At 40.0% G+C, this 72,089-nt stretch overlaps 1 protein-coding gene across 1 annotated transcript; it reads left to right on the top strand.

Moving 5' to 3' along the window:
- The first annotated feature begins 31,375 nt into the window (after nucleotides 1-31,375).
- LOC135461255 (toxin Tbo-IT2-like) lies at nucleotides 31,376-54,027 on the top strand. The gene is made up of 4 exons (XM_064738260.1): nucleotides 31,376-31,514; nucleotides 31,785-31,864; nucleotides 49,024-49,087; nucleotides 52,142-54,027. The coding sequence occupies exons 2-4, from the start codon at nucleotides 31,792-31,794 to the stop codon at nucleotides 52,293-52,295; spliced, it is 291 nt and encodes a 96-aa protein (XP_064594330.1). The 5' UTR covers nucleotides 31,376-31,514; nucleotides 31,785-31,791; the 3' UTR covers nucleotides 52,296-54,027.
- Nucleotides 54,028-72,089: the final 18,062 nt, after the last annotated feature.

Genomic DNA, 72,089 nt, shown 5'->3' with positions numbered 1-72,089 from the left:
TTCTATTTTCTGTGACACCTATATGAAATTTGTTGTTTTGTCTTTATCTGCGTCTTGCATAATTGATTTGGGCTCGGTTGAAACCACTTAGAAACATGTTCTCTGTTGTTTTTTGGGAGGTGGGCAAGTTTTCCGAAGTGAAAGAATGAAAAGCCGAATCAAATCAACACGGGTATATTATGTAATGAAGTGGCTGTCTAAAGCCAGTAACGGTAATTAAGGTTTTTTTCTAAAATGATTCAGTAACTTGATGAAATTTTAAAAGTCAATGGGAGGGTGGGGGATCCGTGACCGAGATGGTTTGAGTGTTAGCGCTCCGCAATTACTCAGGAGACTATGACCAGTGCAGTCGCTGTGAGTTAAGTTCAACTCATGCTGGCTTCTTCTCTTGCCGTACTTGCGGACTGCCAGCAACTTGCGGATGTTTGTGAGTTTCCCCCGGGCTTTGCCCCGGTTTCCTCCCTCCATAATGCTGATCGCCGTGGTAAATATTAGATATTTTTGAGTGTGGCGTAAAACAATAAAATTCCATGTTGAATTGTAAGGCCTACTGCAAGTAACATAAAACTTACATGCAGGTCTACTTTCTTTTTTTTCTCTATTTTCTGTGAAATATCTATTAGGTGACTTTACTGAAGATATGTGCCATTCCGCCATTGTATCTACTTCAGTTTTATACATGCGCAATTATAGAGTCCACAAAGGTAGACAAAGTAGTAATAACGTGATGTGGATTCCGCAGGGTATTGTTTTCCCCGGAGGAGATTACCACACAGAGCGTACACTTATAGCTCAACAGCGTACCCTGTGCCCACGCCTCCTATGGTTAAAATGATCACACGTATAAAGACATGTTACAACCCGCGTTTTTCTATTCCCAGCTAATCTTTCCCTGCAGAAATGGCCAATATATTTGTTCTTTTTTCCTTTAAATTGCCTTTACCTCACGAAAAGAAATGCACAGCGAACATTTACAACGCGAACTATAGAGGACGCGATAAAATGTTAATTGCTATGACGGAGACTTCAAAATCGCCTCACGAGACAAGATGGCGACGAAACAAGTGCCCTCCTCGCCTAGTTTGCACTTTATAGCAACTTTTTTGTTCATTAGCACAGTTTTTTGTAGTCTGTGATTCAAGACATTCTACGGGCTTTACATCTTGTAAGATCTTAAATCTATGATAATCTTAAGACGAAGTGGAAAAAAGCACTGAACATACAGAATGAATTGTAGCCCTTATTTATACGTGCAGTTATGACTTCAGGTTTCAGGAAGATATGGAACTAAATCTCATCTACTTGTTCACCAAAAATCTTTCATCGACATGTGTTCTAGATGCCAGATATTTCATTCCAGCAGAGGCAACGTCTCTCAAAGGTTTTTTTTTATTCCACCCATAGTAATGTCCTAATTCCTTCGCAGGCAATGTTTTACTCGCACCGATCTTCCATCCTAGATGATGTTCCCGTCAGGCAATTTTCAAGTCAAAAGGAGGTTGGGGAGGGATCTTCAGTCTGTAGACCTTTTTTACACTCGTCCCCGTTGTCCAACCAACAACCAGGGAAGTGTTTCATCAGAGATAATGTTCCGTGATCGAAAATTTATTTCATAAATGGCTCTGCCCGGTTTCCTCCCACCATGACGCTGACCGTCGTCGAGTAAGTGAAATATTCTTGAGTACGACGTAAAACATCAATCAGAACAAACTATTTCATATGAAACAATGTGTTCACTAACCCCTCCACCCCCCACCCCACCTCCTTCCTCACCCCAGCAATGGCTTCGCAATCTATCGCAATCTATCCCATTCCTAATTTCTAATTCAGACGAGAACGTTGGCACTCCTTTGTTATGGTCATCGCAAATGTTATGGGTCAGCTTTATCTATAATGTTAAACATAGTTTATTACAATCGTATTACCCTTCTATCGGAGCTTACATAACCATCTTAGCCATGTCCCCCATACACGCGTAATCCGTTTAGCGTATAGAGGTTTTATTCTCATGTAAGGAAACGAGCGATTACAGTTTCCAATTCCGTTATCGGAACAAGAGCGGTAGGGTCTCACTGAAGTCTATAAGCAGGTTACCGGGCTATAAGTGGTGCCATTCTCATGATATTCTATTCCCCACATGGGAGAGATGGGCGTATAGCTGTTTATTGGAGATATATAATCGATACGAAGCATGGGAAACATCCAAAATTACGGAAAAGTCTTTACAGGATGGATTCCCGAGAGTTTGGCGCCTAAATTCATTCACGTTTATACATCCTAAACTGTATTTTACAGCATACTTACCCTGACTAATTTCTATACTGGTAGACAGACTCTTGGTGCCTTTGCGCAATTAGATTGGTTGACCTTGTTTCAGTCCTGTACTGTGATGGTGTTATTGCACAGACTATTTCTGCCGCCGAATGTATTTGCATGCGCCAGATTTTAGTAATTAATGATAACAATGTAGATTTATCCCATATTTAATGCACATCATTGATATACTGAAGGTCTATCTTGTCTGAGGATACATGTTTAACGGGATATAGCCTGCATCAGACAACATATCATTACAAATGTACATAGCACAAGCGCTGCTGGTGGGCCAATAGACAAGAGCAAACCGTTCTCACAGCACTCTACGCACCATTGTTCGATCTCAGCAGAGCTTCGGACGAGACAACCCACTGGGACAGCCCTGTCTTCCCTTCCGCATCCACACCCGTAAGTAAGCTTCATATTATTACCAAACAAATACGAACGGACTATGATGTAATGCAAGATAAACTGAAGACTTTTGTGGCTTAGTGAACTTGCCAATCGCATTCATCTGCTACAATGTGTGTAATGTTTTTGGACAATATACAATAAGCCATATACACATTATCGACTACCGAGAGACTGTCGATTGTATATAAGCAAGGCAGTATGACACAAGCACAAGAAACCATAAATGCCATGCATTCTATGCGTTTGCTGGCATGTCAGATCACAATTTAAAAGCAAATGTACCGAATGTCTGCCACTCAACCGTTATTCAAAGGCTCTATTACATGTTAGGTGTATCTAGTGAAATGTTCACATATCAATTCATACGACTGAAAAAGGGAAATGTTGTGCGTTTTTATGTATTTGAAACGAACCCATGGTTTATTTCTTTATTTGTTCGATTGGTGCTTCACGCCGCACTGAAGGATAGAGGAAGCGAGCATAAGTTGGATTTGAACTCACAGCAATGGTGCGAGGCGCCTGGGTCATTGCGCCGCGCTGGAGTGCTACCTGCGCTGGCCAAGGGGGCCCCCAGAAACCATTGTCTGACTTCATAATTTATTATAGTCCGTGGTAACTATGGCAGTTGGTACCTTTTGGCGATGGAAACTGTGACGTGTGGTATGATGACTATGAGTTTTGGGAACTATGAATTTGTAACTGTACATGTTGGCAACTATATTGGTGGGAGCAACAATAAATGTTGGCAACTATGAGTTTTGATAACTATAGATGTTGGTAACTATGGACGCTGGTAAATGTGAGTGTTGGGAACTTTGAGTGGTGGCAACTATAAGTGATTATGACTGTTGACAACTGTAAATGTTGCCAAGTTAGCGTGTTGGTAACTATATGACTGTTCTTAACCGAGAGTGGTGGTAATTGTCAGTGGTGGTAACTATCGGTTGTCGTTACTTTCATTGGTGATAACGGTCAGTGGTGTCGACTGTCAGTGACATTAACTATCAGCTGAGGAAGCTGTCAGTGGCGGTAACTGACGTTAGTGCGTGGAATTCATGAAGTAACAAGATATCCGTAAAGTTAGTTGTTATTGAACGATTTGAAGCGGATGAGTAATGGCTTTACAATTTGGCTATTAACAATGGTTAAAACTCATGACCTTATTTGTGAACAGCTTCATATAGTTAGGCAATTATTCCATAACTCTTCAAAGAAATCCTAATAGGCGCACTAACAACGTCAAAGTCTCTTGGCGAGAGATCGCTGATTGAGCGTATAGTCTATTAGTTTTTTGACTAAAAATGCAAGCTTTTAATCAGAAAATGCCAACGTTTTCTCCTCCGTGAAGAGAATGCATATAGTGGATTGTACCACGGGTGCGGACGGGCGACAACAGATCACTCCCTCATCATCCTCACCCACTGCCATCTACCACGTTGAGGAATATTGTTCTATATCACGTGTTGGAATCTACAATCTACAATTACACCGAAACCTGTGAAAATACTGGTTTAGATGCTGAGTTGCTAGAGTCGTGGGGTTAAGCGCCGCAAGTTTTGAGTTCTCATTCCTGTCATTTTCACTGATCTTGAGATAATTGTCTTAGTGTCACAAATTCAGTACGTATTGATGTATTCTCGGACGAATCTTGTGCCAACTTCAACGTGTTATATCTATAGCGTACATAGAACCCGGGCATATCGACGAGTGTTTTCAGTTGCTGACGTTTCATTAGACAAAGCTTATTTGGACAGAGCGATCACGTGCATAATAGACCTTTCCGAACTGTCGATCAAGAACGCACACTTGGCCAATCATAAGCAGTATTGTTACAATGTGGTTAACCGGATGTCCCACACATTGGTTACAAAATGTTTGATCTTTCTGTGACCTCATGAGGTCACAATGTCTTTTACCAGGAGTAACGTTATCACGAGAAGGGAACATGGAACATCGGATGCTCTGGTCCATTCGTTACGACAAACTAAAGAGCATTTTATATTGTTCATCAACTGTTTTCAGTCAGTGCAATGAAGGGAGTAAGCTACACAATCATGCGGTAAAAGATACACAAACGCTCCCCCTTTACAAAGGCCCCACGCCTACTTCACCAAGCGGAATGCAGTTTGTGTCATGCGAAATCTCGCTTCTTAAAGTGAATTTTCATCAAAGTCAAAGGACTGACACGTGATCGTCAGTCTATCCGATAACATGCAAATCTCGCTCTAAAGCGTGTTCTTGCCTCCCACGAATTTCACACCCACAGGGCCGGTGTGAGTGAGGTATGGAATCTTTGTAATGAACTTGCATCATCCAACAACAAACGATATTAGATGTATCAAAGACGCAAATTCAGAACCGTGCCCGGATGCTTTCTAGAACCATTCGCCATGAAACTATCACTAAACCACATGAGTTAGGTCCCTACTTGGACATATCGGTGTGGTGATATTTACGCCTCCAACCACTGGTGTATCTAAGTAAGCAGCGGTCTGCATTGTGTATGTGTGACTAGTCGTTAAAATGAACATTTCCTGAACGTCAAAGAACCCCTTTGTCCTTAGCACCTCGTGATTAAAACGCACTAGCTCTAACGGACAGTTGTGGACCTCCGACTCCAAGGCAACAACCCACGCACTTTGTCTTTGGGACTGTTCAGTAGAATAAACTGCGTCATGAGCCCAGCATATTCGATTACCAAACGGCTTTCCTTAACCACAATGGTAATTTTGTTTCAATTTCAGCGAGACTAATTTAACGTTGATAGCATTACCCAGTATTATTCTATCCGTTTCCCTAGGTAGATACTGTTAACTAATTTCCCTGCCCGCAGCCTTGGATTGTCTTCTGTCAACGATAACACGACTTAATCCTTTTTCCTGTCATCTGATACTATCACTCCGCGGGAAAACCTCCAAAGCAGGCTCGTCGCCCGATCGACCAAACTTCGCGATCGTGCTCGGAAGGCAGGCGGAGCAACGCGTTGTGATCACAGCTATGGGGAGCTGGGGCTTCTTAGATAATTTAGAGAGAAGTCTTCAACCATTCAGTGTCACTTACTGAAGAAAATGACATTGACAAAGTAGAGGACCGGCTCCTTGTGGGTAACTCAACCATCCTGCCTTTAGGCTTAGCTTTTATGGGCCTGTGAGGCCTTCTTGTTCACATTCGGGACTTAAAATCTATTGTACAATGATGTAACGTGATTTTTCGTGATGCTGCGAGCTGAGCGTCACTTTTCTCTAGATTTCCCCCGGTTACAGATAATGTAGTCACGGATCGCTAAGCGTCTGGCGTCCTGTGTTGTTTCCTGACACCGAAAACTGTTGCCCTTGCTTACTTAATCCGGCCATTCGACAGCGTCTTTCCCTGGGGATCTCAATTCCGTGTTCAAATGCCAACTTTGCAGCGGTCAACAGCTCTCTCGTGGCAATCCTCCAGCATTCCTACTCTTGGCACTGTAGACATCCCAAGGCCGGTGGTTGAGTCGCTGTAGACCAAACTTCCGCACGTCTACAAGGAGAAACTGTCACTACTGGCAATGTTCGTGATAAAATTAATGCGAAAGGTGATGCACTGTTGCCTTGTTCTTTGAAGCCATCTTAATGTGTCATGATGAGATCGATGGGTGTGTGGCAGTGTTGTCAAGTCTTTAAAAGTTGCGTGTCAACAGCCATTATATTTACATTGCGGAACATTGACTTGTCAACCTTGACCTTCATTTTTTGGCGCCGATAACAAAGATGAGCCAAATATCAGATTCATAACCGATTGGCATTAAGTATTTCTCAAATTACAAAAAATAAACCTCAACTGAGTAACGTGTTGGCCTACACTAATTTTGCTGCCAACTTTGTAGAGTACTGATGTTAACAAAAGAATACAGAAATGGATATTGCGATTATGGACATGGTAAGAACTTAAGACGAAATTCTAAAAAAGGTCTGTGAATTTGATCTGCTAAATTTAAGCGCTGGTGATCTTTACATGTCCTTGATCGAGTCACACCTAAGACTTTAAAAGAGGAAGTTGTAACTTCCTCGTTTGGCGTTCAGCATGAAGGGGATAGTGCAACGGCTGGTTGACCCGTATCAGTATAATGGCTCGGGCGGGGCCGCTTACTTGCCTTCGGTAAGTCGTCTCAGTGAAGCAGCACTAAATAAAAGAGCGGTGGAAATCCGTCCTGCAACAAGGAGGCACATTACACGTGCATGCACCCTAAGGATTCCTTCGTCGTCATATGACTGAAAAATTGTTAAGTACGACGTTAAACCACAAGCACTCACTCACTCTTTACATGTCAAATATCATGTATACCTGTAAAAGTTAAACGCTGTAATCGCTGGTTCCGTCGGGTTTTCCCGAAACGCCAAATTATCCAAAAACAAACCCTTATAGCAGCGGTGAGAGATAATAGAAACAGCAGCTTTAAACGACTGAATTATTGAGCTGAAATTATTATAAAATAAATAAATCAAGCCATTGATGTTTGTTACTGCATTCATGGCAACCTATCAGCAAGCATTTTTCTGAAATAAACGTGAAAGAAAGGATTTTGCCACAATTACAGGATTTAACTATCGGGACCCAGAACATGTTTCGTCCCTGGGCTTGATGAAGAGGTTCTCTCTGTTACTAATCGAAGGCTATAAAACTACATTTAGACCTCATTGATTTCTCTGGCAAAGAGGATTGTGAACCTGTCGCTTCAATCCTTCGTTGTATACTAGGAAGGCGTGGGAGGGGGTGCATATAATATGCAATAGACGTCACTATGTATTTGACAGGCTATATCCAGGCATCATTAAACATTCTAACAAGCCATCATTGTTATCTCCGAGGAATTTATACATTTGCTGGACCTCGCGTTGTACCAGGGCACAAGAGACTGTCTGAAACATACCTACGGAAACATTTATGTTTATACTATACAGTTTGTTTTTAGAGGGCCGTGGCATGGCGACAGGACCGACAAAGCAAGCACGTCAACGTTTGACTTCAGATACTGTGGATATACAATTGGTTTAATACACTGTCAGACTGTGTGCACAGACGTATGCCTTTCAACAGCGCTGTTTATACAGTATTTTGATTTATTTATTTATTTGACTGGTGTTTTACGCCGTACTCAAGAATATTTCACTTTAACAACGGCGGCCAGCCATATGGTGGGAGGAAACCAGGTGAGAGTTTGGGGGAAACCCACGAACATCCCGCAGGTTGCTGGCAGACCTTCCCAGGAAGGAGACAGTATTTTGAGAAATTCTACACCAGTGACGCTTAACAAATTGCAATTAACACCACTGCATTTTTTTTACCGAATTCTGTTTAAACCAGTAGTGCTAGTGGGCGTGCAATTTGCTACTGTTTAAACATTTATATGAAGAGTTAGAATAACAAACTAACTAAGGTAAACTGACTAGACGCCGTATTTCACCGGTTACGTGTGACCATTTGTCAGCCATGACACTGCTGTCGCTGCTCTGGTTTTATTCTTTACGTTGTACGCCTTTTAATTATATATAATACTTTATAAAGTATATGTACTATATCCATCCTATAATACAACGACCTCTCTAACATTATATCATTACATTTGTTCCCATGCCATCCTTTAACCGATGATTATAGTATTCCGCCAGTCTCATTATTTGTCTTTCTCTATGAAATTAAGTGGTGTGGCGATTTTAAAGACTATTGGACAAGTTTTGTTCTGTGCAGAACAAAAGCTTGGCATCGTGGAACAAACTCTAGCATCTAATTCAGTTCCAGTAATTGACGCCACTGTTTTCTAAGCCATATATATACACAAAGAAGCTTAGAAGGGCTCATTGATTTTTTCTTATTTTATCATTTCTTCACGTCAAAAACTCCTATTTGTAAACCCACGACATCTATAGGATACATTCGGTGTTAAATATCGGTATTGCATATACGATATCAAATGGCTTGTGTTTCGACGATTGCCTACATTATGCGTAAAGGCCATGTCTTCACCCAACATCTCCATGGCAACCCGTTGATTTTTGCCCACTGCTATAGTTTGAAAATATCACACGACGTAACCTTTTGATATTTTTTGTTCCAGTAGATAATAGTGCACTAAAAATACTAGATAGTTTATTTAATTTACGATACAATAACCTATGCGCTAAGTCATGCGCGCAGAAACTGGAGCTTAAAACTATGCGGGTTTGACTTCAGAACGGGACAGACGAGCCCTTACAGAATTACGCAGTGAGAACGACAATCTCTCATGTCACGGCTGTTATAAGCCGTTTACGATGTGCTCTTCAGCATCCCACAGCCCTTCAGGCATTGTACCATTATCATTCGTGGATACTAAGCTTTCCGTTTGCGAACAGTTTTTCGTCTCAGGCAAAAATATAATTACAGCTCGAGATGGCTGCAACACTGCTGAGGTGGCCTTAAACCATAATCATTCATTCATTTAGTCATTTGTTCATCCTACCAGAATATCGAAAGGCGTTCCCTTTTTAACGCTCTCTTTTTTCTGTTAGAATGTATCATTCAATGCATAAAGAATGAATGGATGATTATGTTTTAACGCCATTGGTGACATTATCGGAAGAAAAACAGATAACAGAATGGGCTGTATCCCAGGTGGCAAAGACCAGAACCGATATGCATTCAACTGTGAGATCAAATTGTATGGCGAATTTTTTTTTTTTTTTTTTTTTTTGATTGGTGTTTTACGCCGTACTCAAGAATATTTCACTTATACGACGGCGGCCAGCATTATGGTGGGTGGAAACCGGGCACAGCCCGGGGGAAACCCACGACCATCCGCAGGTTGCTGACAGACCTTCACACTTACGGCCGGAGAGGAAGCCAGTATGGCGAATGATCTACTTTGTAAACTACTTTTCGTCGTATCGCATTTCAACGTTGTCCTAGACGAGTGTTTTGACGTGGACATCGTCTTACATATCATTGAATGACACGCAAAACAAAATTTTAAACACGAGAATTCTGTCCCATGTGCATATACAATACTTTTATCACTGTTTCCATGTATTGTTTGTACATCTGTCGCTATCTCATAGAACATATCCAGACGTTTACCACGGAGGACACGGGGCTTTTGTGTTGGAATACGTTACTGGCTATCACTGCCCACACCAGTTCGTGGGTTCTTTATGTCTGTTCAGACAGCGGAAGCACGGCTATTAAAGCCAGACAATCTAAACTCGTGTTTCACATATAGATGGGTTCCTCTTTATGGTTTATGTGTACTGGGAGCTGTATCAGTGTTTTAGGACGTAGATTTACTGATTGTGGCTGCTGACATATATCTCGCCTTACATGAGTGTACACGAGTTAGACGCCATAAAATATCCGTGATAATTTCGTCACAAAAGTTTTGTTATCTCACAGTAAGCTCAGTGACTGTTAGCAGCCACGAGGCAAATAAGGCATATGACCACTACCAACGCCCAAAGAGCAATTCTCCAAACCCGGTAACTTGCGTTGTTCAAGATTCATCATCTTGCCTGCATGCAGTTAGTCAGTTAATTACTGCAATTTATAACATCAAAATGACGCCTTCTAAATGCTATTTGGAAGTTTGCACAGAAGCGATTTACAATGCAGCACGCATAGGGCACAAGTTTGCATCGCTTCGCGGGGTGGCTTCAGTCGAAATTGCCCTATATGCCATTTTTACCGTTTTGCTTGTAGGTAATTCCTGATGTTCTAGCGACGATAGCTTCTAGTCATTCTTATACTATTGTACTCTGAAACTGAATGCTGGAGAAATAAAGGGTGACAGTTGAGAGTCAACAGAGAACGAGTACGTCATACTTCACAATTTTTCAGTCATATGATGACGACGAGGAGTCATTAAGTGTGTGTGGCTCGAAGTGAAAAGAAAAATAACTGAAAACACCGTAGCAGAACGGAACCAGAATTCAAATGGATTTAGTGAACAGCCTGGTGTATTGAATGTGAGAAGAAAGTCTAAAAGTAATACACTCGGTAATTTGAGAAAACGTAACGCACCATTAGACTCACGTATATTTAGAACTTTGGACCTCACAACTTCCCTACGATGGACACATGCGGATTGTTTACGCAGAAATATACTCATTGATTAGAATATACTGTAACCTTCCGCATAAGTAGATTATATTTATACTGATGGCAATAATAACAAATCGTTTCGTAGAACTCAATAGTCTATTCAGAGAGCCGTTTCTGTCAAGCAGATTCCTGGACCGATTTAATGTGGAGGCCTTTGGTAATTAGGTGACATAGATCGTAGGGAACCACGTTTGGCTGGCCGGATAGATTTCCAGTAACTAGCCAATTAACGACGTGATGAGCAAAGTACCGTTGACCTGATACCTTGTTTCATTACTGCGTTCTGTGCCCTCTGGGTACAGGCCTCACGGCATGCAGAGTTATCCGGATTATCTTGCGAGGAGGTGAGATTCCCGGTAGAGGGCGCTAATCCCAGCCTCTGGCTCCCCAAAGACACGTTTTTCATCGTGCCCACTGGCCTTTGAAGTATCCCATCTCCTGTCTTCTGTGGACATATGTAATCTATATTCAGACAATCTGATGGGATTTTGATTTGACTGATTACCAGTGGGAAAGTTCATCCGTCTGGACTTGTCGCTTTACTGACGTGTTTTGAACCGATATCCTTGGTGAATTCGCTATATTCCAAGAAAGACATTACCTGACTGTAAACATACTCTTTCATAAAACGTCTTAATGTTGAGTCCGTCAGTCGATGTTCACCATATTTCAATATATACTTCCCGGCAGACAAGGCGAGGGTTGGCATAGTTATGCCTAGTTATGTATACGTGTATGACTGGTTGGTTGAAATGGAAGGCTGGAATGCGTAATATTGCCGTAATTTGATCGCTAGTTATATTGATGAAATAATCCATACGTTGACTGATATGACTATTTATCCTAAAACGCGAGCATGCATATATTATCCTGTGAGTACATTTTCTTATGTTGTTTTTCTTCTTCTTTCTTTACTTCTCAGCACACGTCTGGTGTATGTTAATAGAATATACACGGCCTTTCTTATTCGGTGTCTGTCGTGTAAGGTCTCCGTGCGATATATTTCCGATTCTGTAGAATTCATGTCACGCCAAAGTTTCCACGAAGCAAGGCAACAGCTCTGCCTCATTGAAGAATCATACTGCTCTTTCAGACGCGCCAAACGGAGAAACCAGAAAAAACCCCATAAAATTTAGTAATTAATCTATAGCCATTTTTCTGCCTGTCATGACCATGTACAGAATAGACCTGGAGCTCACAGATTAAAACTGGCATGCTAAAATTCTTTGGTTAAATGCAACAACTGTAAAGAGAACTATCGTTTTCTGCCGACTTTTCCTTAGATATCGTATTGGAAGCAGTTTTAGCGTCAGTTTTAGCATTACTTGGGTCAGTCTTGTAGCAGGCCAGACTCAATGCCGATACGGGCCTCCGTGGGGGTTAACGCGCTACCGCTGCGTAAAGACCCAGGAGCCTGTCACCAGTACGGTCGGTGTGAGTTCAAGTCCATGGTCCGATTGAAATGCGATACGACGAAAAGTAGTTTACAAAGTAGATCATTCGCCATACTGGCTTCCTCTCCGGCCGTAAGTGTGAAGGTCTGTCAGCAACCTGCGGATGGTCGTGGGTTTCCCCCGGGCTGTGCCCAGTTTCCTCCCACTATAATGCTGACCGCCGTCGTATAAGTGAAATATTCTTGACTACGGCGTAAAACACCAATCAAATAAATAAATAAATGCCGATGTATTTATAGTTTTACACCGCTACTCTGAAGACATCAGGCATGACACCAAATCACTGTATGCTGACACCGGGTTACCCAGTACTTGGCCTGTCTGTCAAGCCAGAAAAATGTCAAGAATAGGGGACGTAAATCTCACATATAAGTATAATGCATCCCCGGACTCAAGCCCGAATCTTTTGTTTATAAAAGGCGCATCCTCTTCTGTTCCGCGAATAGTACATTGAATCGAGTTCCATCCATAACGTCAACCACAAAATAGTTTGTTCGATAAACAATGCTAACAAATGTTTGCCTAATTTTCCAACACTTGTAAGCATTTAAAATGTATGTGGATAATTAAGTGGATGAAACGAAAGACAAAAGTGTAATATTCAACTACGTTAACCTAACCAGGTAACATCACGTCCATTACGCTAACCACATTGCTTGGGGGTTTACGTCTGCTAACCACATTGCACCAAGCAATAACCGAGTCCGCTATGTTATCTAAATGGTACCATAGAATACCCAAGTCTGTTACGCTAACCACATTGCACCAAGCAATAACCGAGTCCGCTATGTTATCTAAATGGTACCATAGATTACCCAAGTCTGTTACGCTAACCACATTGCACCAAGCAATAACCGAGTCCGCTATGTTATCTAAATGGTACCATATAATACCCAAGTCTGTTTCGCTAACCACACTGCACCAAGCAATAACCGAGTCCGCTATGTTATCTAAATGGTACCATATAATACCCAAGTCTGTTACGCTAACCACACTGCACCAAGCAATAACCGAGTCCGCTATGTTATCTAAATGGTACCATATAATACCCAAGTCTGTTACGCTAACCACACTGCACCAAGCAATAACCGAGGCCGCTATGTTATCTAAATGGTACCATATAATACCCAAGTCTGTTACGCTAACCACATTGCACCAAGCAATAACCGAGTCCGCTATGTTATCTAAATGGTACCATATAATACCCAAGTCTGTTACGCTAACCACACTGCACCAAGCAATAACCGAGTCCGCTATGTTATCTAAATGGTACCATATAATACCCAAGTCTGTTACGCTAACCACACTGCACCAAGCAATAACCGAGTCCGCTATGTTATCTAAATGGTACCATATAATACCCAAGTCTGTTACGCTAACCACACTGCACCAAGCAATAACCGAGTCCGCTATGTTATCTAAATGGTACCATATAATACCCAAGTCTGTTACGCTAACCACATTGCACCAAGCAATAACCGAGTCCGCTATGTTATCTAAATGGTACCATATAATACCCAAGTCTGTTACGCTAACCACACTGCACCAAGCAATAACCGAGTCCGCTATGTTATCTAAATGGTACCATATAATACCCAAGTCTGTTACGCTAACCACACTGCACCAAGCAATAACCGAGTCCGCTATGTTATCTAAATGGTACCATATAATACCCAAGTCTGTTACGCTAACCACATTGCACCAAGAATTAACCGAGTCCGCTATGTTATCTAAATGGTACCATATAATACCCAAGTCTGTTACGCTAACCACACTGCACCAAGCAATAACCGAGTCCGCTATGTTATCTAAATGGTACCATATAATACCCAAGTCTGTTACGCTTATCACATTGCACCAAGCAATAACCGAGTCCGCTATGTTATCTAAATGGTACTATACAATACCCAAGTCTGTTACGCTAACCACACTGCACCAAGCAATAACCGAGTCCGCTATGTTATCTAAATGGTACCATACAATACCCAAGTCTGTTACGCTAACCACATTGCACCACGTAATACCCGAGTCCGCTATGTTATCTAAATGGTACCATATAATACCCAAGTCTGTTACGCTTATCACATTGCACCATGTAATACCCGTTATGTTATCTAGGTGACACAGCGTAACATACAAGTACGTCAACATAAGCAGATGGCACCACGTTATGTCCAAGTAGGTTACGCCAAACAGATGGCACCGCATTCAAACACCGCGACCACCTCCTGTACGACCCAGCTTCGAAAAATGCTTGTCCATTGATGCACTGGCTTAGTTTGCCTTTCACTGTTATGCATGGATGTCGAAACAAAATTGACGCATATACTAACTACACTGCCTTAGCTTGCTTAACGAATCGCTTGAAAGACCATGCAAAGGTCTTTCTTTGTTGACCAAAAGCTGGTAAGAAACAAGTATTTCATTGTCAGAAACAAGATGCTCTCATGCTTCTGTCTTTCTGCATTGGTTCTTTAGGTAAGATGTGCTAGTCGCTTAACATGACAGTTTATTCTGTTATTCAAAGATATTTGTCTCAGTTAATTTGTCATGAACATAGACTGACGTCAGCATTTGTTTCATCTGTCCATGTTATAGCCTTGTTTATTAAACGCGACCTAACAAAGAGAAAAAAAACAGAATATCGCTTCAGTTTTCGAAAAGCAATTTCAGTCTTTACATACATGTATGTGTTAGGCATGTTTTCGCAAATGTGAAAATATCAACTGTCAGTATGTCCTTTCAGAAGCACTAATTAAAATGTGAAAGACGCACGCATGCGTATCGCGCCGCGATGGCCAATGGTTACAGCGCACCTGTTGTCAGGAAAATAACAGCATGTATTTACGGACAATCAACCTGAAATCTGTACTTAGGCTTGATACGGTGGAATAAAACTCCTACATATCGTATTGGAAGCAGTTTATCTCTTGGTCCGCTATTTACCAGCACTATAAGCCAAGTATGTTTGTCCGCAAGAATCCAAATGCATAGTGAAATGGGCGTGTCACCATCTCTTAGACTAGCTGAGACAAAGATCCCCATTTCCTTATGCAAATATGTGAATGTGAACGTTAGTTAACGTAGAGCACGTTTCAGGCGTCCGGTTTTGTTCGACTATCCTTTGTTCTTTGACTAGCGCGGAGAATTGGTTAGGTACAAAAGGGCTAAAGTGACAAAAACGTCCGGGTTTGCTTTAACATGCAATCCTCACCGAAAGTCTCTGGAGAAATTACACCTGATTTTCATTTCCCGGTTAACCGAATAATGCGAATTTGGCAAAAGTTTGCCACATTGCGATCTGCTCTGCAAGATAGTAGATCTGAGGCCCAGCAACGGCTTACAGCGGAGGCTCTGATAATTAAACACTGACACACAGAATGCTTTTACGGGCTTAACAGAGAAAATCTCGAGGCCGACTTGAAAGCCAATATCCGGCTTAACCATTTCATAAATAAAGTTTATCCTGATGCCTCATGATATTGCATCCCTGGCAGCCCATGGTGCCAGCAAAAGGGCGGAAACATAGGTAGACATCCTGCAGTGAAATGAACTTCAAAATCATTTCTATTAATTAACCTTGTTGAACGTCTTGCTGTTGAACAGTTCCTCCTTGCAAACAACAACGGTCACCGCAGGGATGCTGAAGTATAATGACTTTTAACTCACATTCTTCAACCACTGAAAAGTAGCAGCTGCGTAATTGAATGTATTTATTGAGATTTTACCTTCAACATCGCATGCAAAATGTTTTCTGTACTTTTTCCGAAGTGTCTGCAAATGCTATTTGCATAGGCCAGGCCAGATGCAGTCAATATCGGTTTTTATTCCCTCTCAGCGAGGAAAGTCACGTGCGCGTCTATAAATTGATGAACTCCTGTGTAAGTATGTAAGCCACCTTAGTTTTTTTAGGGATACAACTTTCATCTTTCTATTTTCTATTTCCTTGATGTTGAAGACATGTATGAGGGGTAGAATTGGACCACATATAAAGTGAATTGTTATCACTGGGTGATCCTAAACAGCGGCATGGAGACTGATTCCACAATAGAGCGTGCTTGTAAAGGACAAAGTATGTCTGTTTGGCTAAGGAAAGGTAAACAATTTAAATCCCTTTGTATGTAAATCCCTTTGTGAGCAATCCCTTTGTATGTAAATCCCTTTGTGAGCAATCCCTTTGTGAGTAAATCCTGTGCAATGTGATGTCTGTAAAAGGAACCATACATCTTTGACAGATTAAGATGTACCCTGACGAAGAATTTGTTTCCAAGTTCAGTATATAGCTTTTCAACGTAGGAATGTAAAATACCAACGAATGTCCGGGTGGGACACGGTTATATCGTTAATCGTAGTGTTGTAGGTATCTCTCCACACGGTTTTCTCGTTAATGGCAGTGTTGTAGGTGTCTCTTCACATGGTTCTATCATTAATCACAGTGTTCTAGGTGCCTCTTTATATGGTTCTATCATTAATCACAGTATTGTAGGTGTCTCTCTGCATGGTTGTATCGTTAATCACAGTGTTGTAGGTGTCTCTCCAGACGGTTATATCGTTAATCCCAGTGTTGTAGGTGTTTTTCTACATTTCTCTATCATTAATTGCAGTGTTGTAGGTTTCTTTCCACACGTTTATATCGTTAATCGCAATGTTGTAGGTGTCTCTCTACAGTTCTCTATCATTAATAGTATTGTTGTAGGCGTCTCTCCACACGGTTATATCGTTAATCACAGTGTTGTAGGTGTCTCTCCACACGGTTATATCGTTAATCATAGTGTTGTAGGTGTCTCTCCTCACGGTTATATCGTTAATTGCAGTGTTGTAGGTGTCTCTCCACACGGTTATATCGTTAATTGCAGTGTTGTAGGTGTCTCTCCACACGGTTATATCGTTATTCACAGTGTTGTAGGTGTCTCTCTACACGGCTATATCGTTAATCGCAATGTTGTAGGTGTCTCTCTACAGTTCTCTATCATTAATAGCAGTGTTGTAGGTGTCACTCGACGCGGTTATATCGTTAATCACGGTGTTGTAGGTGTTTCTCCACACGGTTATAGCCTTTATGACAGTGTGATAGGTGACTCTCCACATGGTTCTATCGTTTCTCGCAGTGGTCTATATCTGCATTTGTAGAATTTATCGTAACTTTGAGGGTTCTTCTCTTCGTGTTTATTCCAGTTATTATTTGCTACATCTTCCGTATGTTCCTTAGCAGCACCACCATTACTTACGTATTGTTTATTTATTTATTTGATTGTTGTTTTACGCCGTATTCAAGAATATTTCACTTATAAGACGGTAGCCAACATTATGATGGGAGGAAACCAAGCATAGCCCGTGGGAAACCCACGACCATCCACAGGTTGCTGTCAGACTTTCCCACTTACCGCCGGAGAGGAAGGCAGCATGAGCTGTTATGTACGTTTTGAACAAAATGACAGATTTTGTTGATACTGTCACACTGGTTGCACAAAGAGGTTTAATATTTCGTCATGCGGCCGAAATTCACTGCCATTTTATGTTCCTCTGCAAGGTTATGTATAGGGTAAATACGCCGGGATAACCAACTATCTTTTGTTATGCCGATGAAACCATATAGCGTGCAGGTTTTCATTTGAACAGAGAAAGGACAAGCTAAGCAATTTCTGTCGCTACTCCGACACAGCTAATTATCCGCCATCATTATTACACCGATTTGTTTTTCTTAGAGATAGTTTCTGACTCGAAAAATGGGTCCATTAACATTGCACTGAAATACAATTTTACACGGCAATCGTAACCATGCTTTTATCTAACCACTAACCCCAAAGGCCACCAGGGGCACTTTGAAATGGTAAAATGGAATTGAGTATTTATTTTTACATTGAAGTAAACGTTAGGTTTGTCTCAAAGGCCAAACAAATCCGATAAGAAATCTCCCATTTGAGCTCCACAAATCGGGTGTTAATCCCACAACGTCTATTCAAGAGGTCAGTGGTCCTGCACATTGTGTTTCGACTGGGATGTCTTAATGACCAAGAAACGTGGTTCATTATTTAACACTTGGTATTCGCCAATGAAATGGTCGAAAGCTCTATTCTCGAGACCTTTGCCAGAGGCCCTCGCCACAACAAATTGCCCACTTGGAAGACTTCTTCATTGTGCCACTGGGTTCTCTGTTATTCATGGAAAATACAATTAGTAATTACAAGGACTTAGCTCTACATAACTACGGTCACGGAGTTAAGGTTAACGGCTCTCAAAGGGTGACACTGTTTCCGACTTACACGAAAACTGCCACAGTGTTTATCATGACGCAAATAAGAGTTTTAGCACCACGAATTTTTACCACACCTATGTCCCGGCAAAACAACCAGGGGAAAAAAGGCATGGTTATGATCAAAGGCAAAGGCGGGGATTTGTTTGCCAATGTATATATAGCATTGTGTTCCCACGACCACCCCGGTGGGTTAAGACATACAAAATGATCACCACTGCAAAACTTGAAGTCTATGATCCAAATTTTATTAATTTGATAGAATTTTATATTTTTATTAATTCCTTCATTGACAACAATTGCATTTATTTTCATACCAACATTGTAATTTAAATTCCATCAACGACAATGAAAAATCAAATTTTGATGTTTATAGTTGGATATTTTGGTGCCAGCTGGCTTAGATTGTGCGAATTTCTCACATTTTCCTGGTGAAATTCCGTCTCGGGTTGTCTTTCCTCTGTTCCGTTCTGCACTGGCGATCACAAGGTGACATGTCCTTGAATTGACCCGGAATCCAACACACCAATACGTCAGCCAGACATTAATTTTCAAGGCAGTTATTCAACTGCAGTTATTGTAAAGGAAAGTGGAAGAAAGTTGGATAGAGAAAGCTATAGAGCTTGGCCAACTAACAGCGTTTGTTAATATGTACAGAAGGTTGAACTGTAGCTTGGATCCGAAGTATTGAATCGGCATGTTTTTATCTAAAACCACAGTAAAGAAAATTCGTCCTTGAAGAAACAAATGACCATCTGTGTTAATGTATGGCTCCTGTCTGAAAGCAATACTGACAAAAGCGTCAGAAAAACATCATCTGTAAACGCATGAAGAGACAGTCATTTGTCACTTTGTATATCAGTACAGCCAGATGCGGCTGGTGCGATAGGAGGGGAAACCATGCGTCTTGGATGGTGTGAGCACCCGAACCTGGTAGAGGTTAATCTCTAACTCAACATTCGGACGAGATCGAGTATAAAAGCGTTGTCACTGCGTTAATGACACTTTCAGTTACATGGTTGTTAAGCAGACTTTCGCTATCTTCCCATTACTGCTTTCCAAAACCACGACGAAAAAGAGTCTTCACTTCTGTTTAGATTTAATAACCGGACCGTTTTTTTTTTGTTGGAATACAACTGGAATAATGAAATCTCTACGTAGCGTATTTAAAAGAATGTCATTTTTATTAAACCGTTTAAAGTCTAAAAATGTGACTGTGTTTTATGGGGAAATGATTAAAACGTCGTTAGGAGAAACAAATACCGGATGACTTTTTATGAAGAGTGTTTCGACAAGATTTTGGTAGATTACAGCCCAGGTAAAAATACATCAGAGACGGTTAAGCATAAAATCATTGCGAACAGGATGATTTTTTATTTTAATTGAAAACTCATCGACCAGGCGGTTGAGAAATCAATCTTGATTTCTGGTTACACAATGTTCCTCTTAAATACCGTCCAATAACACAATTTACGATGTGCGCCAGCAGAATATCCGGAACATCTGGGCGAAAACACCATATGAGAAAAGCTGAACTCCATTATTGGATTGAGAAAAAAAACTTTGAGGGGGAAAAATCGAAAACAGACTTTCTAGAGTTTGTTTGAGCTTAGCACTATTCCCGGAAAAGAGGGTTGACATTATTTGTAATCAGTAACATGTGTGGCTAATCATCATCTTTTTATCTGCGTGGATCGGATAGGAAAGGGGTCATTAGTTCAACTCTTTTGAATACACCGCAGTCCTTAAATGCAGATGGTGCCAATACAGTAATTCCGTGTTCAACTGTAAGGCTTCCTCAGGGGTTTATGAGTACGTTTTCTCACGGTTGTTAACTGGTTACTTCTGGTATGTCAATCTGACGCGCCAGAAAAAAACTGTGCATGTACTAGGTGGTTTTCGACGGAGATTTTCTGCCCAGTGTCATTCAAGGAGGAATTCTGAGGCGAAATTAAATAAAATGTTAGAGCGAAAGACCGACTTAACACAATGTGTTATTAACACAGATTGTTCAGTTTGTGCGAATAAACATCTTGGGTATTTTTAAAAGAAACAAATATTTAGATCATTAGATTGTATGACTGTTGAATTTCCAGTGAAAACACCAGAATCTCATTGTTTCTTGGTTCACGAATGCCTTGAAATATATTGAAATGCGTTTAGATACAAATTTGTTTGCAGGACTGCTTACACAAGGATCCGATCAACAGCAAATATATTTTGCTGACCTGAAAGAAAAAAATTCCAAAATATTTCTTTTTTAATTGCTTGTCGCCGCAAAAAATCTTTATAAAGATTAGATGTATAAAGCAATGGCTTCACTTTGTATTTATTTATTTATTTATTTGATTGGTGTTTTACGCCGCACTCAAGAATATTTCACTTATACGACGGCGACCAGAATTAATACTGTAAAAACCATAACTATTAAGCTGTAATGAAATACATTTGGACGACCTGATCCTGTATATTCATCCTATATGTATCTGCTGAATACAGTTTTGAGAACATTTTTCTGAGTCTGTTTTGTCTCTATGTGCTGATATTTTATCAACATATACCCAGGAAAAGTTCCAAATAAAAGACTGCGACAAATCATCATCAGGAATACATTTTTTTTTTACAAAAGCCAGAATAAAAGTAAAGGATGACTAAATGTATTCGTATTAATTTCACTCGTTGAAATAAATGGGAATTATAAACTTGTGGCTTGCTGACCCGTGGATTCAGTTTATAATGTCATTTCGTGAGATACTCACTATAGTTGGGATCAAAATTTAGATTTGATCACCTATATGTATTTCATTTTAACATGAAGCGTGAGTTGGCTGAATTAATGGTAGATGGTGCATATAGAACTAGGCCTTCTCAAATACATGGCCTACAACGAAAATGGCCTAGTAGAAAGTTATGTTTTCTAGCACAGAACGTGTAAAGATAAACACATGCCTTGTGCCAAGACACCTACTATAATAAGGTATCTTCGTATGGAGAGGTTATCAGTCAACATAATAGTCTCCTCTGTCCTCGAAAGCATCAAATTGTCGACAAACTAGTTGCAATCTTGTGCAGTAATTGTGCTCGGTCTGCGTCCTAAAGGGGCACTCAGACCGCGTATTTCGCGTGGACGATACGAGGTCCTGTCAGAAGAGGGCTCCAGACAGTGCATAAAGGGCCCTCTGAAAGCACCTACGATGTATCAGCGCTTGCTGGCTATCCTACTTTTTGGACTGACGTCTGGATATCAATCTTATGTCAAGTAGTCGTTCCGAGCCAAGGATCCCAACGTGGGCATTGATCCCAGATCGGGAGACGCCTTTACTCATACCTGCGTTCCACTGGGCAATACTGCCAATCCGAAGTGGTCTCATTTGCATTTCAGTGGTGGACAGACAAATGGGGTGCCAAAGAGCCTTTTGGCACGTCTCTCAGCTTCCTTTGCAGGGCAGTCTCCATCAACACTGACAGATAGACAGCAGTGTGCTGTGCATATATGATATGAAAGCTAGACAAACATTTTCCTGTCGTTCGTCTTTCGGTATTAGCCGGAGAACAATAGTCATGAAAAAAGTCAGTGCCTTTTATGGTTCAATAATGCCGTGTTGACATAGTTCCATAGCTTTGTGTATCCTGCTGTGGCATCTGGAAACGAGGAATCTAATGGAGGAATATAAAGAATAGCTCCCAAGCTGTCAGGTGCCTTTTTGTCTGCTGAAGCCTTTATGAGCCTCGTTGCTTAGGAAGAAAATTAGCTCATGCACAAACAGTAAAGCTTAATCATGGAAAATAATGTGGATCTAGGTTTGAGCCCGACTTGACGAAGGTTGACTGCGATCCGCATTAATATCGTGCGGTGATCCTTTCGATTTGTCTTACATGAAGTTAGTGACGTTTGTGACAAGTGGAGGTTCGCCTCAAACTTGCCAGAGGTCGGTGGTTTACTTCGGACAATCCGAGTTCCTTCGCTAATATTTGATTATATATTGATTGAATTGAGGCCATTGATGGAATATTTGCTGCAAGACCTTCCAATGTATAGCCAGAGAGGAAGCCAGCATGAGCTGGACTGGAACTCACACCGCCCTCGGCCCCAGCTGACACTAATAACTCTGGCGGTCGTCATACATGTACATGTAAAACTCTTCATTATGGCGTGAAAGGAAAAGCCTTGGGATCTTGCGATGGTTTTGCCATTTTGTTTTATATATGCATATAACTTTTCTTTACTTTAATGCAACGATCACAACGCTCACGCCATTTGCAGATATTTGTTTTCGATGGACTGCTACACAGTGGTAAATATATTCCTTACACGTGGTTTTGAATTCGCCTGGGAAGGAAGAGTTTATCAGATCAACATTAATACTGACATTGACCTTGACATTGAATAATCCTACTGCCACCACCAACAGCTCCTGTCAATGATCATAGTACGTAATTCGGAAAACAACATGTACATATAGCTAGTCGCATAAATGAAATAATAGAATGTTTTATAAAGACCGAATTTTTCAGTATTCCTTCCCTTTTAATGTTTGTATTAAACAAGTTAAAGAACACTTTTAGCGCTAAAGGTGGTGTTTTTGGCAAGGAATAGCGAGCCATGTTTCTTAAACATAGTTCTTGGAGCCGAGACAGTGTGTAAACTCGAACTTTTAAATTATGGTATCAGGGGAAAATATGTGGTAAACATATATAGCTGGATAATCCTGACTTTTGATCCCTTATGTCTTTCCAAATGGAAACCAATGATGCTCAAGGCAAATACAAACGTATTTTAGTATATAGATCAATTCCAAATGTTCACGCAAACACAAACTGATGAGATATTGCTGAAGCGGAAGTAAACAGTCTGTGAAAGTAGTGGGGATTGCAGAGGGGATTGGAGGGGCAATTGTCGTTGTCATTAATAAGTTTCGTCCCCGTTCACCCATAAGGTATGTCTCTCATTTACAACGTTCGGTCTGCATGCATGCAACCTTGGAGAATAGAGAAACATGAGCTGAGGTCGGTATTTGTCGGTGGATGACAATGGTTGTCCAATGGCCTCATGATAATACATCACGTGACATCTCTTAAGCTCTTTTGGGATCATGGCTTCCGCGCAGATTTGTCAGTTATGCATGGAGCATCGCTGGGTTTCGCCTAGCCTGGAGAATTTTGTCCCTCATTTGTTTGCTTGCCTCTGATCCATTTACAATCAGTGTGTCACATGTAGCCTTACTTACTAGATAAAAAGCAGAGGTTAGTGGATTATGTTTGTCAAAGAAATGGAATGTGAACGGTTTCCAGTTACTTTTGCTATAATATAAATATATATTTATACATATTTTGCCCTAGGACGTGACTTGGAAAGACATTGTTAACTGCGAATCCCATTAAATTTGAAAACAAATACATGTAATAATGAAAATATGAAATATTTTACATAGTTTGGGTATTTGATATATTACATATTTTACCTAAAATGTTATATAATTTTAAGTGTATATAAGCTTGGGGCTTAACATCGTACAATTTTTTCAGTCATATGACGACGAGGAATTATTAGGTGTGTGTACATATATATTGTGTCTTTTTGTGGCATTGCGAGTCCATGCCAGCACAGTGTTGCCGCCACCGAAGTATCATGCCAGACACCAAACATGACACCCCAGCCAGTCACATTTCATTGACACCGGACCAACGAGTCCTTTTTACTGGATCTAACCTCTCAGTGCTCAGCAACTAGCCAGGCGGGAGCAAATACCATTTTTAAAGTCTTTGGTTTGAACTGACCGGGGTTTGAACCCGGACGCTCTATACATGAGTCCACCGAAGCGGTCCCTATTTTTATGTAAATGAGCATACAAGAACCAGTGGGTGACTGGATAAACATGAGTAAGTAAATAAATAACTTCAAGTTAGTCAGGATAAACATATTACATCGCTACATACTAGCAGTGTAGCCCACAGTCGCTGCAATTTCTGTTTTATTTCGACGTTCTCTCTAAAATCAAAAAGTTCCAGACACGCACAAGACGTATACCACAGGTACATTAATTGTAACAAATTTGTATAGGCCAATTAATGTGTACATTTAATTGCCCCAGGCTGTGTACCTACACTTTAAAGAGTACCAGATTGTGTACATGAGCGTCACACATCTTGCCTTCATCGCGCGCTGCAAAAATAGTACACATTATTTTTTTTTATCTTTGTAGCCATGTATAGGCTACTTGAGCGAGGCAGTCTCCAAAACAATGATACCTGGCATTTTCTTACGTGTCCACCAGTTCATGTGTCATTCTTGAAGACTGGCCAATGGAGCATTTCCTATTTCAGTATTTAGCCCGCTTCTTCACTGTAAACCTAATACAGATATATCATCGATTCAAAAGTCTTTGGAGGTCTGTCAGCAACCTGCGGATGGTCATGGGTTTCCCCCGGGCTCTACCATTATGCTGGCCGCCGTCGTATAAGTGAAATATTCTTGAGTACGGCGTAAAGCACCAATCAAATAAATAAATAAATAAATGACTTTGGCAATTCTTGCATAGTTCCTCTGAATACCGGTATACTTAAACAGCCATAAGTATAGTTCCTTTCAAAGGGCATGATTACATTCACAATTTACAGACTTACAAATGATAGTTTTCGCACATATTCAAAACGTACAAGCCGTTAGATGGAAGGTCTGGCCAAAAACCTGCGGATGGTCGTGGGTTTCCCACAGGCTCTGCCCGGTTTCGTCCCACCATAAACTAGCCGCCGTCGTATTAGTGAAACATTCTTGAGTACGGCGTAAAATACCTATCAAATAAATAAATCAAATCAATACGTACAGTGTGAGAATATAATCAATGTACGGAGACACCGGGTGCTGTGACTTACAGGTAAGCCAGTGAGGACTTAAGTCAGGTACCTAACAAAGTACCTGACCAAGTGCGGCCGCTAGTATTGTGCATGGCATGCATACAATTAAATATTCAAGAATAGGGGATAAACCTCAATCAAGAAAAATTGAGCTGCTGAAAATTTGCATGCGATTTTCCAACCTGCAATAAAACAGACTCGTGGGGTAGATTGCAGTCTTAGAACATCAATCATATCTTCTTTTTATTATTTTTCTAGCAGGACAGCCTGTACTGGCCAAGGTTGGTTAGATTTGTGTTTCGGTTTTTCTTGGACATCCGTGTAACTATGTCAATTTAGCAGGTGACTGGCCTAGGACTGTCGCGTGTGAAGTCCAGATCTAACCACGCACAGTCTTAACATTATCCCACTGTCCAGCAGTTTGGCTCAGATACAAGACAAATACCATCCCCGAAGGAAGACAATAAGTGTTCCGTTTATTGATTAAGGGGGTATAATCCTGTAGACGACTTCCGTTAACCCCAAATCCTTATCCGACCACCGTTACAGTCTCGTAGATCAAGTGTTGTGGGCTTTGTGTGTGCTTCGTTGTGGACAGCCTGACGCCATGACGGTTTCTGCACGATTTATTATTAAGTTGGAAAAGATCGAGTGTCGGCCTACGTAGTGTAAAATGTCAGCTGGATGAAGAATGTTAACAAAGAAGAGTAAACATTCTTTTTTATCACTTAGCTTCATTTTTTTTGCTATGTTTTCAAAACAACCTCTCTGTTCTTCAGTCTTAACTGTCCACACGTTACATCTTCCATTTAGTGTTTGGAGAATCTAACGCGTTGGCAGGACACAGTTGAGTAGGTGCAGGCTCTTGTAAGGCGACACATGTCCCAGATGGCGCTTGGTAATGATCACTATTTTCACGACTTCTTCCATGCAGTTAATAGGGAAATGTTAAACCCACTATATTACTGAATTCTCACCGGCATGGCGTTAAACGATAATCATGCATTCGGTCTAAGTGCATGAGAGTCAGTTGCAGTTAACCGTTACCTGTGCTGATGATACCGTCACAGGTATAGCATATTATTACCTCTTCAAACGTAGGCGTCGAGCTTTGCTTGCATCTGCGCAGAGAGAAGAGCCTAGCATCTAGCTCAGCGTGATACTATTTTTCTCCACATGCTGTACACCTGGGTCTTCAATCAAGTTTCCTTGTCCGATTTGTTGCGGACAAAAGCCTCCAATTAGTACACAGCTGTGCATGAATTTGTGATGAATATTAGACCTGTCCTTATCACATTTCATACCGGGTCGATCGGTTAGGCCAAAAGAACAAACTGTTTGTTATAGTAGACCTGTTCCAGCCAAACCCACATCTCCCCAAGCCTCGTGTTGCATGCTAAACACTCGGTCAACGCTTTGGTCATTCTGTAATCCAACTACACTCTACCCGTCATGTTTTCTAACATAAAATCCTGATGATAAATAGGGGAGAAGGTCAGATCTGTCTGCTGCACACCCGCCCTTTGACTTGATGTTTTAATGTCTCCGTGGGGAACCATAAAAGACCATCCATGAGAACAAGTCCGGCCTACGCCGTTAATCCTGTCTGTGTGTGAGGGAGCCAGAGATGCTTAAAAGAGAAAGAATAACAGAGTGCAGAGACAACCACTTAAAGCCATTCTTCATCGCCCCGTCTCTAAATTGTGAGAGAATCGGTGGAGCGTGGATGGACATGATGGGTGTCTGCATCCCGTGTAGCTTTGAGAAACAAGTGTGATCAAATCGAATCCAAAATCTTGTCCCTGTACCAGATTTTGTTATAAATTCATATTCTCAAAACGTCAAAAATTACCGTTGTTCCAAGAAGTAATCCTACTCTGAAAATGGGACGCCCTTTAATACAGAGATTTCAGGGTGAATCTATACATAGATCATTTAAATGTAATTTATTCTGGGATAGTTTGCACCTTCCTACAGACACGCTTTACTACAGATTTTGGTTTCTAGATTGGTTGTGGAAAATATCCCTGTAGCAAACAAAGTGCCGTTCTCGTCACGAATACAGTATCCAGGGACCGCTTCAGTAGCCTAATTGTTAGGGCGTTGGCGTCGAAGTCGGGAGATCAAACACGAGTGAGATTATAGAAAACCATCTAAAAATGATATTTGTTACCGCATCGTTTGGTGCACAGCAAGTGGAGGTTAGAGCTAGGAGACATGACTGGTTGGCCCTGTGTCAGTATAATGTCACCTTGTGGAGTTTCATGTCTGGTGTCTTTGGCATGATACATCAGCGGCGGCAGCACTTTGGTGGCATGGACCCGCACTGCCACAAACAGATGCAGTATATGTACACACACATAATGACTTCTCGTGGTCATATGGCTGACAATTGTTAAGTAAGGCGTAAATCACGCCATACTCATCATGAAGGGAATATTCTTTAACCAGGCAAAATGATACACTCACCACGCGGCAGCCTGAGGGGAATTACCCACAAAACTATGAGTCACATATTGACCTTACATGACGATGAACGCGTTGTATTCGAGACAAAATGGGGAAAGAAAGTAACCTAATGTAAAGCCGTGATTTGTTTGAAAAAATGTTGAAACAGAAGAGGTATATATGAAATAAATGTTTTGCAGATAGGTGAGATGCATATGTACATCACGTAAATGGCCACAGGCGACATTGCTATCCACGAATGGGTCTTTAACGCATTTTGCCGACTGTTTCTATGCACAAACAGTATATAAGTAATTACGTGAACTCTATACATGAATATAAACAAGTACATTAGCTCTTGATAAATGTCTTTATCCGATCCCACGGCTTGCACTATATTTTGTTTACAGAAGGTATATCAAAATGTTCAATATTTATTAGTAGAGAAGTAGTAGTACCTTTGAAGCGCCTGGGGGATCCTCATTGTGAGACGTATCATTAACGTCAGGAAACAGACGCCACATTCCTACAGAAGAAAAAATTCTCCAAGAGGGAGACGACCATGTTCAATATCGCTAGCTTTCGATAGGGACCTGTACGCCATCGGCTGAAAATAGCGTGCCATGTGATGTTGTCGCGTGACTGTTCGCTTTTAATTCGAGCGTGCGACGATGGTCGATTGTATTGCTTATATTTACCTTTCGGCAAAAAAGTTTCCTTAAAAGGAAAAGTTTCCTCTCCACTTCTGTGGCCTAATGATTAGAGCGTTTTCCTCGAGAACGGGAGAGCTAGGATGAAACCCAGGTCGGGCCACACCAAACATTTTAAAAATGATTCTTGTTGCTGCCTCGCTTGGTGATCAGCAATAAGAGGTTAGAACAAGGAACGGGTTGGTCATGCAATCAGTATAATGTCTCTGATTTCTTCGGTATAATACTTCAGTGGCTGCAGCATTTTGTTGCATGAAAAGGGTTAAGTGCAACGTAAAAACCCAAGCATGCATACACATGAATAGTTTCCTTAATCCTTAGTGTTTATGAGAAATTCAAGAGGCATTACATTAGGAAAATTTTCCCATAGTTTTTGGTTACGATGTGACAAAAAAGCGGCAATAGCCAAATATACAACAGTGGGAAGGATGGAAGTGTTTCTAAGAGATTCATCCGTTCAATGGAGGACAGAAGGCAAAAAAAAAAAAAATACGAAAGACAAAAAAGCCGATAGAAAGTGGACGGCTCTTGCCGCATTATTTTCGTCCACAGCAACCTTCAAATGTTTAATTTCCAAGCAAACATATGAGCAGAAAAGCAAGACTATGTATGCACACCTCAACAGAAACGCAAAGATGGCACATGCTGGTGGCTTCAGTTGCCGAACGATAACTTGTTGCGATTAAATACCTGTTGTAACTTTCTCATTGTGTCATATGGTTGGAAATGACAGTGTATTATATACTTGTCCTACTGTAAACTAAAAAACAGATTTGTCATGAGAAAATTGACCAACGTGATTCTTTTCTTATTCCCCATATGATATCATTTTAACACATACTGGAAAATATGTTCAAGATAGTATAGAAATGTTGACTTTGGTTAAAAATATTTGAAGGTCGGGTGTGGGGTGGGAGTGGGGTCGTATTTTGAGACTCCAAGTAGCTAAAACACATTTTATTGGATCAGATTTCCACTTATTTTGGGTTGAAAATTGAGTCGATCTAAAAAAACTTGCATGTGCATTGTTTAAATGAGGTAACCCACGAAGAAACTATTTCGGTCTTTAATTATCTAATACACATGCAGTGAACATAACTGGGCAGTCATTAATATCATTGACTGTTTAATGCGCTTCATCAAAGATCGACTCAAAGAGAATTAACGAAATACGCTTAGAGGCAGGTGTCTCAAACCATTTAAAGCGGAAATGTCATTTCCGTCCAATGACATATGGAGAGAAGTCGCGTGCTCCCCCAAATTTAACTGGTTTTCGCTATTCTACAGTTTGATTCTTACTACTATTTTTCTCCACTGGAGACGTCATGTTGACGTCACTTTTAACTGCTTGATTGATGTTTTTACTCCAAGATTCGAATCATTTAAACCATATCGAAGTACTTGAAGCATACCAAATCACGTTAACCTTAATGAGAACTTAAACAATGTCGGAATAGTTCAAAATGAACAGGCGAGTTCAGACTTGGACTCTGATTTGTCAACTGTACCGTAAAAAAGCGGTTCCATTAAATGAAATATGAATACTACACGCCTTGTAAAATAGCGCTCGATATTCAAGCCTCCCAATCCATATGAAAATTAAGCCTTTTCAAACAATGACTAACACGCTGGAGAAAAATTGTGTGTAGGTCAACACAGAAAATTCTATATTAGTCAAAGCAAAAGAATTCTGAATTTGAAATAAACGATTCCTATTTTCAGTTTTACCACATTTTTCCCGACTAGCCGCTTTATTGATTAGTGGTGAAGCGAGCAGATAATGTTATCAAATGACAGGAGCGTTGCAATGTACTGACATATGCCCAAAATTAGCTCAACGACATAAACGTTCATTTGGACAAAATACTGGAGACTAAATTGTTTTTAATGCGTCGGGTACATTGTGTCATGATCTGAAGTGGGACATATTGTTTCCCTGCAGCCGCTTGCTTTGAACTGTTCTGAAAGTCATATAGTCGCAGTGGAACAATAACTTGTTAGCCCACATGGGTTGTTTTGCCAGAGAAGCTGACAATGGGTTTCAAAAGTCTTGGACCCACGCCTGTCAAAGACTGGCGGAATTGGAACCATATATGTTCTATGCTTTTTTCGTAACTGTTATTGTAAAAAGACATAAACGATTTAATTTTTGGAAGAACTTTTGAATTTTCCCAATGAAAATGATGAAGTTTAGTTATAGGTCTTTACAATTAACTATATATTCCTTGAGCATTTTTTTCTTTGACATAGAACAGCACAATTTCGCGTAATTTTCCAAAATCAACTCTTGATAATCCTCCTGCCATAACAAGTTTTGCTATGAAGTAACTACTGATCATTTTCAGCAAAACCCCAGGTGCGAGTACCGTACGAACAACGTTTGTGTGACCACCAAATCAAGATTGCCATTTACGTAGGTGTGATAAATGCACATACAAAACAAGGGTCAGGTTTTGCTACACCATGAAACAAGACAGATGACATTTGTCGATAATTACAACGATGATGTCAAGCAGGAGCGCTGATTAACGCTCCATTACCAAAACTTCTGTTGCACAATCGCTGCGATCCAAGCTATCGCAATTATCCAGATTGCACACAATCAGAGAGTCTCGGTTGGAGACCTCTGTTTTTGAAGCTCCGCTGGATTCCGTTTGCAAAAGCCACTGGGAGTGTGGACAGAAGGATCGATCTGGTGGTACGCGAACCGACCATTGAGTCTGCCGCCTGCTATCGCGTTATCGATTTTGTGTGGGAATATTCGCTCAGTCACGTGACCTGTTTGGTATAAATGCTAAAGTCCTCTAGCGAGTCCCCGGTATGACAGCGAGAAGGTGTTGCAGGAATTACCAGTTACCCTATCCACGGGAATTCCTTTGAGTGTTACCGGTAGCCGGCCTAGAGTAGAGCGTACCCACCGTACACACTTTCGCGATTCCGGAAAAAATTCGAACCAAAAAGGTAAAAGTGAGCTGCATATCCCTAAGAAGACAACGCCGGTTGCTGTTCCTCATGGTTTAAACTTTCAACGAACAGGACTTCTCATTTCCGTTCTTGTTTCACCTTAGGTCTCTTTTCACTTTTGGTTTCCTTCGTGGATATATCTTACACGACTACAAGCACTCCGGACACGGAGTGTTGGTGTAGTACAAAAACGTCCTCTCCCCATCTTCTATTCACCTCGACCGTCGACTTGATTTTGTCTTATTTGCTGTTTCTCTTTATTTTCAGTCGCAAAATGAAGGTTGTCATCGTCCTTGGGTTTTTCATCATGGTTGTGGGAGTCTCATACGCTCAGTCATGGATGGAAGGTAGGTTTAAATTATTTGGGTATTTCCTTAACCAAATCGTTCTTTTTTACCTTCTATGTAACATATGAATCTTTGTACTATAATCTGGAAACAGACGTTTTCTCTTACACTACGTCCAGCTTTATACGCTGCGGTTAGAAATTACAGGGAATTCGTTAGAAGTCATTAGAAAGACGTGTTCTTTTATGTGTTGCGATTAAATCATCAATATTCCATCATTTTCACAAATGATGGACTTTATTATACACAGTGATCATTGTTAGGAACTGCTCCATTCAACGTCGAAATACGTTTAGACTTTGCTTTGTTTCCAACTGCTTAAAGAGAGATTTTTTCCACTTTCAACTCTTTTAGAAACATTTTCACTAAATTTTCTACTACCAACATCTTCTTCTAGCTCTGATATGAATAAATGTAGACATTTTCCAACTGACGTGAACTTCACTATATTTCTTGGCATAGAAACTTGTCAGAGTATGTGGCGTTGAGTATATTTTTGGACAGAGCTTTAAAACTAAGAGTATATAATATGGAACAATACTACCAGAAAAAAGCTATTCATTTAGACACTTGTTGCTGACATTGGGTTCCATAATTCGATTCCGGTGTTAATTGGCAACGTTTAATGCATAAATGACGAGGGATGTCTCCCGCCACATGCAGCAGGTTGGAATTTCTGGTCTTTGTCTGATCGTGCATCGCTAATTATGGGCTAAATTTTCCAACCCTTGCCGACGCCTAGTTCAGCACTGTTACCAGACGTGCTCTTGTAAGAAATACATGCGAATAGATTACAATTTGTCTCAACCGATTCATCAGGTCCATTTTTTCGGGCTAGTTTGTAGTGATTGTTCCAAATATTCGCCTCAAGCGCCATGAACATTGCGAATGTAAGTAGCTACATATCAGGCAGATGTGTCAAATTTTACACTGTATGCCCCACTGGGCTTTAACTAATAAGTACCATAAATGATGCAGAAAACACAAAAATGTTGAACGTTGAACAGTGACCATTAAGTGGCATTATGTGTGTGATACAGCTAAACGGTTTATATCACGTTTAGCTTGGTTACATTTTTTTCATAGTAAAACTCTGGCTTTTGGTAGGTTTTCTTTTTCTTTTTACCACATCGATTACTTCATTTAATATGGGCAGTTAATGATAGACTTTTATTACACTCAACAACATCACGATTGTTGAATAAAAGCCTGAAACAGAGACATATTCTCATTTTACCCAAATGAATAACAATTAATCTTATACAGTCATTGTCACTTAACCAGTCTATCCGGATTACAAGTTTCCTTTGGGGAAAACGGCGAGCTTCAAATCATACACCTCTAATCTATCATAACTATAGCTAGGGTAATGCTCTGCAAGTCTGTTGACGGACTTCTATAGTATCTTTGCATGGTTACATTGGTTAAAGCATTTCTCCGTGTTAATCCAAGTGCGATGACGATACCTCAGCTGTTATGCCGCGGCCAGCAAACTCCAAGGGATTCCATTGGAATCTGCAGTTGGCGGCTGATTTCGACTGCACCGGTCCGCTCATTATATCTTGCAGCATTTATCATCTATGCACCGCGCAGCTTATGCATCCTTGATGACCGCCTCTAAATGTTTAATGACCATTGTTTCCACACGGTTTAACAACGACTCACTTACTCCTGCGCCATGCAGCTCAATCCATCCTGCGTGGCGTTGACAGGGTTTGACAGATTTGACAGGTGTTTGAGCCGCACTCCATGCACCATCACAACGCCTTTCCTTCTAGACCGGATATTCAACGCAAATACTAGCTGGCGACTAATCATTTATATTGCATGCCATTGTCCCACTAATTCAACTGACTATTCGTAAATTCATTAGCGCAGCGATAACCCGGCCCAAGTATAAGCAAACCTTTTCAAATGAGACAAAAGGTTATTATCGTTGAGAGAAGTGTATGTTATATTCCTTTGGCACAACTTGATTTCAACCATTAAGGCGGAAGTTTTGAGATTTTCTGTGATGCTAGACGGAGTTGTATCTTACTTCAGATATTTAACGATTTAGACGTTAAATATTTAACGTTTAACGATTTCAGCAGGCGCCTATAAGACAATACATGTCTACTGCCATCCAAAAAGATTTCTATTACAAGTGTGTCACCCAAACTATAGCCGTGGAAAAAGATGATGTTGATAATTTTCTCAACTTGTGGAGTATTAACGATTTTTTTCTGAGAAAATCATTTCGAATCTCAATCTGTACTGTATACCAATAAAGTAGACAGATGTTACACAAGTAACGTCAGAGTATTTTATGTTTTTACTTCCGATTTAATTCTCACCAACCCCTTCAAAAGTGTGAGATGTGAGATAAAGCATTATCGTTAACCGTCATATTAATATAATGGTGATACAACTACCATAATTCACTAGTTGTATATGGTAGAATGCGAAATATCTTTACGTCCACACTGTTTTGATCCTGCTATAAAACAATTTTGATTTCTTGTAATTGTGTGCCATGTGGGGGGAAAAGGCGCTATAATGTCTAGGCGTCGTAACAGACTTTCGTATAACAATGGTCAACCATAATAGAAATTCCAAGTTGACAATCTCATGACAAATCACACAAAGCATTGACGAACTAAGAATATGTATAATTAAGTTAGATCTTAGAACAGCCATGTAAATAGATACAGTCGCCAGTTTTCTATGACGCCGGAGAGACGCAATGGATGTTGTAGGCGTGTAAATTAGTTTAGAGGTCACTGATGTCGAGTACAGTAGGATCTGTGACGCCGTCACTCACACGCGCCGACGCCCTTTCCAACTTTTCATATTTAGCACATCTGTGACCAGGTGTTGGTCAGTTTATTTTGACAGCTCACCATATATTTCCGTCAAGGCGAAAGTCATGAATCCATTTAACTAACCTTAAAATCGAAGCGTATACTTTGTGTTTCTGGTCACTTTCTTGATTATTCGAGCTGAGACGTTTTCTGGCCTTTCATCTCTTAAGTACCCAGTAGTGCCGCAAGTCGGATTAAAGCTGACCGTAAACATTTTGCGACAATGTGGTACATCATTATAAGGACCGTATTCACGGACAATGGGAACGAGGCAAACGTAAGTTAAAGTACGAACTATTGCTCGTTACCAAATTTCCGAGATGGTATCGATAAATAAAAAGGTAATTTTATTGGTGTAATATTATTGCAGACAATTAACTAACCCGCTTTCTCAGAATCGTCTCGGAATGAAATTGGTAGGCCCTATGTATCTGTGACGGCATTATGTACTTCAGAATTGAGGTATTAAGATTACCGATAATTTCAAATTTTAATGTTTTTCTTTGTCGGAATAAATTCCTGGTTGGTGTGAAAAAGTGCCCATTGGCTCTACCACATCAGCTATGTTCAAGCAAAGGTTGATAGCATCAGCACCGTACCATATTATTACTGTACCGGTAATATGTTTCTACAGAACATACAGCGAGTAAAACCAGAGCAGCTACGACAGTGTGATTTTGATAAATGATCATACGTTAACGGTGAAATCTGACCTCTTGTCAGTTAGGATTTAGACATATTCCCGAACTGTTTGTGTAAATGCTTAAATATTAGTGGCTTACATGGCCTCTAGCATCACAGCATACTGAAAGTAGATACAAAATAGATATAACAAATCAGTGATGCAATTTTTTAGACCTGTCCCAGTCCAGAATTTTCCAAATGCTGTATTTTCATATTTCACAAATAGTAACAAGAAACCTTTGCTAAGGAGTCAGACCTCGGGTATTATACTTCGCTAAGCGACTTTTCTGTAACACTAATTTGCAAGTCACAGGGTTGAAACGCGCCGCCTGCATGAAACTATATTATCCAGGACAGTGACAGCGACGCATGGTGCTTGGGTGAGATATTACGGAGGGCACCGATTACCCTCAATCAGAGACATCAATTACAAACAGCAGCTCCGTCACCCCAAGGGTTTGAAGGCGCCAATAGCGGCAAAGCCTGACGAGAAAGCAACGACCGACCATCACATTAAATAGGAGCCGATGCAGTGTTTGACAAATATTTAGTCCGTTCGTTAACGCATTCCTGCTTTTTGCATCACCCCCTACTTTTGTAGTTAATGTAGCGTGCATTTGATTAAACACGTACTCGGAATCACTTGATTGTGTAAACACAGGTCGCGGTCTGCGGTGTTTATATACCAAGATGGAATATCAATTGCTTGGGTTGGCATTTTAAATGCGCATGAATTGTGAATACGGATTTCGCACAGCAAACAAAATAAATACCAGATATCCATAATCCGATTTTTGCATTGATTCTGTCGTTGTAATGAACTACCCACCACCAACCATACATGCATTTTTTCTCTGCGATTCGAGCATTGTGAGGGTTCTTTCCAGATGCACCATCTTTGTAAATTTTATGTTTCTTGTTGCCGTTGTTCACATTACAAAAGTGTTTTGATCGAAATGTAGCATTTCCCCAAACTTTACATGATGCTATGTTGAAGTAATTATGAGCGAGCAGCCGACCCTGTGTAAATTACAATAAATTCTCAAAAATTCGACCACAGACATTGTGCATGTCTGGGTGTATTGGATGAATGTTCTCTAAACTGGACACATTATTTTGGAACATTTGTGCAGTTCACATATGCCCCTATCTGAACATCACATTTCATTCTTCAGATTCTTACGTTTTAAAAGTAGATGTAAATTTATACTTAAATGGTCGAATTTTAGAGGATTTAGGGTAAATTGTATTAAGTTTAGCCGTCGCAGATGTAAGGCACAGCATATGCGAATATCACATGCACCACTGTTCAAAGTGTTCAAAGTTCAGAAGGGATTCATATCTGCTTTAGGATTTCGTCGTAAAATAACCATACCTAAAAGTGAAATATATACAGTTTAACAAAGTAGCCATCAATTAAGAGCGGAGACCAGAGTATGAGTGGGGTTCCCAAAATCGGAGCTTTCATCATTCAAATGAGCATAATTGTAACTCTTGGATAGATGTAAAAAATATTCATGTACAATTTAGTACAGATATTACGTAAGAATTTTTAAGGAGAATTAGAAGAATTCTACTTTTGCACACTGATGATAGTTGGACGTGCAAAGAATAGGTAAAACCACAAAAGAAGAGTGCTGAAATAAATTCCAGCCATTTAAATGCCCATGTGCGATGCCATAGTAGTTCCCTAGATGGTTGTGCTTTATCTTGAAAAGGCTATTCTGGAGATTTTTGGCAAAGAATCTGTTAGCTCAAATCTAATCGATATTTTGCTGTTTTTAGAGTAGCCCAAAGAATAACCTTTCACAAAATATCAGCCTCGTCCGTGCTCGTGTTACCGTTACAAATTTGTAATAAAGATCCTACAATTTATAAAGCGGATAATATTATAACTTTTCAACATTTTCATTTAGAATCATTTTAATAGGTATGATATTCACTGAATTCTCTCGGGGCTCTGCCCAGTTTTCTCCTACCATAATGCTGGCTGCCGTCGAATAAGTGAAATATTTTTGTGTACGGCGTAAAACACCAATCAAATAAATAAATATATATATATATATATATATATATTTACTGAAAGGCAATGATATATGAGCTCTTCTTAACAAAAACAGAAAACTTTATTTGATTAGCGAATATGGACCTCTTACCACGAATTTCCGGTATAGCATCTTTAACCTTAGTTTCGGGCGCTGGCGTATGCGATAGAAGCATGCGGTCTTACACTTGATATGGCGGTAAATGTGAATAAATTTTTATTACCAAATGAATCGCCTTGTTTGACTGGAATTATCTACTTATTCCGCCCTTATCTGTCGTTTGTGTTGTTTTTTCTTTTGACGGGAAACGCATGTTATTTAAATGTCAAAGGGAGCCTCAGTACACAAAATGCCTCAGGAGTTGTCTAACGTACATCCGCTCATGTGTGATGGAGATATTTTCTGTTACATCATGTGATCTGCAAACAAACTAATTATATATTCACCACACTGATAAACCAGTTAAGCTGTTTAACTGGGGGAATAGAACTTTGTTTTTAAAAAAAGCATTCCCTTGAAATCTTCCCAATCTATATGTTTAAAGTAATAACCTCAGGTCATAGAGTAGAAAGGTATCAATGCTTAAGTGTGCAAGGAATACTTACTTACCTAGTGGTTATTTTCTCATTTCTTCTGAGGTGGGTCTGCGGCTGACAAGCCGAGTGAAACTGATACGATGCGCTCAAATCACACCGGAAGCGAACGAGAGCGAACAAAAGTTGCGTATGTCATAGTTAATAATGAGCTGTCCCGAAGTCTCATGTCGTCTTACACATCTTTTCTTCCGCTCTCCACGTGAGTGGCTATATCTACAGGACGTACGAGCGTCTGTTGTTTCGCCTGCCCGTCTCCCAGATTCTTTTTTGTTCTAAAATGACAATCATTCCTCTATCATGGTGTGTGTTGGGCATTTCCAAGTTTCGGTGTCCTCTTCATGTTTTTTTGTCGAACAATTCAAAATGCTAAATAATTATTCTCAATTTACTTTGGGTATCCCAAAAAGGCGTGTATATCCATCGTTTGTGGAGAGTCTCTTTACTGCTCACACCCTTTTCATCGTAAAGGAAAGATACTCTCGCGTTTTCAGTGAAACTCATCTGTAAACCTATCAGAACATCGCTGTTACTGACTTTTAACAACTTTTTAGAAATGAAACTCATTTATCTGCCAAAAATTTGAAACAAAAGCAATTTTCTCCTATCACAAGAAAGATCCCCAAAACCCCATGTCAATTTTCACTATTTTCTAACGTCCTACAGATTTAGCATGAACCCAGCAGCTATAAAGTATACTATTTCGATGTAAATGAAGCCCAAGATTAAATACAAAATGAATTGGCTTTACAAAACAATTACAATGGGAATGCGTTTGACATTTGACAATATGACTTGCCACAGCAAATCAATCTGTTTACTGTGACAGTATGAATTACACGTGCCCACTGTGATATTCGAAATCTTTTATGATACGGACAGGAAAAAAATATGACGAATTTACGTACAGTTGAAAGTGTTATTAGATGCACGCATACATGCCAACTTTTCCTAGCTGGTCATATGTATAACAATTGTAGGCTTTGAAATTGGATATTTCAGCTAACTAAGGCTACTTCCCATTTCCCCTGCCCCCATGATTAACAGGGCTGAATCTGCTGAAAGCACTCAGAAACATTTCATAATTGTTTCATCTTCACTGCTTCATTGGTTCAGTTGTGTAATGGTGCTGTTTTGATTACACTCACGACAGATCGTAGTTGAAGTTTAATCGTAATACCGCTGTACCCGAGGCTCATGCGCACTCTTCTCGTGGATTGATTCGCCACAATTAATGCTGTGGAGTAAGACCAGTCATCACATTAAGACTGTACCAAATGTCATTATACCAATACCCGCATGGCTGTAGATTTAGACTTTACCTCATCATTTTTAGTCTTGTCAGACTTTAACATCGTGCATTTCCATTATTGTGCCACACTAATGGGTTGTAACTCTCATAAGAGTTTCGCATCGTGCATTGATGTTATTGTGTTACACATCGACTTGTTACTCTAATCAAAGGTGAACATTGTGCATTGCTGTTATTGTGTTACACATCGACTTGTTACTCTAATCAAAGGTGAACATTGTGCATTGATGTTATTGTGTTGGACATGTACTTGATACTCTAATGAAAGGTAAACATTGTACATTGATGTTATTGGGTTACACATCGACTTGTTACTCTAAAGAAAGGTGAACATTGTGCATTAATGTTATTGTGTTACACATCGACTTGTTACTCTAAGTTTGACATCGTGCATTTCCGTAATTCCGTTACGCCTCAGGTTGTTTCTCTAATGAAAGTTTAGCGAATAATAAGATTTCCATCCATTGTTATACCCGAGGTTCTTACTCTAATCAAAGGGTAACATTGTGCATTTCCGTTATTGCTTCACACTTCAGATTGTCACTCCAATCAAAGTTTAGAATTTTGCACTTCCGTTAATGTGTTTCACCCGAGGTTGTTAAGATAATCAAAGGACATCATTGTGCACTTGTGCACTTCGGTTTCACTCTTCAGATTGTTACTCTAATCAAAGTTTGGAATTGTGCATTTCCGCTATTGCGTTACACCTGGGGTTGTTACTCTAATCAAATGATGGAATCGTGCACGTGGGCTACAATGTCTTGTCTCCGTATGGGGACTACTGATAATGTCATGGTAACGCGAAGTTCAGTCTGCCACGAACTGCCTACGGTGAGAGGTTGACATCAAGCTATCGGATATCACTCTGAATTAACACCGATCTTCCTGCAGCTACGTACGGGGTTTATCTTTCATCAACATCAAACCCTCCTTGTTTTAATAATTAACTCGTAAAGCAGAGAAAGTAGTGTTTGGGGAATATCGTGAATTCTGTCCATATAATGCACTGTCATATAACCAGGACTACCAGACCGCCAGTACCTTTACTGTGATTGATTCGGGTCAAACATAATCATTTTGTTGTGGCTGTCAACTAAGTTATGAACATCTTTTCCGCCAAAGACTGCTCTGTCCACGCGGTAATACAACGAGGCCGAGGATCCTGTCGTTGTTACACTGCGGTTATTTGCCGTGTGGTTTTAATATTCGATGACACCATGCCCTGGATCTAGGCGTCAAGACATTCGTATACCAGCCGTCAACCAAAATGGAAGTTCCGGGCTAATCATCGCAAGGCCAATCTCAAAAACAACGTTAAAACATAACAGGTTTTAGTGATAATGGAAAGACGTAAGGAATTCTATATGAATTAAATCATATCACCGTACTATCTGGGACGTTTATATAACACCTTAAACAAATTAAAGGAATTGTCATTTCCAAATACAATTCAAGTCAATGACTACATTTGTTTTCAGTAAGCATTGCTAATTTTCCTGTTCGATATGCATGTGGAATTAAAGTTAGACTTCCTGAAATGTGCATAATTTCAAACCAGGTTGTATCGAGCATCTCGTCAGGGGTCATACCGGTTCCCAGCTTAGGATGCAAATTGTCCCCTTCTATAACACATACAATAGTTGTCGACAGAAAGATCCAAAATTCTCTATTCAAAGGTGTCAAGAGTAGCAGACATATCTAAACACGACCAAACTTCTCTAATCCCAGCTCTCAGGAGTAGCAGACATGTCTAAAAGGGGTAGGCAAATACAAACGCGGCCAAACTCATATTCATATCTGCCGGGAATTTTCCTCCTAGTGTATCTAAGCTAACGTAGAACGCCTCTCACGTCAGTTGGCTTGCAGTTGGTTCGTGACCATGCTGTCAGACACAAAGGAAGCACATGATTGTTGTAGCATGAAAGATGTCTTATTGCACACGCTGAAAGTCTTGAGGGGATGACAACGGGGAAATGAAGCTGGGGTCGTCAACTATTCACCATCAAAACTTAGCATTTCAAATTGCCCCCGTGAATACTGAAGGTCTCATTCTTCATTATTCGTCTCACGTGAACATATAAATATGATAAATTTACAGTGCGGAGTTGATTTCATTTATTTTTTCGTCGTTTATTGAGGATTAAAAGCTCACGGACCACATTGCATTTCTGGATAAAATTATCACATGGTCATCATTTTCTCCCTCTCTTTATCCTAGCTTCTGTGCTCCAATGTTGACTGAACGTGTTATGCTTTGGCAACCACTTGTCTGTCAATGGGCAACACGATGCTTGCCCATTAATAATGGGAATGACTTTCTTTCACGTTAGCCTTTGCTAGAAAGGTCAACATTCGGTTTAAGAAAATTAGCAATTGATTTACCTTTATTAATTTAGATGTCGCAAACAAAACCATCAATACCAACTTCTGTCCAACTGTTTTTTTTTACCAGATAAATGAAACACTTAGTAATCAATCTTTCTGTTGATCTCACTTCTCCTTATGCTAAATCCATAACAGATGAACCTATAATACGTCCATGCATTAATCACACTTAACCATAAATCACACTTAACCATAAGTCTCGTTGTTTACTTATCGTATTAATCAGCTATGTAATGAACTGACAATTCAGTAAGACGTTCAACGGCCAGTGACAGATGGAGTTTCAGTACTAAAATCCTCCAGTCTATCCACGGGACAATCAAATAACCTTTTTTCAGAACTGCGTTGAAAGTCATACACCATCCCATGGTGAAGCAAGCGTAGTTGGTCGGTGCATTCGTTAACGCTACTTATGTTTAAGTACATATGTACTTATTAGCCAATCAAACCATCAAATGAGCGAGTCGTACCTGAATGATTAAAGTGCTTGCCTTTGGATCTCTAAAACACACGAGGTTAGGGTTCAAAACCAGTATTTGACACGCAGGGAATTTTGTAAGTTCCCTTTCTCTTATTATACGTGGGAGATGGGTGACAATAAGCGATCATTGAGTTTGTGCATGCCTTTTAACGTTTGCTGAAGTCCACTTGTCTTCCACCAATATGCTGTACATATCTGAACATCACACGTCAGAACGTTCGTCAACAATTTGCCAGAGATTGGTGGTTTACACTGGCATTCCAATTTCCTCCAAGCGTAGAAATACTGACATCGTTTACGTGAAAACTGTTTGAGTATAACGTTAAACAGCTATATCAAACACATAAACACCTGCCACTTGCTATACGTAACCGTAGAATATTCATTGTTAGTCTGGGAACTTAATATCATGGAAATTAACATTATATCTCACAATACGTCCTCATATAAACACCCTAAATCTGAGTTTCTCTCCTCTATATCACGTCTCAAAATGTCTATCAGCAGTCATGTCTTTGTTCCAGCTACCCTTGTACACTGACAGTCAAACTAAAGTCACTTTCGTCAGTCATTCAGGCAGTCAATTACATTATCCTTACAATCACCTTAATATCTTTACCCACAAAGGCAGATGACAGGGTTGTGTGCATTATTGCACATGCGCGGAACGCATCATCCGGGCGACAACCAAAACCACTTGTCAATTTATTACCGTTTCACAATGTTCCAGACTTTGACGACAGCGTGCAGGATTTGGTTCAGCTCTGTTTTGTCTGTATGTGTGTATTTTTCTGAGTTTTCTACAGGAAACCATGCTATGTTCAAGGTGTCACAGATTCACGTAGTATGCGCGGAAATCGCTGTGGGACTACCAAGAGTCACAATGGCCTTACAACGCGACGTCGTTATCCCTGATTAGACCTGTCATGCGCGCTTGGAACTTGACTTATCCAAATGACTTTCCACTGCGCTGGTCTTACGTATATAGAGTACATGCATATTCAACATTCAAACAGAATTATCTTAAGATTCTCATGATTTATCTTTTAACTAATGTAGCAAATTGTTTTAGTCAGATATACCCATATGTGTATTTTTATGCAAAAGAAAAGACAACACTCGTAGTGCGCTTTTGTATAAGGCTACCACACAATTACCCAGATATACTAACAAAGACAGCTCTGTGTAAATGACAAGATAATTTGGACGGCCCGCACAGTGGTTCGCTACATCCTATATGCTCCCGAAAGAGACATCGAATACAAAGATGGCCACCCGAGGAACTCTTGCTGGCGTCAGGAATTATCCGGCGTCTCAAAGAGCTGATGAAACCCAGAGCTCTGGCTTTCAGGGAAAGCCGTGTAAATGCCGAGTTGGGCTACACATGGCCTATCAATTGTACCGGCTGGCTTTGCAGTACATTACTGGCAACCTTATCTAATTGGCGTTGACCAAAGACTGACCGTGCCCAATTCCCCAGTCATTTTTGTGGATGTCCTGATCAACACAGACTAGCCGTACCCTATCTCTCCTACAAGTCATCAGCGCTGACAAGCCTTTTCAATTGTTACCCTAATATTGCGGTTTTGGAAAATCGCCAGCTGAAAATTGGTTGAGCAAATGGATTGTTTAGGTTTTAGGATGAGATTGATGGATAGGTCTCGATAACTTTATTGAACTGAGCGTGTCCCTGAAACATGCCCTGTGTCTGGGTAAGAGAGAGCATCTGGTGTCTTCACGGCCCTAATTGATAGACAACATGACACTTAAATTTGATCCACTTTTCTCACTCTTACTGCTTTTCTAGATCTTGTCTCGAAAATGATATTTTCACGGAAGACGACGTATAACATGGAGTCTCATTTAGTCTTAGGTAGCTTTGGGTATACATTTCATATACCATGATTCTGAGAAAAGCTTGTCAAGGTGCTTTATATGTAAGCTGTGATTTGACGGTATGTTCACCTCCCTTCCCCTCCCCCCCCCCGCCATTACTGGTTCCAAACCAAGTTAAGATAAACCAAGTTAAGTTTTACCGGAGTCATAATTGGCTTAGTTTTGGTAGTGTGCTTTTCTGCGGTGTAAATAAACATCTGCTCAGCAAAAATGGAAATCGGAAACAGAACTAGTAACTTTTGTACTTTTCTGTGCACTAGAATATGTTTACTCAGATCGAAAAACCCTCTTTCTGCTTTGACATAGTGAGGAACCCTTTCGTCCTAAAATATTTCGGGTCAAAGAATTGCAGTCTATTTTTCATCCCTGTCTGTGAAGAGGAATTTTGGATAAGCTGCTAACGTACTACGCATGATAATAATAGTCAGTCTGGTGTGAACCCTTGTCAGCATTGTGCGGGAAAAGCTACCCGTTCAAATTATGTTCAACACGCTCATATTTTTAATACATGTAAAGTGTGAAAACGAGGTTGCACGGCTATCTGATGCATTATTTCGAACAACTGTCTGTTTCTGTGGTGAGCACAGATTCAAAAGTTTCTGCTGTGAGGATTTGATCATACACCGAATTAATACCCACCCTTTTGGGGGGATGTATCAGATGTCCAATGATGTAGAAGCAGGGAGTAATCCTACACTGCAACATATGGATTAATAATCGAAAGTCTAGGTTGCGTTAGACTCATTAATTAAATATTCCCCAGGGGTATAGATTGTTAATAATCAACTATTAGGACTGTACTCGAGCCTCTGAAGTAACCAAATCTGGCAAACTCGTCAACGAGAACACATGTTTAAAATATTAATAAATGTCCAGCTATTCATCAAATTGTAATTCGATGTGTGGTCTTTCGATGGCCGACAGCTGGTAATATCGGGCGGAAAACTCAGATATCTGATGTTCGAGTCCAACTGATGGTTTTACAAAGGGGAAGGTCCTGCATTTGTCATTTCTAAATAAGCTAAATCAAACATCAATCTGTTCTTCCGTTTGCAGATTATTATCTTTACTCGGAAAGGGCAATATTCTTTTTCTCCGACTTAAGAACTCTTCACTTTATTTATTCGATTGGTGTTTTACGCCTTACTGAAGAATATTTCACTTATACAACGGCGGTTGTATAAGTATTATGGTAGGAGGAAACCGGACAAAGTCCGGGGGTAACCCATGACCCTTGATGGTATAGGACAGCCACGAAAGCTGATGCCTGACAAACCTTTCCACATATGAAATGAAGATTTGAATTAAATGTTTATTGCTTATATCTGGTACAACACAGTTATCAGTGTAAAGCATTTTTTAAAATGTCCTTCACCTTATACATTAACCTCATTATCATCATGTTTATGTTGGGTTTGTCATCAGTATTCGTCCTATGGGCTCTGAATCGCCTGACGAACCGTATTTTTGTACAACTCTTCTCCAATTTGAATATTTTAATTAAAGAGGGCAAACACTGCGCGCTGGTTTGCATCAGAAGTTGAGAAAACTCTGCACGAAGTGTAAAACCGAGTATACGTAATAATCAGTCCAGAGTTAAATTAAACTCAATAGTCCCAGCGTTAATCGGAATGCATGACGTGGGGCTTCTGTCTGGAATAAACCTAATATCAAGCTTTAATCTTGATGCACTTTATCGAACACCTGGATATGCTGTCTATTCTATCCCGAGTGTCGATTGAATTCGTCGAAATATCTTAACCGTCTAAACTGTCTTATGCATCCGATATAAAGGCCAAAGTTATATATCTTTGTTGATAAGACGATTTATATATTCTATCTTTAAAGTATAACACAAGTTCAAGGTCACAGAGATTTTTAAATGTCTTCTTAAAGGGTATGCGTTGGGATTTTCTCCGCAGATCATTTAACCAAAACTAATCAAGGATCCAAGTCTATGTTGGGGAGGGGGGGGGGGGGTAATTTGAGGTAATGGTCGGTATAATGCGTTTGTATAGCGGAGGGGACTACAGAATTAATATTTCCCTTTGTCTGCTTGACACGCGCGCATCGACCGTGATAAATGTGTAGCGATGGGCTAGTCAGCCCATGTACTGATAAGCATAAATCTACCATACCCCCCGGATCTCGGGCTATCGGTAGAACATTTGATGTGCATCGTCATTAATTCAGCTTTACGGGTGTAGCCAAAAGGGCGATAACGTACCACCATAACTTTCACGGCTGTTCGTGACAGGGTTGCTATGGATGGACCCTGAAATCACAGTGTGGCGAGCGTGCGACAAAGGTCAGTGGTTTAGTTGGTGCTCGGGCGAAACGCAGCCACCATCCATCACAACGTCAAATAATGGTGCGCCGAGCGGTGTATGATTTATTGTAAGGGAAGAAAGTGTTTACAGATCAACCTTATGCTGTACTGTTTGCCTCCCATGTTGAATAGGAAACACGGTTGTAGATTTGTCATTGTCTCTCCTTTTTTGAGCCAGCCACACCGGCAAAACTGGAAAACAAAATCAACAGGGGATATGAACACCTGTGTCTCTCCTCATTTAGGTATCGAAAATTCATGTAGGTGAGAATATGAACTTGTGGGAGGCGTGCATGTCCATTTTGTTTGTAACCAGAGCCTTAGATGGTTTTAGTCATAGTGGGCGAGTTTCGAGTTCGAACTCTTTTATCACTAAGGTAAAAAAATCCTTGTGCACAATGTGACCTGTCAGAAATGTCAACTAGTTTTTATTGTATTTACTGTAACATGGATGTCTGAAGAAAAGTTTGTCGAATTGTGAACGATGCAGAATACTGAGAGACTGAAGTACTGAGAAATGCCTAAAGGAAAAAAGTGTGACTTGTGCTTATGAAATAGAAGGAGGCAGATGATCGGTAAATTCATGTCAACAATGGACTGTCTAACATTTCTGCATGTCACGTGGTACAGAAGGAATTTTTACCTTTAGTTCGAACTCATAATCTCCTGTTGTGACTAAATCAATCAAGGTTCTGGAACATTTCTTTAGCCACACAAAAATTCGATCTCAGAACGCCTCTAATTTCTGTGTGTGGTTGTTGGGTGATGGCAGAGACCGGGGTGATGGGTTGTTGTTAGGCTGACATGGATCACTGGCATTTAATATTATAACCCAACAGCAGGGTAGAGCATACAACTACCAGTATAGTCTCTGGTGTGAATCACGGGCGTGGAGCTGTAGACATTAGATTTATTATATGTTCTTGTACAACGACTCATATGCCATTTTCTTCAGTTAAAATATTAGAGATCTCTTTTTGTAACACTATACATGTTATGTGAGCTGTTTAAAAATGCTACAAAAAAAGATTACATTATTCCTTATAAGGAATTCTACGTAGCATAAAAATATCTTCCTCAGAAATTCTATACCAGATAAAAGCCAGATAAGGAGATATTCAGCTCAAAATTTTCCTCGGAACGGCTGATCCTGTATCGTGGTCGGCGTATGTGCAATGTAGCTGATCGTGTCATGGTCGGCATATGGGTGGTGTGGCTGATATTGCCATGGTCGGCGTATGGGCGGTGTAGCTGATCATGTCATGGTCGGCGTATGGGCGGTGTAGCTGATCCTGTCATGTCGGCGTATGTGCGATGTATTTGGTCCTTGTCATGGTCGGCGTATGGGCGGTGTGGCTTATTCTCAGCCAAGCAAGTTCAGTTGAATGCATTAATGATCACTGGAATTAATGTACGGAGATCGTTGTTGGTTAGGCGGTATATTTGCTTCTGTCGGTTATAAACTGACCCTGAACACACAACCTCAATGATGAAAGGCATGCCTATATCCATTAAACATTCATCTTACGTCGCCGACCCAACAAGATCAAATAGTGTGTTTAAATAGAAAAAGTGAATACCAATTTGAAACACATGTACAATATGCAGAACTTTGCTTCATGTGCATTATAAGATAGGCGAAGGGCACAGACTTACATTACAAGAGCTAATCTCCTAAAAACATCTAAATGTACAATCTAAACGAAGGTAACGTTCTGTTGTCGTATAGGTATGGCCCATATTACCAGCCCAACTCACCTGGACAGACATTGATAGTCCCCAAGTCGCTAGTTCTCCATGTTGCTATACTGCATAGCCTATACTACCAGCTCTGTCTTTCTTAATAGGCTTATGTACCGTCTTCGAGGCTATAACCATCATTTTTCACATGATCTTTTAGCCTATATTATTTTTCCGAAACTAAAAGGCAAAGTTAACACTAAAATGAAGTATATATCAGATGAAAGACCATTAAATACTGTCCAAAAAATAGTTTCATTTATTTTTTTTTCAGAATTTTCTTAAACAATAAAATGCCCTTAAAGCATAAGATTCCCACGGTGGTCTGTTGTGACCAAGAGGGCATCAATGCGCATATTTTTGACTTGAAATACTAGTTGTTCGTTTCAAGGTCCATTTGTTGAATGCATTCATAGGTCTAAATAAAGATGCATTTTGAATGAAGAAATCTAGCTATCTATGTGTGATAAGTGGCAAAAAGCTGATTTGACGTCACTGGCCCTAATATGGCCAGAAAAGACGACCATACAATCCAAAGTTTTCAAATCCATTTTCCTTTTTTTTATTGGACAAATATTTCGTGTTAGAGTATCCTTTGCCTTGAACAGCGGTTATGGTAGAAATATTTATAAACAGATTCATGGTAACTAAAGATCATGTTGGTCAGTGGCGTTTAGTGATACGATGAATAGTTGAGGAATAATACCATAAGTTCAGATAAAGTGTGACATGCCGAAGACAGCCCCGTGTTCCTGTTAGCGAGAATATCACGTACGACCATAATGATGGTTAGAATTCCTTTGTAAGAACAGTGAATAACACGTTTTTTTTTTCAATTTTTGTCATTTCAGAAGCCGACGATGAATTTGAACCAGAGGAAAACTCCTACGTTGACAGTTATGATATGGATAAAAGGCAAGTGCAAAAACACGAAATCTGATTGCAGAATTGCAACATTTATTGTGATTTAAGTTGTTGCTTATGATGTTTGCTTTATTTTGTCTTTTCTAGTGTAAGTACTGACTTGTGTTGGTAATGTGTTCGCCGGAAGTGTATGCGCATATGGTCACGAGGAAACCAGGAAGTGTTGGTTGCTGTAGAAACTTGGTGCCTCGTTTTCAAAAACATATGAGTGATAGTATACTAAGCATCGTGGAGAAGGTCTTGGTTTGTCTACTTTTGTGTCAAATATATTGTCATTGTGATGCTCTTGCACTCTCTATTCTCTTTTTTTTTGTCAAATCTTTTCGGAGTTGTGTGTTTCATATCTGTTTTAACCAAGACGGCACCAATTGCATTTGTTTATCCGAACCAACACACAGAAGACTTAGACCTGTGGGCCTTGTATAAGCGGTGATGCTTTTGTTCCAAAACGAATGCTACTAAAACGTGGGACAGAATTATCACCGACCGTACGAGACATCACACTCGCAGCACTTCCAGTAGACCCGACTTCACCAATGGCGACAATTCCCCTCTCTGTGGTCTGCATCCTGGGTTTGTCTGTTACACTTTGTGTTGTTCCCATACCTACTTCCTGCACTGCACTGTCACCCGTTAAGAATAGTGTCCTCTGCTGGTTTCTGCTAATTGTTCGAGCTGTGAATTTAAATTTCTCAAAAAAATGTCACGTATAGGTTCATCACGAATCCAGGTGTTCGTTTTCGTCCATTTGATGACTCATCTCAAACATGAGCCAATGATCAGAATCCGATTTAAGTACATGCAGCTCTATTTTCAGATTCATATTAGCCATGGTAAATTGGGAAACACGTCCCACTTTCAATAACCGGTATCTTGAAAAGAATCTTTATAAATCTTCATTCCAAGGCTTACTTATTGACAAAGTTAACAACTGTGCGGCGTGAGTAGTCCTGGGGTTTATCCTCGATGACAGAGAATTGGGTCTGACAAGATCACGTTTTAGTATTGGGTACAACTGAAAAAATGTGATGCATGTCTTAAGAAGACAAGAGTCTAGAAAGTCTTTTCTTCCTCTATAACAGATTCTATGTAGTACACAATCAGGAGATGCCTTACCAATCTACATGATGGTAATGACGCCTTAAAACCGAACAGACAACACAGTAAAACTCCGGACGAAGTATGATAAAAGCTATTAGAGGCACAGAAGGGCCCATAATTTATCATGGCAGCATAAATAAGTCAAGGAAGAAGTTCATGGCCAGATTGGTCTATATCGACTGTTGTTGCCATCAGTCTGAATGGAACCAAGAACCATTAAATACAAGCTAAGCGAACAATTATCACAGTGTCGACCGGATGAAACCATGTACGTCTAGCATTCGATCTGCTCCCAGATTTCGTTGAATTAAACTACGATTAACGCGTCTCTGAAAATAGCAAGTGCACTCGTGGAGAGTTTCTGTGCAAGATGCGTGGAAATGGGTTTTAGCCCGTCGCTACCCGCCTCTGAACAACTTTGGACAGATATTGTCTGACACTGAGGGTAAACACCGAAGACCTGAACGCAAAAGTTGCAGGTTACTTATCACGTGACTACTTATCAATTGAGGAATTATTATTTATCATATCTCACGCAGGCTGAAGCCCAAACAGTTTTAGTTGCTTCCAAACTTTGACATCTTCTCACGGAAAAAGTTTGACCTTTTCTGTCTTAGTTTTGTGTCGTTTTGCATATTTTGTGGTAGTTTCTCCCTGTTTAGTTTCCATCTTTGACTGTAGCGACATGATTTTTAATGAAAGAGAAAGTTTTGTCCGCGAATAAAAAGCCTGTTAATCAAATGCTTTGTCCCAGTCATCTTATGTGGAATTTGGCAGACTTCTCCTTCCAACGTTGATGCATGAACATCAAAAGCTAGTTAAGTTTCACAGTCGGTTCTAAGTAGAAAAACTGCCTTAGATTCCACTTTCCGGGCTTAATGGACGTAGAGCGCATGAAGTGCTGTCTCCAAGGAAAGGAAGCTGTTTAAGAACTATAACACTTAAACACTAGCTAAGAAACATCGTCTTTCTTCTCCGTGCTATTAAGGAGTCCTTAATCCTTCAAAACCGCAAGCTTCATTGTTCCATAACAATACAAGGTCCGTTAGAGCCGAGTACATGATGAAATGATGGTGGCATGATGGTAGAAGTCCCATAACCACTCCGCCTGCACGTAACACCTATTTGTTCAAAGAGACTGCTTTTGTACGAAACCTGGAAACGGAGAAGCATCTCCTTTCTCAGCTGAGGGCAGCAGCTGCGTTAAAAGGCACCCGGCTCGTTTTAATGTTTGCTTTAAAAGCAGAGCGTGAGCTATTAAAGCTGAAGTGACGCTGGTACTTTAACCAGAGAAGGCCAGACATCCTGGGTGTACAGCGTGCTTGGTTTGGGTTTAGAAAGCGGATGCAGTGCTATGTCTGCTTCAAAATGTGCAGACGTAGCACGAGGTGGTATAGTGCTCGTGCTTCGTGCACAGGTGCACAGTTGTACACCACAACATTGCAAAAGACTGCTGTCAGATATATAAATTTAACTAAAATAAAATTTTGCCAGGTTTAATTAGGAAGTTTAGAAGGTGTCTAGCGAAGGGCGGTGGTTAACTCCAGCCACTTCGGTTACCCCCCACCCATAATCCTGACCACCATGGAATTAGTGCAAAATATTTCATTACTTTCACTACAACGCTTACACGTTGCTATATAACACGTACACATATTTGTTTCCAAATATATTGGCGCATACTCACAAGATAAAATAGTAACCATTATAATAAAGTTTAATTGAACAATTATTCATCAAAATATCACTTATACGATCATGGTCAGGTTTACGGATCAGAATTTGAGAGAAATTATCGTCCCTTGCCAGGTACCAGAAAAGTTGCCGACGTAATAATGACAACCAAGTCCCAGCTCCAATACACTACCTACTTAGCAAAAATCCCAAGATTTGCATTTTTCCTCTGACATCGTTAACACTTATCTGTTTTACCTTCGGTTTCAGGGAAATGCTTTTGAAAGTACCCAAGTGTATGTTCAACACTATGCCATGTGTAGCCAACAGCCGGAGACGCTTCGCCAGATGTTGCCGTGGACTCACCTGCAGGTGCAACTTTTTCGGCACTAACTGCCGCTGCGTCCGGAAGATGACGAGCTGAGTGGTGTGCGCATGTCACAGGCAGTGCACATCGTTTCCAGCCGACTCTTGTGGAGTAACCGCTTTGTACTGAATATTGTGTTGTTTAGACTGGCTTGTCTGGTGATATGAGTTGATGAATGAGTGTGTGAAAATAAAATCCGTAGATGTTTTCACACGGCCTTGTTTCATTTGAATTTTATTTTATTTTATTGCCCTATATCTGGAGCTATGGCTTCTGTCAATTATCAGTGTAGGTGGTTCTGTTTAAAATGAAGACAACTCACCTCGCTCCGAACCCCTCCCATCAACAGCAACCACAAGAAGAGGAGGCATGAATGTGGAAGGGTCGCTGTATTTTCCTCGTGGATATCCGCTTTTCTCTTCTCTCGATCATCGCAAAGATGAGGTATACAGCTTAAGGAACCACTTGTCTCTGACTGCAATCTGACTGTCACCCTTTGTATTGTTATATCCAAACGATGGAAAAAAATTTAGGGTGGTTTTCAGAGAACATATAATTTTCCTATTCAGAATTGTGAATATTGGTCTTTGTTTTTGTTTGTAAATATTACAAGGCCACTTCAATAACTCTTTTCAGAGAAGTTTTCCCTCCATAAATGTACTCCACATACATTGAAGCATTACGCAATGAAGTGATCTAAGGAAGAAAGGTTTTCATACGGAGTGCAATGTAAGTGGCCTGTAGACCCGATTTCACACTGATATCGTAAGAGAAGCGAGATCTCACATAGCTGCATGACGAACCACGTGACCTCGCTAACTCTCACCAGCGAACAGAAGCGAGCAGACGTTGGAGTTTATGCCAGCAGTTGAAAATGTTATCTTATTATTTGGAACCAAATTACAATAATCGAATTGTTGGTAACTGTTCAGGCTTGTGGTCCCATTCCGATTTTAGATTATCATACTAAGTGGACATGGAGCTAACCGATAGATTCAGGTTCGACCAAACGTCCCACCAGTGCCAACATCGCGTGTACGAACGCCAGCTGTTATCGACGTGGGGCAAATCATTTAAAGCTCTGACATTATTTGCAGAGCTTGCATTAGATACATGCTCGATTATTCCGTTCAGAACTCCAGCTTATATCTTCGAAGATCTGACATGTAAATGAGATTAACTAACAAATAGATTACAGAAAACTGACTTATTAACAATACAATGCCAAATAGTTTGTTGAAATCTTGTCGAATTTTGTCTATTTTTACCTGAAAATCCAATCCAATTTATTACAGCAATTCTTACATGCTTTTATCTGGATTTTATCTGTGTTCATTCTCATCGAAGAAAATATTTGGGTCATGCTTTTCTCAGACAACCAGCAGATGGCATGGCTTTAAATCTCAATTTCACAATGCCCATGTCAAAGTGATTTACTTTCTAAAAGTACGTCGTCAAATTTCACATATGTGGGCTTCGGGATACATCCGTTATGGGTGTTTTAAGTACTACAATTTCCTCACAGAGGACTTGCAAATGCATCGGGTTTTCTCACCAGACTTTGCGTGTTACACATATTTCTCAAACAGGCTAAATTGTGTTCATCCATTTAGGTAAGTTAATTAGCTGACCAATTTACAGGAAACCCCACACTGAAGATTACGGGCGCGTTCCACGGTTGTGTTTCATTTTTAAGACCTCAGTAAATGACCCGCAGCACCTGCTCTGTGATTGTAAGCATTCAAATTGTCTACGAACCCAGGTGCTTATAGACTGTGTTAGTGCGCCACTGAAATACTTGCGACATTTTTGGTATTTACGTGATAAAAAATTTACGCACGATACATCTATAGATTTTGTTTTCTTCTTGCAACATTAGAATTTATGTCACAGGAAGCACCACTGATTTACCAGTAGATATCCATGCACATACATATGTTAACCTACCTAATAAACTGTTACACACGCACAAAAATGTTTAGAGGGTGATTGGAGGCGCATAATTAGACCATTTCCATTCACCTAAACTGTTACTGTAGTGAGCAGTTTACAGTAACTGTTGACGTAGTCCACATTTTATACCCTAACCGTTGCACTTTTATTAGAGAAAGTATACATTATCATGACAGTTGAACTGTTACTGTAGTTCAGAATTTACGCTGACAGTTCATCTGTTACTGTTGTCAGTATTTTATTCTCTCAATGGAGTGAGTGAGTGAGTGCTTGGGGTTTAACGTCGTACGACAACAATTTTTCAGTCATATGACGACGAAGGAATCATTAGGGTGCATGTACGTGTAATGTGCCTCCTTGATGCAGGACGGATTTCCACCGCTCTTTTATTTAGTGTTGCTTCACTGAGACGACTTACCGAACGCAAGTAAGCCGCCCCGCCCGAGCCATTATACTGATACGGGTCAACCAGTCGTTCCCCTTCATGCTGAACGCCAAACGAGGAAGTTACAACTTCCTCTTTTAAAGTCTTAGGTGTGACTCGATCAAGGATTGATCCTGGATCTACCGGTCCCGAAGCGGACGCTCTACCAACTGTGCTATCCGGGCCGGTTTCTCTCAATGGAACTGTTACTGTAATCAGTATTTTATCATATGTTGAACTGTTGTTTAAACTGTATGTTGAACTGTTATTTTAGAGAATATGACATCTTGATCGTTGGTTTTTTTACTACGGACAGTACATTATCACGGCACCTATCTATTACCCTGATCGTTATACTGCCAATATTTTATACATCCTGCCCGATGAACAGTTACTCTAGTGAGGACTTTACCCTGACACACTGCCCTGATATAGGGCGTATATGTTTACACATGGGTCATTTTTGCAGATTTGAGACACCTTTGATGCCTTGTGTTGATGTATGCATTTCAACGGCCCCTTTAAGAAGACCTTGGTATAACTGCAGCCTTTACCACGATCGCACAATGTGTGGAACTGAACGAAATCATAAAGTGTAAATTGGCATTCAATTCTAGCCGATGCCTGTAAATCATACAAAAATAGCATTTTTTAGAAAAATTTTGATTCGATGCATCATCCCGTGGGATAAACTAATAATGCCCAACCACATTGTGTTGACGTAACTTTAACTATATAGGCATATTCGATCGATACCTTTTTCTATTATGAAGGTGTAAACTAAAAGGAATAGATTTGTTGGTGTTAGTTTCCAGCAACAATGCAAATCGCCGCACAAGGAAAGGCCATAGTCAAAGACCATTATATGTAAGGAAACAAAACTATGTTTTTCTGCATTATTTACACTTCATTGGATATTAAAAGATTGGCATTTGTGACATAAAAGCCCAATTCAAGCTACACGTCCTATAAACTCATATTATACCATCAATGACCAGCAAAGTGACGTCCGACAAAGGGATATTCGCTCTTGCCAAGTACAACTAAGTCATAACTTAGACAATGAAAATTGTAGAGAACAGCATCAGATTTATATATAAAATTATATGTCATAATGCTTTAACATAAAGTATATATAAGGATACGTATAAGTAAAGTGATGACTAATTAGCAGATAGGTTAACATTTTTATTTTCTTTTCGAGCAAAATGATTTTTCGCACAGTCCATGGCAGCTAGCAAGAGCTCGAGATGATGATTGAAAGCCCGTGGGACACTTTCGACATGGCCAAGACTGAAATGTGTAAAATGAATGTTTTTACCGGACCAATGTGTGACAGTCGACTTGGGACCTAATTTCAGTCGTGGATGAACAGAATACAAATCCGGAATGTATAATGAATTTAACTGCATATGTTAGAGCAAATCGCTTCTTTTTCGAACAGCATTGCAAGTGTATAATTTGTATAATTTGATGATCTTTCAATAACTGACGGTTCTACGTTTTTAACTTTGGAGAGAAAGAATTAGAAATAGTTTTAAAAATCACAACAGTTGAATACGTTTTATATCCGTTGGACAATGCACAATAATGGAGACAGGAATATTCAGATGGCAGATCCTTGGGAGTGTGGAGTATTACATGGTAACACGCATGTTTAAGGCAGCATGGCTCACGGAAATACATTCATGTGGCCGATGGCTCAAAAAAACCTTTAGACGCATCCGTTTTGTGGCGTGTTTCAAACATATCAGTCGGTGAGCGGAAACCAGAGAAAATGGGAAGGCAAATGCTTTATAGGCCGTGGTTAACCGAATTTGGCCTCTTCTTATAACCACCCAGGCCGTTAATGCTATACAGCCACATTCCCCTAATCCTCTCAAATCGCCTCCAGGCGAGGATTGGTCGTTTACTCCAAAATTGTTTTCCTACAAACGTTCAGAAGTTAGTTATCAGTTGATAAAGGTTGGGGGTAAGGACAGCATGAAGCCAGAAAGGATGCTGAGGCATTGGTAATTGGCAGTGGGAATTACCCCCTTGTAGCGTCCTAGCGTTCAATATTTATAATTTCGCTGGATGGAGCCTTAGTTTGCTTACCCCACCCCCTGCCCTCCCAAACGGTGGCCTTATCAAGTATTCAAGAGTCATAAAGCTACACAACACTAAATTTCTTTATCATAGGCCAGTTGAACAGTCCCCAGTCAAATCGTCAGAGTGTCACGGCACCTGATTGTACAGAATGATGTGCCTGGGGCCAACCATGGAACAGTTAATAGTACTTCACGGACACCCAATCTTCTTTGACATGTCAAGCGGTGGAAATTCGTCCTTTTGGCAGATTTAATTCTGTAAGCGACAAAATGTCATTGCTGTGTCGGACGCCTACCTCTGGCAAACAAATAACCAATAATGGGTGTAGGACAAGAGTCACTTACGGCTGAGGCTAAATGCGAACTACTGACAGACATATGTCTTATCCCTGTTACTGAGACAGAATGTGTTTATGCAGTGGAGTGAATTAAGAAACCGCAACGATTGTTGTAATGTCGCGAAAGAAAATGATTACATTTTCAATTATATGCACCAATTGGGAATACGGAACGACTTTGAACACAAAGTATGAGATGGAAACTGAAGTCCATTTTCTTATTGCCTTACTTAAAGGTGAACTACGAAAGATTTTGATCTGAAACTAAAACTGATCAGAGTAAATGCTTGGCGATGGTTGGGTTAAATTTTCCCGTACGCGTATATGCATGCAATTTATGTCTGAAAACAAATAAACTGCACAAGCCTGAACGATCCGCGTAATCTGCTCAAAACGCCATGACTTCTTTCCCTTGGATTTTCGCAAGTGATGAAGTAAAATTTGCCATGGTTCATTCCTCTGATCGTCAACGACATCACAAAAATTTTTTAACCTTAATAACGATAACCAATAACTGGATAATAAGTGATGGACATTTGCGCACATCATTATGTACAGTAACTGTCAAGATTTATATTAAAAAAAAATACTTGATAAATTATGGTCCACATAATAAATTTCCACATTCTTGTACAGTGGCAGGACACTGCTGTGACACAAATATTTCTGAAAATTGAAAGCATTGTGCTTCATCTATGAATGCTTTGAATTCCATTTTGACGACCAAGCTGTTGTGTGATACACTTATATCTCATTTACTTATTTATTTATTTGATTGGTGTTTTACGCCGTACTCAAGAATATTTCACTTATACGAAGGCGACCAGCATTATGGTGGGAGGAAACCGGGCAGAGCCCGGGGAAAACCCACTACCATACGCAGGTTGTTGCCAGACCTTCCCACTTACGGTCGGAGAGGGCTGTTATCAAACAAGTTCCGTCAAGTGACAAGCAAACCTGAAGCTTTCCTAACCAAGAGAAAACAATAAACCTTTCCGAAAAATCGGCCTGAATAAGGCGGGACAAGGCATTACTAGTATCTAACAGTACACAGATGGTTCAAGATTCGTTCTAGGATTCCAGTTCATTATATACATTACTTGCTTTAATAAACCGAACATATTAAAAAGTTTTGTACGTTACTTATTATATATGCACAAACAGTTAGAATAAAACCTTAGCTGTAAATTGACAAGCGGCTGAATTTTATCGGTTTTGTTTTGATCATTTGCCACATGTCACACTTTAGTCCCGTTTTACTTTCTATACAGTAGTCCGTTATATTTGGGATACCGACCAATGAATTCACAGACTTCAATCCACATTTAATTTATTTGGCTGTGCCTTTGAATTAGGAGATTTGTCAAATATCTGGAGAAGGCCGGTGGTTTACATAGATTTCTGACATATGTAAACCTGGCCGTATAAGTGAAAAATGTTTGAACAAAAATAACTAAAATAAATATAGTATGTTTAATTTCAGCAGGTTAATTTGAATGCCACATTGTAATGCTGGATATATTTGTTTGGCGTAACAGAGCAGAACAGCAACTCATGACTCTGTCACCGGTGCGATTGGCGTGAGTTTAAGTTCATGTTTCAGTCGTACGTGGGAAGGTCTACCATCAACTTGCGATTGGTCGTGGGTCTCCATTAGACTCGGTCAGGTTTCCTCCCACCATAATGACGATCGCCATCATATAAGTGAAATATAGTGAAAATATACATGAATACAGGAAAGTGTGCAATTTGAAGACATTGTTTGTCCCATTTTGCCTCTGAAGAAATACAGATGGCGCTTTACCAAGATACCACCTCATCTCCAAAAGAAAGATGATATCCAAGACATGTTACTGGCCAGTAGGTGGGTAATTCATTTAGACGTTCGCGTGAGCAGCCTTCCAATTCCTGACACTGGAAAGAAATGTAACGACACTGTTCTTTTTCAAAACAGAAAAGGTATATATTCGAGTCCCTCATAAAAAAGGTCTGACTGAAAATGACTCTAGCCTCCAAACCATAATCCATAAAAAATATCTATAATATTGGCAATCGATCTAGCGAGCTCAAGGTGTGGCCATCATGTTAGTGTTACAGACAATAGGAGATATTCATTAGGAATTTGTATAAAACTCCACACTCTTATCTCTAGCTTATCAATACGAATTATTATTTATTTTGGAAGAGCACGGCATTACACTGTGGAGTAATTTCGATCACGTATTTGGTGCCACTCAGAAATGCGGGAATACAAATTTGGTCGGGATTTAGGGCCTACATATATGAATTGGAAATCAAGGTTCGGGTTTGCCTCCAGCATTTTAATTCGTGCTGATTTTCCAGTGAGTTCAACGGTTCGACTCCGATTTCCATCCATTATACTTTTCTGTATTAGACTGAATGTAAGCTCCGCTGAAACGGTGTTAAAGGTTTCCTTCTCAACTGATTACTTCGCCATCGAATTGCCACCTCTGGTGTACAAGTGACGCGCAGAGAAAGTCAGCGAAAATATCATATATAACAATTACGTGATTAACTCTGATTTGTGTTTGTATCTTCTCTCGCTAAAAAGTGTTTTTCCACAGAGTCAAAGATGTCCGATTTAGTCCATTGGATAATAGTTATAAAAACTATTCCGCTTTAACGGAACATGTTAGAAATGGATCCATTTTCACAAAGATTGTGTACCGTTACCGTTGGCAACAACAATGCCAATCATTAATGAAGGCATGCCATTGTGGTTGCATGTACTTTACTACCAAACAAATAAGTATAACCTCACGATAGTTGTTGCGTGATTGGTTCGAGGCGTTCGTAGAGTCATTTGGTTATCTGTCCGGAGACATGTAACAAGTAAGTGTTTTCGACTACAGACTGTAGGAAGGCTTGTCTTGAAAAGAAGAAAGCCGATTTGATTTAGTAGAAATGATAATCTTTATGTTTGGAGCAAAAAGTATTTATTCTAAGGTAAGAGACCATTCAGCCAAAAATCTTTAAATAAATATGTATATGTAACTCGTTACGGGCTATTCAATCCTGAAGCATGGACATGAGGAAGCACTCGCACCCTTTCTGCGCGACCTTACACCCCGAAGCTCCCATTACCAAGGCTTGGCCAGACTTGGGTTCCATTGAGAGACGACATTCTTTCGTTAATATCGCATTCAGTACTTGTTAACCGTTGGTTTTGAGTCCAAGCGCTGTTTAAATATAAGAAACCATAGAGTTGTTATTCAGCATCGATCCGTAGACTGGCAAGACGTCTGCTGGTTCGGTATATACGCTGGAAATGCTTTCTAAACACCGGGCTTAATGGCAAATCAATAGAAAGGTGCTCAAAAGGCGGAATGTGGAGAGAAACACAAGTAAACATATTACAGAATGGATTGCTTCCTATGGTATTCTGATAGATGGCTTCGCAAACACTGAGTGGGTGGGGGTGGGGGGATTCATTCGTTTATTGAATTAACGACCATTCCAGTATTATACACCGTGAGACGGCTTCGGACTTCTCATGGAGAGTGACAGAGCTCCCGAGCTTAGTTTCCCACCGGCATTGACAAAGCTCGAGATCAGAGGGAATTTCCCGTTTGTCAATTGAAAATGGCTTTGCCATAACGCATTGCAGGCTGGAGGACGAAATGTGCTGTAGCGTATGCAGACGTCAAGGTTGACGGGTTTAGAGGTCTACTGATGCTTGTTGCGGTCCACCACCTTATGCAATTTCCGTTTGATACTGATGCGTGTTATGACCTTCCACTTGTGTCTGCAGAGTTTCTGACTTAACTATTACAGATTAACTGCGCAGTTTTAACTAAGGCGAGGGTTTCCGTGGCCTTGTGACGCCTCTCACAAATGTGATTGGTGAGAGTTCAAGTCTTATTCATGCTGCTTTCCTCTCCGATCGGATGTGGTTACGGTCTTCCTGCCATCATGCTGCGGATGCTTGTGAGTTTCCCCCGGTTTCCTCCCACCATACGCCGCCGACGTATAAGTGAAATATTCTTGAATACGACGTAAAATTCCAGTAGAATAAAAAAATAGATTCATCGAGGCACGGTATCCAGAAACAATACATGCGTTCGGTACACGACACAGGCCATATGCACTCATAAAACATCTTCTTTAAGCAGAATATCCAGTATACGCCTAGTTAATCCACGTAACATAGTTACTAGACAGTAGCTTTTCATATACACGTTAACTAAAACCACTTTTCCATATACATGGTACAACGTACAGAAACCACAAGGACCGTGTGGACCTTTGCTGATCTTTACCATCCGTGGCTTCCGCCCAGTTATAGATGATAAGTCCTCAAACAATGAAGTGATGACTTGGAATCCATGCAGCTCCCGTTCGTTCAACAACGGCTTTAAGTTAGTAGAATTGTTGGCTAACTGTCAAAGAGGTATCCACGTGTAACACAGAAAATGAGGTTCAACTAAGATGAAATCTGTAACAATGTGTAGCGATGGAGCACCAACTTCAGAAGAAAATATCTGTCGATGAGATCTTGTAATTGCAGTCATGTACCTTTCAAATGCTACCCTTTGCTTTATGCATTTTGTGATTAGCCAGCCAAATCATCCCAAGGCAGCACTACAGATGTGACTATAACAGAAAATCCACCGTCGAGTTTAGAACGAAAATATCGGAAAAGCCAATTACCAGTGTACAGCAGCTTTGAATTATTAACGAGTATCACTGGTTAGTTCAACACTCTGGTCAGTCACAGCTGATATACCCTTTCTGGTGATCTAACAAAGCAAAGTTTCCACGTAACGCAATCAAATCATTCACCAAGCAACGACAAGGTCTCCAAATGAAACAAATGTTTATGAATGCAAATAGGAGTAGTTGGAGTTAACCAAATTTAAAAAAGGGATACCAAGCAATGATGTAGAGCTAATCTTGGTCAATGTAATGAAAAAGTGAGGCAATATTTAAAGATTCATCGAATATGACAAGAGAGAAATTACTGAGGAGGCATTTTACCAATGCTGCCGCTGTTAAGTTCAAGTCAAGCTCATGCTAACTCCCTCTCCAATCCAAAGTGGGAAGGTTTGCTAGCAACCTGTAGATGGTTGCGGGCTCCCTCCAGGCTCAGTCCGGTTTCCATACACCATAATGTTTGCAGCCGGTGTATAAGTGAAATCTTCTTGAATGCCGAGTAAAACAACAATCAATTCAATGAATGAATATTTAAAACTGAATTTTAGGAATGAAAATACTATGGGTTAATGAGGTTTTAGGGCATGCTATAGGCGTTGCAAAGCTAACCATGAAGCAACAAAATGGTTAAGCTACATGTATGCCAGCTATCTCAGGTAAATGTCTTCCGGACTAGTGTAATCGTTGTCAGTTTTGCTGACAGGGGAAAGTTCCAACTTACGATTTCAACGTTAAAATGAAACAGAGTCTTTAAAAGAAAACTTATACCAGAAGGTTTTCTTTCATAAAATATAGGAATTTCTATTTTGCTCATTTTTAAGAATTTACATCATTTGATTTACATCATTATTCAAAATTGTAGTATCTCGAAATTCCTTGCTTGCAGGCGTGACATTCATGTTTTAATCTCTGCTGTGGACATTTTTTGTAAACAAAGGTCTCGTCTGAGATTTAAATAATGTGAATCTTTAAAAAAAATTCCTGTTTTCAACCAAAAAGCAATATTTTGACTGAATGATCTTTTATCAGCCTTCGAGACGCCAAGACGTCCAGCTTCAGTGAAATGGTAGTAAACGTTGTCTGAGAAATGATAACTTGTTACTAACAACAATGGTTATAGAATACTTTCATTTACACCCATTATATTTCTAAGGCTTTCGGTAATACATTCTATTCTTCTGTCGAAAAGTGAGCCCAACATAATTTGTGTCTTAACACGCTGAATACGGATTCCATGAATGTTTTATGCTTCTTGCATGTAATTTGAGGAAACCTTTGAATACACATGCAGCACTCTCCTATCTGCTATAACCGCTTTCCAAAAACACTCCTGAAGGCAAATTTTGAAATCTTCAGTCTTAATGACAAAGAAAACTTGGCGTAAAGTGTATATCAGATGAAAAACCATTCTCCACTGTCCATAAAAATAGCTGGAAGCATTTCTTTAGAATTTTTGGCCCGGTTAAATACATTAAAACTTTGACTTCTAAGGTGACCTTTTCTGATCGTGCTGACCAGTGACGTCACATCAGGGTTTTGCTACTTAACACACCCAGACCGTTAGATTTCATAATCCAAAATACATTTGCATATAGATCTATGAATGCATTTCCCCAATGGACCTTGCAATGAACTATTTCAGGCAAACTATGGATGTGACGTCACTAATACCATCTTTGTGAATGCAGCTATAAACATTTTAATCGGTTGGAAAAAATAAAAAATAAATAAACGAACTATTTTTCTAGACAATGTACAATGATCTTTCATCGGATATGTGCTTCATTTTATTTGCCTTTAAGACGAAACGTTTTATATATCATTATTAGATTATATAATATTAGAATAAATCAAATTATGATTTCACCAATATTTCGCACATTTTGTTCTAACATGTATTGTTGTGCCCCGTGGCTCAGCTAATCGCTAATGAACTTTCCAAGGGAGTGTAGTGTTAATCAAATATTTACGACGATCTATATAAAGTTTTTAAAAAAAGAGTGGACACGTCTGATAATTTATTGTTATTTATATGATTGCTTAGCTCTGAGTGGTATAATCCCACAAATCTATATGTTTCATGTTTATATGGACATTTTATTTGTCTGAAACAAAGCATTATTATTATTATTATTATTATTATTATTATTATTATCAAATGAACAGCGGTAAAGTGTGCAACTTGGACACTCGTACTCAAGAATACTGTATGACGTCTACCAACATTAAGGTGAGATCAATCCGGGCAGAGCCTGGCGGAAACCCAAGACATCCGCAGGTCGCTTGAAGACCTTCCCATGCACGGCCGGGAGAAAGCCAACATGAGCCAGACTTGAACTCACAGGGACCGCATTGGCGAATGGCTCCTAGTCGCGCTTGCACAATAACCACCTCAGCCAAGGAGGCCCCCAGGGACTTTGTAGTTTATCCCGCTGTTACTGCTTGCGGGGCCTTGTACTTTGACAAAGACAGCACGTAATAGATGGTCGTTGTTTGCGCGGTCTTAAGTCTGTGGTAAGTCTCTTGTCGTCGACAAATGTGGAGTGCAAGAATATAGATCACTCGTGGCAAAGTTAATCTGTAACTTGCGGTGGTCGATGGTTTATCCCGGAAACTGTACTCTCTTTATACCCCAAAAAACTGATTTATTTCAAAAGAAAGCGAAAAAATCTTAAAAATGTAGCGCTAACAATGAAATAAATGATCACAGGACTTTGAATCATGTCGACAAAATGGTTTTGTAAGTGTGTATATGAAGCAGTTTTAACGTTTAGGATTGCTTTTTATGACATAAACTGCTTTTCCTTCGTAATCGAAAATTGAATACACATCAGTAGACGAAACACGCGTGGCTTTATAGACAGGCTTTGTTGCGAACGTTGCGAACGTCAATACACAAAGATACAGTGTCCCTGCTAATCCCAATGAAATAACCATTAAATCTATACAATCTGCGTTAAGTGCTGGACTGCCGTTGTATAACAATACAAGTTTACACATAACAGAAATAGACTCGTGTGAATGGGTAACCAATAACACATATGCTCTGATCAAATATACCTGTATTTCTACAGGTGTTACAGTTACAAAGTGCAGACCAATCTCATGCATACATGGAGGATTACTTGAGTAAATAAATTAGTGTAAATGACCTAAAACTTTACATCAAAGAGTGCTAATAAATGTCGTTAAATACTACTTTTGACAATGAAATTTATATGTTTCCAGTAGGATATCATCTTATCCTCCAAACAAACCTCAGAAACACTATTCTAAAAATAATAGTCCGTGAGAATCAGGAAAGATTGGTAACTTTGTTATGGACAACATTTTAGGGTATTTACATCGTTGTGATCAATTTTTCAGTACTAGACTAAACCTATGCGCTTGTGTATTCTCAAAACTATGTTTGCGTTTCCAAGCATGCTTTGTAGCATATTTATACACACAATATCCAATGCTTAAGCTATACCTCCTGATTTAAGTCAACTTAGAAAGAAAGCAAATCCACTCCAAATTTTCATCTTTTATTGAACATGCATTACCTCAAAATCTTGACAGTTACAATATGCACCTTATTCGCAATGAACCTTTGAATGAAAGATGTGGCTAATGCCTAAGTTTAGGACTTTAGAGACGAGGCACCAAATATAAGACAATATATATGTATATATATAAGATCAGTTTTTTGTAGCCCTTAATTCATTGATTGTTTGATGGTAACCTACGGATGGCTGTGGGTTTCCCTCGGGCTCTGTCCGGTTTCCACCCACCATAATGCTGTCCGTGAAATATTCTTGAGTGCGGAGTAAAACACCAATCCAAAAATAAACACATAAATAAATATTCACGTCGTCCTTTAATTTATATATTTATTTATTTCACAACAACGTACACAATAATGTTCACATAACGGCGGTGGTCAGAGTATGGGTGGGAGAAAACAGGAGTGCACGGGATAAACTACTGACCTTTGCCAGATGCCTTACAAATCTCCTGACGGAAAGCTGCAGGTAAAACAGCGAAAGCTGGATTCGAACACGCGACCTCATTGGTCAATGGCCTGATGGTCTCCTTGTGTAATGTTATAAAGTACCTGGATGTCTCTGCTTTGTGGTACAGTCAGTGGCAACCACACCTGGTCCTACAGAATACAACAAAGCGGGTTAACTTTGCGTCTAGTAGCTCAGCTGACCCAGTTTTAAAATGCGTATTATGAAAAAAAGCCTCTTAGCGTCAGCCTTTCGAGACGGTGGCCTACCTATTGTATGTCAAACACTCTTCGGTCAAAGTATACGGCCTCTGACTGCTGGGCTGCGCGTAGCATCACGTAACAGCAAAAGGCGATTAGAACATCCCCTTCACGAACAGCTGCCGACCAAACCGAATCACTAATGACTTTGTTCGTCGAATGACTACTTATTAGTAAGAAGACGCATCTCTAGATAATTATACAGGTCTTAATGTCTTAATATATGTCTTAAAGTCTATAAATACATATGTGCTCTAAAAGGTGCGGTTTTCTGAGAAAAGTCTCGTTTTGAGAGAATTTCAGATGTATTAGCTGGGACTATATGCAGCTCTATAGCTCAGTCGTTCTAAATGTCTGTCGATTGGTCTGTCAGTCGACTGACGTATTTGACATCATTTATACCCTTTAACCTGGGCGTTCTGTCGTTTAATAGGGACCATTTCCTCAACAGAGGGACCTGAATACAATGCTATACAGCCACTGCGAATTTGCGCTTGTTTAGCTATTGTTTAACTGATATTCTAGCATTGTACACGATTTGAATACTGATTACACTCAGTCGCCTAGAACATAACTTCCGTCTTTCCAACATCACTGAAAACTGTTGACTGCTTCCTTTTAGCACGATTCCCTCTTATTTTCGTATTTTATATAATTTCTTAGTTAGATTAAGAATTTATCACTTATACCAAGCTGACCAGTTCTTGGGTGGAGGAAACCAAAGTGCCCGGGGTAAACCGAGGACCTTGGGTAATTCAAATAATGACTGAAGTCCAGCAAACTTCAAGCAAGGCCACAGAAAAGGGTCGTCGACCTCTTCTTGCCACCTAAGCCATGAAAACACAGGAACGAGCAAGGTATGCCCTACCCGTATATCAACGGACATATTTATTGCGAACAGACAACATATCAACTCGTATTATCTACAGACATTCGTTTTGTAATTAATTCGTTTATCCTGTTTGTCTCTCTTTGATTTGATTCCGTGGTTATAAATTCCTTCATTTATATATTTGCACAGCTTATACCATCCAGGCTATCTAGCAACCAGTGAATGGTCGTGGATTTCCTCCAACTATAATGCTGACCGCCGTCGTATAAGTGAAATATTCTTGAGTACGGCGTAAAACACCAATCAAATAAATAAATACACATAAGTATTTCAAAAACCATTGTGCAAATGTTATGGCGTTAGCGTTAAACACTACGTAAATAGACAAACATATCATGCAGTATTCAGGAAATCCCAAATACTTCTCAGGCAATGACATAATCACAACGCACGCAGATAATTTCGTTTCGTTTGTTTTCTACCGAGGGGTATAACTCATGCAGTGAAGACAATGGGTAAAACGTCCGATTACAATGCTGATTACTGACGCGTCAGTATGGATGTATAAATGAGCACTGTGTGGAGTTTGGGGGTAAACTTTATTACTTTGCTAATTATGTCATTTGACCATTCAGCTACGTTTTTATGCTACATAATTATATCCAGGACAGGAGCTGAACATTGACATCACGCTTACAAGTTGGGTGTCATATTGTATTTTATTTATTTATTTGATTTGTGTTTTACGCCTTACCCAAGAATATTTCACTTATACGACGGCGGCAAGCATTATGGTGGGTGGAAACCGAGCATTGCCCGGGGATACTCACGACCATCCGCAGGTTGCTGCAGGTGTAATATTGTAATCTGGTGTGTGAACAGCTCGTCATATGTAACCATATTGATATTACATGCTTTTGTAAACTTTGTTTTTAATGTTAAATGGCTAGATTATTGCTAAGGTGGCATGATCCGAAATAATTCATTAATGTCAATGTTTCTACTCTTTCCGTTTTCACTCTTTTGACCAGGCTGCTTTTCATAACAGTCTACGTCATCTGCGCACGCGACAATGGTTTTCTTTGCCATTAAATTACAACTGTTGCTTTTGCTGATTGCCGATACAACCATACTTCAAAGTTACAGGTATCAGTTATTTTCTTCCCTGCTTTCATTAACTCTAGTTACTTTACTGCAGTGACAACGTTAAAATGTTGAGATATATTAGTATACCCTATTATTTTAATTTTAAAAAAGCTGGAGCCGTGTTACATTAACCTAGATCTTAATAGTTTCATAGCGTAATGCTTAGCGAAGCTTCGTGCCGTGATAAACAGTGGATTTGTTGATAACACAGCTGGTCTCTCATCTTAACCAGCCCTCAGGGGGGTATCAGACAAGGCGTTGTGTCGTCTCCCGTACACTTCCACGGATGACTATTATCAAAGCAATTTCCTTTCGCATCCAGAGATAAGTAACCGTGAAATGTCTTCATTATATGCAGGCTTTGTCAGCATGGTCGTTTTCTGTCAACTTTCTCAGCCTATTAACCGCCATGTCCTGTCCTGTTAGGTCTATTTTTGGCCTCATTGGCCTATACGCGCAGTCTACCTCACGATTCACCAGTTTCAGCCACACAAAACCATATCAGAAGGAGAAGGAATGGAAACTATACAGACGTGTTTTTGTCTATTCTCGGAAGTGCAACCTTACGCATGTATAGCTTGTATGCCGCAGGCCAGGCTTTGATGTGCCCAAATGGATTTAATAACTGATTCTGAAGTTGGCAAGTCGCCAAATGCAGCAGTAGGAGGCCGTAGCTCTTCTCACATGCAAAAGTTCAGCTTCGTTTATGTCATGAAGGACTGGTTATATATAAATGACGATGTCATTTCAAATTGCCTCCCAGCCTTATCGCCTCGCTGTTCAGACAGCTATAAGTTATATATTAATATGTGCATTGCTTAAACAATTGTATCAAAGATTCTTTCACACGGATACTCCTCGACTGGAAATTTCAAAATACAAAATAATATTATTTGTTTTGACGTACAAAGAATAAGTCATTTTCAGCGACGAATAAAGTCTATTTATTTGTCCTTTATGTTGTGTCATTCCTTTGATGTTTTGTGTGTTCACAAATTATAGTGCCATGCTAGAATTTCTTGAGGATAGATCGATTTTTTTTGTTTTAGCATAATGCGGATGGTATAACTTATCCTTTACATTAAATCCGCCAATCGCTTATTATTTCACATGGTTTTGTTTTAAATTCTATGAGGCCGGACGAAATAACCGTGATCATTACAGCAATTGACTGATATCGATGGAAATTTGCTAACAATGTCTGTTTTCAATGCAAATCAAATCTTTACATTTTGGAGTGTCCAAAGTAAATGCCCGCATTGCAGGATCACCGTACATGCCGGTTGTTACGGCATCTCTGCAAGTAGACAGATGGTGAGTGTAGAAATTGAGACACTTGTGGAAGGTGTGTAAACATGGCAACATATATCTATTCAATCCTCATTTGCTATTCTGGCCGACACACCTCGAAGTTGTTTGTTGGTGTTAACGGACTCCACCTGTCCAGTCTAGCCGGTTGCAGGCTGATTGATTTTACTGATGAACTGCATTGACCAGGTAAAGGAAATGTTGTTAAGAACCCTTGAGTAGCCATGGTATACCGAGGGTCGATATCACACAATCCACCTCAAAACTGACCAGTTAAACCAGTGACAGAACCCATGCAATAGTAACAGTCTGATGACGATGATAAGAGTTAGGTGTGCTGTGTCGAACAGTCCGTTTGGGGTCGGGTTATTTTATTAAATATCTATCATTAATCTTGTTAAACATGACACGAAAAATATAGGTCTACCGCACACTTACTTACCACCCTTTGGAAACGGAGTTCTCAGAACAGGCAAAATCACACTGTGGTTAGAACCTTTACTGAAGACTGTCTCAAATGACAGGTAGTCTCTCTTTGATCTTGCACTCGGGGAAAATAAGTAACGTTAATAATTAATGACAGAAGCTGGAACTACACTAAAACAAATGATTTTTGTCTTTGAAAGTGAAAAGCTTCGTATGTAGGGCCTATTTTGACCCAGTAGTGTCTACTATGAGGTGATTTACGCACGTCTGACGTAGGCTGTTACATATAGTTAACATATAGTATATTTAATTGTAATTGAATATACTTACGCTCACAGATAAGATGTAAAAACTACAACATGCACGGAGAGTAAAGCCAAAGAAGTGACTACAGTGCCATAGTTGTCAAAAGGTCACGCGTAACTGGTAAAATACGGCTTCTTGTCGATTTACTCAACTTATGTTTTTATTCTAACTGTTCATTCAAATGCCTAAAAAGTATATGTGCCTCGTCATAGACGCATCATCATACACCATCATACTCTTGATACATGACTCCAGTATTCGTATGGTTTGGACTGTTTGTACACAAAATCACAAATGAAGATTTTCCAAGACCAGTGGGAACTTTTAAAAATGTTGCACATGTACATGTATGTGGGAAGGTCTGTCAGCAATCTGCGGATGGTTGTGGGTTTCCCCGGGCGGTGTCAAGTTTCTTCCCATCATAATGCTGGCCTCCATATTAAGTGAAATATACGGCGTAAAACACCAATCAAATGCATAAATAAAACACATATATAAGGCAGTGACAGTTGGGAAAGGCTTCGATTGTCTAATAGTGAGATCGTCGGTAGACTTTAAAATCCTACTGGTCAGCACTGAGAGGTTAGAACAAGGAAACAGGACTGATTGGCCCAGTGTCAATATAATGTAACTGAGTCGGTGTCATGTCTGGTGCCTTCGGCATGACACTTCATGGCACATGTGCAGGTATATGTGAACACACCTAATGACTCCTCGTCGTTATATGGCTGAAAAATTGTTAAGTTCGACGTAAAACTTCCAGCATACATACACACCAATTGCTGAAATGAACTGTTGTAAACCATCACGTCAGTGAGCCACTTGTTTGGAAGTTTCTTATGATCTGTTGTTGTTGTTTGTGATTTCATAACTATGTCTAAATCCGCTTAACCTGGAGCTAGGTGCTCTATATTCGTCGAGTTGAATTAGATCGCCACGTGGGATATATGAACAGAGGCAACAAAAGTGGAACTGTGTTATCTGATTTGAATTTCGACAAGTTATGAACTACGTGCAGTATTTTACACGATTTGGAAGTTGATTTCACTCATTCGTCTAAAACAGTTCCTTGCGTCTTTAGAACATCATTGGAAACTGTTGACAGCTTCTCTTTGCATGAACCCTTCTGAATTTCATATTTTATATACTTTTTCTGTTCATTTGTGGTTGGAGATAAACCTTGTTTAAAGAATAAGCCTGGTGACCTGGAACGTCCATTTTGGCCGAAGTCTGGTATACGAATGTCTCTTCTGACGCCTAGAGATATACGAATACCAATATACTGATTTCAACAAGTCCAGAATTGTCTGTATGATTTCCACTAGGGAACAGAAGGACTATGAACTTCTATGAACTGCCGAGAGCGAAAAAAAAGTAAGAGATATACTATGATGGGGATATCTTTTCGAGAGCAAAATCATCCTTTTCAAGCAATAAATGAATGATACGTTACCAGATTGCCCAATCAAACGTCATTCTAAAGGCAGCAAAGAGCAGAAGTCAACACGGTCCGAATTACCTCGGCGAGAAAAGTTCATCATTAAAGGCATATGGTAACGCAGTAATGTTCATGAAAGGAATTATCATAGATCATGTCACCATAGATCATGTCACAATGATAGTCATACCCCGGCCGTCATACGGAATAAGAACCTTACAAATCAGTCCGCAGAGTCATGTTCAATTCTAGGCTATACACTTGACTCCACGTTGTAGCCCCAGCTAATAAGCCACAGTCAGAGGCTTGATAAATTCGCTCAGAGTGCACGAGATCAGATGTTTTTGCCCGTTGAAATGAAAACTTAAACGGTACTTGAAATGTTTTGTTTTTATTTCGTAGTATTCTCTTTAGGGTGTGTCGTGAAATGTAATAGGGGCCTCCGTGGTCGAAGTGGTAGCACGCCAGTGCGGCGCAATGACCCAGGAGCCTCTCACCAATGCAGCCGCTGTGAGTTAAAGTCCAGCTCATGCTGGCTTCCTCTCCTGTCGAATTTGGGAAGTTCTGACAGCAACCTGCGGATGGTCGTCTGTTTCCCCGGGCTCTGCCCGTTTTTTCACCCACCATAATGCTGGCCGCCGTCGTATAAGTGAAATATTCTTGA

The sequence above is a fragment of the Liolophura sinensis genome, chromosome 1 (assembly GCF_032854445.1).
Source record: "Liolophura sinensis isolate JHLJ2023 chromosome 1, CUHK_Ljap_v2, whole genome shotgun sequence".
Taxonomy (NCBI): domain Eukaryota; kingdom Metazoa; phylum Mollusca; class Polyplacophora; order Chitonida; family Chitonidae; genus Liolophura; species Liolophura sinensis.
This window is presented reverse-complemented; position numbering and strand designations above follow the sequence as displayed.

What these genes read in the sequence shown, in the direction of transcription:
- LOC135461255 (XM_064738260.1), top strand. Translation starts at nt 31,792, where the DNA reads ATGAAGGTTGTCATCGTCCTTGGGTTTTTCATCATGGTTGTGGGAGTC. An exon ending in CGCTCAGTCATGGATGGAAG is followed by an intron (nt 31,865 to 49,023) that starts GTAGGTTTAAAT and finishes TTGTCATTTCAG; the next exon opens with AAGCCGACGATGAATTTGAA. An exon ending in AGTTATGATATGGATAAAAG is followed by an intron (nt 49,088 to 52,141) that starts GCAAGTGCAAAA and finishes CTTCGGTTTCAG; the next exon opens with GGAAATGCTTTTGAAAGTAC.